The sequence below is a fragment of the Motacilla alba genome, chromosome 1, assembly GCF_015832195.1.
Source record: "Motacilla alba alba isolate MOTALB_02 chromosome 1, Motacilla_alba_V1.0_pri, whole genome shotgun sequence".
NCBI lineage: Eukaryota > Metazoa > Chordata > Aves > Passeriformes > Motacillidae > Motacilla > Motacilla alba.
In genome coordinates, this window is record NC_052016.1 from 110,613,507 (window position 1) to 110,685,595 (window position 72,089).

Genomic DNA, 72,089 nt, shown 5'->3' on the forward strand with positions numbered 1-72,089 from the left:
ACGTGGGTTTAACATTAACAAAAAGACTTCTATAAACTTCAAACAATACACAATAATTCATCATTTAAGATTGAAACATTTTCTATCTTTGCAAAGCATATATCTAGGACTTCTCACATCTTGAACTATCAATAAGTTCTTGTTCTCCTGGCAGAGGGTAATGACTAATATTTCCCTGCAGGCAACACACCCTGAATTTCAGCCCTCTGCTTGTCTTTAGCACACTGCCCAAGAGAAGCAGAAACCACTTACATTTTACTTATTCTTCCTAAACTTATTCTTGGGAATAGCTGAAAAATTATGGTTGAAATATTTCAAAAAACCCTACCCAAGGCAGAGGTAAGTGTGACAAATTTCAGCTTGAGCAGTTCTGTGTAGTGATAAAGCAAAGAAAATAGAGCTAATGGCAAATACTAAGCAGCTTTAGCCACAGGCAGTTTTACTAGCTCCAGCAGGAATGTGTGGTGTTTTTCCCATAAATACTGCATTGAAGTGCTGTATCTCTCACTCTGCTTCTGTTCAGCTAGCAGCAAAACCCTAAGCAAAGTTCTCTATATGCACAACCCTAATTGAAAACAAAGTAAATTAAATTAATTCCAAGCAGTGCCAATAATAGCTACTAGTTATTTTGCAATAAAAATACCAATATTTTACCAGTTTTAATAACTGTGTTTCCCTGCTGTTTGCAATGACAAGAAATTTCTTCCAGTAACAACACAGTTCTTCCCATGAAATTATTCAGCAGGCCTCAAATGAGCAATATATTAAAAATGTGCTACACAAAATTACTGAAATGTAATTGTGCTGCAAAGAAACAGATATAAAGGAGGGTCTGTTTCAATTTCCATTTGGTGACTTTGCCTTAATCTCATTTCCAGTGAAACACTTTTGCAAGGGGTTTCCATTCAATAACTTTCATCATCACTGATAAATGGAAAGGAAGATATAGTGCTGGGTAGCATGAAAGCATTTTTAGGGAATATATTATACACATTTATCTTCTTTTATGCTTGAAATTTATAAAAATAATTTGTGATTTGTTTTTTTTTTTAGCCTCTTCATTACCTGAAAAAAAAAAATTAAACCATTTATAAAATTGCTCTGCATCTCTGAATGCAATTATCCTGAATGTGCAATTAGTCTTTTCAGGTAAAATATAATCATATAATAAGTTTATCTAGAATAGTTCTATTCAAATATTTTTGAAAAGCTAAAGTTCCACATAAAAAATGAAAGGTTGCTTCTTCAGCTGGCCTATATTCTCATTCCAATGTCTGGATTTGTGGCACACTTCTCATGGCTTTACATTTTATGGGATTTGTCAACAAAACAAGAGTTAACAACATTTTCCTCATGCAGCTATTGAGTAACAAATTTCTTAGGTTTCATTTGCAGTGAAAGCAGGGAAAGCAGTGCTGTTGTTGAGCCTGCACTGACACGTTCCCAGCGGGGGAACAGAGGCATTTGCTCAGGGCTCTCCCTCTGCAGAGCACCAGAAGGGCTCCCAGCACAGGGCAGGCTTTCAGTACTTGGTCTGGGTGGGGAAGGGGTCTTCTTCAATGTCTGTAGAATATTAGAGTTTTTAAAATATTAGAATTACCATCCAGGGTTATTCAAATCTGTCTTTAACACTGTAGGGAAAGAGTTCCTTTGGTTGCTGTTGAACAGAAAGACTGAGAAAAAATGATCAAGAATGTTGAAAGGTTTTGCGGTGACAAAGAATTTCCAGAGATTTCAGAGAACTTTAAAGAAAGAATAAATTATTTCTGGTTTATTAATATTCCTCAGATACTTGTTAAATGTCAATTTAGCCCCAAACTCTCTTTCTCCTTCATGGTACTCTGCCTTATTCAGAGGCCAAATGATCTTATTATTGAGCCTGGTCAGCCCACATCACACAAGAGAATGGAGACTTATGCAACCCCCATGTGGTAACATGCTGATGGAGAAACAGCTTTTATGCCAAAATCATTCTTACAGAACTTGCCCATCCAATTCTAATTAGAAGTTGGAAAATTTTAATGAAAGAAAACCATGAATATTTTAAAGACAATAGTCTGCTGGTAAAGTATTTAAATTCAGCTCTTCTGCTTCTCTTTTTTTGCCTACATCCAGACTTTGCCAGTGCTTCTCTTGGGGGACTCAGAGATGCACAAATTGTAGTCTCTCCTCCAAGCACTGGCTCTGATTTCCTCCCAGCCAGCTGTGGCCAAAAGACTTGCTGGGGAGAAGAACTCCTTCTTGCAGAACAGTATTTATGAGGTCGTGCCAGAACAACCGAGCTTATCCCTCACCAACCCGTAGTCACTGGCGTGGATTTCTAGTGAGTCATTGCTGCCAAAATAATCCGAAATGGTAGCTTGCATCTAGAGCCATACAAAATATTTTCACTTCAGTGCCAATGCCCCTAATTTTGTTGGTCATTTCCATGGTGAATACTGTGCAGCATGGCTGGAGTTTGCAGTCATGATCCAACCTTGTTTTCATAGGCGAGATGAACGGTGGGGCTGAAACCCTAAGTACACAGACACGTTGGACAGCTCAAGGCACAGGTAGCAGCTAGGGAGATTTATTAACTTGGCTCAATGTGGTAGGCACCTAACTTCCATACAAATTACAAAAGTTGGGTACTTAGCCTGTTTGGCTGTTTTGATTTACACCCATCAATGCGTACCTACACTGGCAGGTCTCTAAATACCTTTAAAACCTATTCCATTAAAGCATAAATCTCCTTGCAACCACTTGAACTTGCTTTGTACTAGGACTGAAGGATATGTAGGCATCTGTCTGCCCCCTCACCCTTTGAAAGCCATGTGGAAATATAGATATCTCATCCTGTAGCCCTGAGAGCCTGGGCTCTTGCACACGAATCAGATCAGAAACTGGAGCATCTTTATGAAACTGTATCTGGATTTTTTTTTCAGGTAAAGAAAGCAGACTACAAAAATTACTCTGCCATTCTGCACACTAGCAGAAAATTAGCTTGAATGCACAGAAATATATAGCCAAGAAAGAATATATTCTATATATATTTATATAAAAGCCAAGAAAGAATGAAGATTGCATTAAACACCAAAATGATCATGAGCAGTAACAGTGAGATTTTTTTAGGCTCTTTAAACCACATTTTCCCATTCTATTTTCCATTTGTTAATTTAAAACAAGTGTGTATTTTCCTCACTTGAGGGTTTTTTAACTGCAATGGTCACCATGGTTATCACAAAGACAATTTAAATGTCAGGAATGCAGAAAATTGACTTTTAGTGGTTCATTCTGGAAAATCCTTTAAATTTCTGAAGCCTGTGGATACAAAAGCTGCTTTAAGAAACCTCTCTGCTCATTTATTTCATAGGTTTGTTCCTCTGGATGGTTAAGACTGGGCACATTGCTGAGAGATAGAAATCTGCACCTGGCCCTTAAACTGGCTGTTTTACACCAAAGAGTCATTGTGGGCTGCAAACAACAGAAGCTATAATCCTGGGAATGGGCCTAGGACTCTCTCCTCCTCAGTTAGTACTTGTACCAAGCAGTTCCTTACAAAGGGAAGAATTTATTGCTTCTGCCCCCTTCAGCCATACCTAATTTCCATTCAGTGTATCTTAAAGTTTAAAAAGGAGAGTGTTATGCATACATCTGGGGAGCCAGGCATTTGATTCAGGTTCCTAAAATATAGGCAGCCAGGATTTTTCTCCACTGACCTCCAAAAAATGCCCAGCTGTCCCTCTGTTTAAACTTGACAACCTGAATATTTCCTTCAGGAGAACTCCTTCACAAGACATCAGTAATTAAATGTGCAAGATTTACTTACAACTCTTTTAAGACTTACCCTTAGCTGGTGGTCCTAACCCTTCTGCAGACCCTGCTGGCAGTGCTTTCCTCTCCTCCTCCTCCCCTGCCTGCCTCCAGCTCTGCCCCATCACCATCCACACCTGTTCATCCACTGTTCTCAGGCAGCACAGGCAGCAGCAGGACTTCCCGAGGGGGAAACAAGCCAGCTCAAATCATTCCCACTGTGGGTATTCCCTGTTAGACTCCTTGCAGCTCTCCAAACTAATCCCTGATTGCTGTCTTTGCTTTTATGTTTTGTTAACAAAAACCATTAAGCTGGGAACACTGAAATCCCCACTGAGCCTCTTCCTTTTCCAGAACTGCCATATACAGCCTGGCACAGCTGTAATGAAAGTCTCAGAAACACAAAATCAAGCCAATGTAGTAAATTCCCACTGGAAATGATCACCAACATCTATAAAGTTCAACATTATCCTCTGTCTAATATAAAATCCCTTGGCAGAAATGACACAAACTTGCCTTCACTGAATGTAGTTGTGGAGATGGGGGATAACTCTTGCTAATAAATAGACTGTAAATACTCCATAGTCTTCCTGCATCTGAAATGAACAAAAGAAATGGAAAATTAAAGGAAAAGGAAGAGGGAAGGAAAAAGAGGAAATAATGAAGTGGTTTTGTGGTTTATTCAGGTTTCTGGTTTTTGGGTTTTTTTTTACTCTCTCAAGACAAAATAGGAACTGTTACAATTACAAAATCGTTTTCCGTGCATCTTGCTAGAGGTGACATCAGATGAACTCCAACTTTTAGACCCAGCTGAGAGTTTGTGCAGGCAAGGCCTTCAAGTTATGTGGATTCAGTTGTTGCCCTCTTGGCTTTCCTGTGATCATGGCCAAGCCACTTTATTCTGTGTTTCAGCCTTGCTTTTGCTCTGGTGCTGATAGCTAAAGCCAATTGGTTTTGGCAACCATGTTTATTCACAGCAAAATCTGAAGATTGCTCAAATATTATTGCTTTCCTGTTTGCTTGTGGAGGCAATAGAGATAAGGCAGAATCTTCTGCCAGGAAGAAGTCCAACGCACAGACTCAGAGCAGATGACATTAACCAATCTGCTGGTAAAGCTTTGCCCCAATTTATGGGAATAGCAATCCCTCGAGACTCCCATGGGTGGTGTTACCCAGGAGTGATGCCCCTGCAGACACAGCACGTGGTCCCAGCCTGAGGAGCTGTGATTGCAGCAGTGGCCTGAGCACACACAGGGGCTCCAGGGAACTGAGGCTGACAAAGGGATTTATGAGACCATCTCCATTGCGGGCACAAAGAGGAAATTTTCCAAATTCACATGATTTTAGTGTTGTCAGAATTTTTCATACTGATTTGGTATTCTTGCCCAAACAAAAAGGATCACAGAAACATATAATTTCCTAAGAGAAAATAATATTATTCTTTTTCTCCTAATTTTCTCTTTTATAATTTATTTCCTCTCTCCTTGTCTGACACCTGCCAAACTAAGCTTTCTAAGGAATGTCCTAATCCTTCATGTTATAGCATAGCAGTGATTTCCTCTTGGCTGGAGCTTAGGGAAGTGATGAAGGAAGTGTCGGAAGGAAGTGTCGGAAGGAAGTGTCGGAAGGAAGTGTCGGAAGGAAGTGTCGGAAGGAAGGAAGGAAGGAAGGAAGGAAGGAAGGAAGGAAGGAAGGAAGGAAGGAAGGAAGGAAGGAAGGAAGGAAGGAAGGAAGGAAGGAAGGAAGGAAGGAAGGAAGGAAGGAAGGAAGGAAGGAATTACCCAAATATTGAGTTTATCTCAAAACAGAGAAAAAGAGACATTAAAATTGAGAAAATCCAGGTGTATGGAACAAGCATATACTGCCTTAATTGAAATGCAGAAACATTCTAATTGCTAGAAAATGCTAATAAGCAATACTACTGGTTCCTTAAGTGAACATTTTACTAAATCACAGGCATTTAATTTCCTCTTGTGCATTTAAATAACATGGATTGCCTGAAAATAAAGCACCAAAAGAAATGTGAAGATTTTGTTTACCAAAAAAAAGAATTGTTTTGACAATTACAGTTTCTTCAAAATGATATTTTAAAATATTATGCATCAGCTAAGCACAGAGAAAGCACATAATTTGGCACTGATTTGTCTCTAGTTTGAAACAGAGGACACATTTCAGTGAAGTGTCTTGAGTAACCTTAGCAAGGGAACTTAAAGGAGCTCCTCATTTGACTAAGGGGATGGAAAGATCTGGCACTTTGGAAATACCAGCGACGCAATATCCTTATGTTTCTAATGAGAGCAACTTCATTAGTGCATTTTTAAAAGAACTTTAGGTGATTAACTGATAATTAACCAGTGGAATTGATTTTCATTTCAGACCATCAGCCCACACAATTGAAGGGCCATTTAACTTAAAGACAGAAAACTCTGCAATTCAGAGAAGTGGACTTGTGGAACAGAATTAGGAGATTTTGCTTAGAATTACTCTGGAAGGTTTATATTAGTTATCTAGGTTTGATAGACCTCCATTTAATTCCTCTGACTGGACAACTGGAATATTCCTGATCTTTCCACTGAAACAGCAGACTGGCCCTTGAGGTAAACTGAATTCCCAGCTGGCCTGCAAATTTTCTCAGTCATTCATGCTATGGGACAACCTCATTTCTTATCTTTCTTTCCTCCTGAAAAAGCTGTGGTAGTAACCCTCCCCCAGGCAGCCAGCTAGCCCTGGGAGCTGCTCAGACACTGCAGTGGGACATCCCCATTTCATTAAGGCCAGGCATTCAGTGTTCACTTAATGGGACTTTTCAAAGAGCTCAGGGCAGCTCTGAGCAGTCTTCCCTCTCCTCTGTCCACAAAACCATGATTGCGCTGGCTCTGCTTTATTAAGAGAATTGGGTTATTAATGTATGGGGAAATGTATGCCCCAAGAATATTGGTAGAGACAACAGGAACACTGGCAGCTTAAAGGGACAAGCTTCTAAGGAATCAAGTCTGGGTTTGGGCTGTGGCTGAAGGTCCACAGAAATGAAAGGACCAAATGACTTCAAAAAGAGCACATTTTTCATCTTAGTGGTCACATTCAGTGCTTCAATGAATTTTTAAAATTCATCGAAGATACAGAAACTGTTACATATTATTCCCCAATAAATGGAAGTTCAGCTCGTAATCTTTTTACAAACCTAATACAAGCAACAAATTTGGTGAAGCTATACCCACAACTGAAAAAAAACTCCAGTGAGGATAAGTCCTTTGCTTTAGCAGAGAATGGGTGGTAAGTATAGCCTTGTGAACTGTGTAAAAGTTTTATTTGCAGAAGACTGGTAAAAGTCTAGCAAAAGCAAAGGAAAAACATGTGAAACAGCACAGACATCTCAAGTGTGCCAGGCTTATAGCATAGTATATATAGCTTATAACTTATATTTCAGCAATATAAAAATATATTTAATCAAATCTACTGAGAACTGTTTTAGGAAGGAATCCTGTGTTCTGATTCTACTCTTCAGCTGAGTATTTTGCTTCTATAGGTCACTTCCACACACAGGAAGCAATTGCTTTTTGACAACCTTTACCAAGATCCTTTTCCATCCATTATAATTGGATGGAAATAAAATAAGTTCAACTTCTTTCTTTTAGATTTACAGAAGGTTTTTTGCATCTCCTGAATAGGAATTGATTGCATCTGTGATGACAGGCTGCTTCAAGGACATTGAAGCACACATGTGACATCCACAGGGACAATCCCCATTTCCTGGGAAGGCTGGCATAATTTCCTCAGTCATCCTCATTTCCATTTTACCATTTCCCCATGCTTTCTCAAAAAATGTGAGCATCTCAAACATCTTGCTGGAAGACAAATCTTATAGATCTAGATTTATCTTAGTTTTCTGTAAACAGTCTGCTCTGTTTGCTGTTCTGCTGGATGATGCCATTTCTGCAGGTGAGCTGAAGTGCTTCAGCTCCATTAGAAAAAGTTCAGCCATACACAGGATCTGAATCTGAATTCTATTTCATCAGAACGAAATACTTGCTGAAATCTCTCCTACTCCTTTACGACAAACAACAAAATAAAACAAAGCAGCAACAACAACAAAACCCAAACCAGACAAACCAACAAGAAAAAACCACAGTGTCTGAGCATCTGCTTGCACAGCCCTATCAGCAGCTGCTTCAAAGCAGCGTCATTCACCCAAGATAACTCCAGATCTATCAGGCAAATTTGGCTGCCCAAATATTTCTCTGCATGATTCTGAATATTTCATCCACATTACGAGCAAAACTCTTGCTTTTAATATTGACCTTTGTAATTTGACTTCTGTTCACTGTGAGTTCAAAACTGCTCCTTAGGCTCAAGTGGGGAATTGCTTTTTCAAAGAAATATACCCCGAGGCACACCAAAGTAACAAGGAAATTCAGCTGGCATGTTCCTCTCTGCAGTCCTTGCTTGCCAACAGGAGCCAACAAAGTGCTGCTGCCAGGAGGCCACTTGGGATGAGCCCCCTCTAGCAGCAATGCCCAAATTTATGGGAGTGCTGGTGCCTATGGACTGCAAAGCTTTTCTGTATGGCCTCGAGCACCCAGAGTTTTGTCCCATCCCTGGCAGTGCTCCAGGGCAGGCTGGATGCAGCTCTGAGCAACCTGGCCTTGAGGAAAATGTCCCTGCAGAGGGCAGGGGGGGCTTGGAACTACGTGATCATTGAGGTGCCCTCCACCCCAAATCACTCGATGGCTCTGGGGTGTTCTGAAGGCTGTAGGTCCACCTGACACTCTCAGAGCCTTGGGCTGCTCTTCTTTCCATGGGTGACCTAACTCAGCAAGGAGCTCACACTTTGAAAGCATCAAGGTAGAAGGCTCTTGTACTTGGGAAAGCAGGAATAATATTGCTTACCCAGCCTGACAGACAGTGACATGAACCTGCCTGGAGAATCCTTTTACCATACCTAGCCCACGAAGATACAACAAGTGAGAATTAATGTCACAAAAAGAATATGTTCTTGGGCCTAAAAGTGATGAAAATTAAATCACAGAAGTATTATTAATTTTCATTCTATCTACAAAAAAGTCCAAATCTAAACAAACAACAAAAAACACAGAAAATAATTTCTTATACAAATAATTTAATAAATGTAAAAGATTGTATTTGTGCTGAGCAAACACCCAAACACTGAGGAGTAGGTATATTTTACATACTGACCAGGAGCCCTGTCTTGTTTAGGGTCCAGAGAGGATCTAACTTTACACTGCTGATGAAAGGGGGAAAGAATCTGAGGATAAAATGAACACATATAAATGGGGAATGAGATTTATGTGTGAAAGTCAAATCCAGAGTCTTGCCCTTTCAAGCAAGTTGCATTTGTGGAAAAAAAAATACATCTCAATACTTAGTTCACACAGAATTCAGTAAGTTTCTACAGATACATATGGGCACCTGCTTACATAAACTCCTGTGAGGAACATGAACACAGAATAATAAGAATACCAGATTTCTATTCTTAGTATTGAATCACTAATAATGAAGGAAATCAGTGCAGTGCAATTTCTTTTTCAAATACAACTCAGTGGTGTCAACAAACACCATTCCAAACTCACCATGATTTTTTTCTGCCCAAGGCTGTGCAGGGAGAGACAACATCTATTTTCATTCCATGTACAATTCTTAAAAGCAACACTGTAATTGAATGATTCAGAAATCATTCTTGGAGCAGTTATTTTTTTCCCAGTGCTCCAGAAAAATACTTCAAAATCCCAACAGAATGTCTCCATTAAAATGTAGGGGTCGCATTTTATATGGCATCAGTAAAAATCTATGGTCTTACAGTCTCTGTGCTCTCCAACAGGAGCTTTCATGATTTACTTGCCCTGGAAGTTATTTCTGCTTCCAGTAGACTCCCCTTCTCTGGCACATGGTTCTGGGGTGGCATTAAAACAGCAAACATCAGGAAACTGCTTCTACTGCTTCCCATCCTCTGCTTAGCCACCCAACACCATGCAAGCAGCCATTCGAGTTCCTTGCTGTTCCTCTGGCTCCTCCTGTCTCTTCTGTTGGGATGTGTCACAAGGATGTGCAGGTGCAGGTCCTTGGCTTCTCCAGGGAGCTTCCAGCCCTCATCATCAGGCTCTCACAAAGATCCTCACACTACAGCTCTTGGCAAAGCCCAGCTAGTCCTAAAAAAGAGCCCAACAGACAACTTCTTTTGAAAGCTTTTGAAAGTATCTGACTTTCTTAGTGGCTATTTCCCCTTCTGTCTTTAATAACTTCACCTTCTAATTAGGTCCCATGAAGATACATCTCCTCATTTAACTTAAAAGGTTCATTGACCCTCTGGCATACTGCTATAACCCAGTAACCTGTGAGTACAGTAATTAGGACATTATAAAACACTGACTTGATCTGCACACTTCATATTCAGAGGAAGAGACGTGTGCTGTGTTGCAAAGAGAGCTGGCTGAAGCAAGGGAAGCCCAAAGTGAAGGAAAAATTAATAACTTAGGAAAGAAAGTTGGGATTATTCACAGGAAGAAGAGATTGATTGGAGCAACAAAATTCAAGGAGAGTTGCTAAGGGCAGCACTCAATTTGCTTCAAGAAAGCTCCAGGAGCAGTAAAGAATAAAAAGAGCAAAAGGCAGGAGAGAGAAGGGCAGCAATCACTCATTGACTTTTGTAACACCTTCCTACTGCAGCAGACTCACAGCAACAGAGCACATAAGAAACTAGCCAAGAGTCAGCTCTTGTCACATGCTGCTCCTGGTGTGACCTGTGACATGCAGGTGGTCCCAAATTATCTTCACTGCATTTGTACAAACAGTCATGTAGCTTCACAAGGATATTCATGCAAATTCAGGAGGCACAATTGAATCATCAAGGAAATCGCAGCACCTTTCCTAAAGTGTTTTTCTTCTGAAGGCAACTGCCTCATTCTATTCTTATTTACTATTACATTATTTTTCAGCCAATAAAAGTAGAATGTGTCAAAACGCCTGACAGCACCAAACACCAAGAGACAGATGAAACTGCAGATACAAGCCAGTGCTATACATCACTGCGGGGACGAAGCAGGATTTCAGGCACTTGTTTCAGACATCCCTGAAAGTAATGGTTTATGAACCACATCCTGGGCTTTTTAATCATCACAGATATACTGCCTTCAACAGGAGTGCACTGCTAAATATACATGTACTGATGCCCAACATGATACTCTAAAACAAGTGTATCGGGCTCAGATCTATGTCAAAATAAAAAACGCATTAAGTGTGCCCATGGAACTGTGCTTGTACCAATGAAGAATGTAGCTCATTAAATTGCTAGATTTAATGACAAGATTGTTAACATTGCAGAGATATCTGCAAAATCCTTTGGATCATCCTGGATTATCTCTTCAGCTATTCCTCTTACATAATTTTTAATTTCCTTGGCTGTTAATCCTGTTATGGAGGAGGTTTTGAATAAACACTTTAATTTTGCAAATTGATTTCCATGATAGCCCTTTTTCATTGTGCCCCTTCACTTTTCAAGCTCTGCAATAATATTATGTAATGGAGCCCACACATCACCCTTCCCTCTTTTATAAAACAGTCACATCACACCATGTACTTTTACAGGCACCTCAGAAAAATGATTTGCTGGTTCCAAAACCCACACACAATTATTTATTTTTTTTTTTTTTTTTTTTCCCCAGAGATCCTGATTTGCTTCTTCAACATCAGTTATTTATCCCAGTAGCAGCCTGAAAAAATAGGCAATGTTAGTCACTCCTGTAAATCCTGAATAAGCGATGTTAACGACTACAGTTTACAAAACTCTTACTGCAGGAGACACCTCGAAGTTCATCAATGAAATAAAGTGTGCCTTAAAGTCTAGTGCTATTCCTATTAATCAAAGCTTTCCTACTTTATAGAAGCAGGCGCACTTTGAGAGTATGTGTGTCTGGGGAGCTCAGCTTGCTGTAATTCCATGAACATTTGTCTTCCCTGCAGAGTCACAAAGGGACTCAATCAGGTATGATATAACTTGAAGTAAAAATGCTGGGGTGCAGCTCAGTGACTGAGGGACACACCTTCTACTTCACCAGAAGTGTGGCTGTGAAATTGGTCCCTTAAAGCTCTACATTTCATGTTTGGCCAGGAGAAAGAGGAAAGGCCATGGCGATGCAAAGACAAACTTCAATTCCTGTTCAAAAAACTTTTCTCTCTGTTTTTGATTCTTTTTTAATTCTCCATTGTATTAGAAGATTTAACACCACTGCTTCCACAGTGCACCTAATGGTTTAGAAGGAAGGAGTTTCTGAAAGAAACAGCTATCCCAGCTTTACTTGGTGTCTGACCATATTCTTTCTCTCAAGTATCATCTTTATCAACCATGCTTTGTTTCCATATTAGAAGAAAATTTTTCCCTGGATGGTCAGCATGAGATCCAGCTAAGTGTGGGATGGTAATTTCGGCATTTGATTGTTTAAAACAGACTTTATGCCAATGACAAACAAACTTCAAAGGACACATTCCAGTCAAATGCAATGTTTGTGTAGATCTCAGGACTTCATCTCTCTCCAAAAGGCTGCTACCCAGCCTTTCTACAATCAGCATAGGAACTCACTCATGTTCCCTTTTAGTTTCCGTATTTTCCTTGTTGTGAACCAAAGAGGTTCATGGGAAGCTTTAGAAAAATCTTCCATAAGAGATTATGGAATGAAAGACATTTTCTCTGCTCAGACAGACCTGATCACCAAACACTATGAAAAGATTTTGCAAATAATTGTAACTATATGAGCCAACTCTCATCTGAGCTGTCAGAAAAGATTGGGAAGCACTTGCCAAGGACTAAGGGCATTTGGAAGCATGTCAGAAGGATTAAATAAGGAAAAAGAATTGTGTGGGTCTTTGAAGGAGATGGCACAGAGAAGAAAAGAACGGAGAGGAGAAGACAGCATAAATAATGTTTCAAAGCTGGAAGTGTCATAATCGGGTCAAAAGGGAAAAAAAGATGGCTTTAGCAATCTGTGGGCTTATAGCTTGAATGGAGATCAGAGAGCGTGTGCTTTCACAGACAAGAAAGGATGTAAAGGGTTCTGGAGAAGGAGATGTAAAATTGTTTCAGTCCAAGTTTTCTCACTGTAGAGCTCAAAACCTCCATGTCCTAGCCTTACTTGAGAGCATCACTATCAAAATATAAGCAGCATGCATAACCATTTCTGCTCCTCCTTTTATCCAATCCCACATTTCACAGTTCAGTAAGTCATCATGGTGGATGAAAAGCCTTTCTTTGACCATATTTAAGCTGTTGGTCTATTTACAAAGCAGGTGCACAAGAAAAGCTTCCCTTGAGTTTCCATTCTCCATTAGCCTTGCCAACAAAGGAAGTCTGTGCCAGTTTCAGAAAAGCTCACACTTTATGTGACTGTGGGTAGAGAAGAAGGAGACGAGCAGGTAGCAACAATCCTGTATCTCTCTTAGTTTGGGGTTAATTCCAGCTGCATTGTTTATACTTAGGCTTTGTTTTTTAGCACTTTTCCTTTAATTGTATATCTCTATTAACTCACACAGATTATGATAAGACAATAAGGTTAGGTGTACAAAGTCAGCTATTCACATCCAAAATTCAGGCTGTCTTCAAAAATCAGCACGTAGAATTGAAGCAGTGTCCTACAGAGCCACCTTGATATAAAATCTCTCTGGCTAAAAAGTAACCATGTGTCTGTATCCTGTATAAACCAAGAAATGTGGTTGGATAGTGCCTTTGCAAGTGTTTTCTGGCAACAGAGAAATGCGTGTATGCCCTTGTCCTCTGGTCCTCTGGGTGCAGGGTGTTCAACATCCTCAGGTCTCAGGCACTTCTTCTCTCACCACTTTCCAGGTCTTTTATTTTCTCTTCTTCCTGCCCAGGTGCCTCACCCTTCTCTGCCCTGGTCCAATTCCCTTAGAAACTTGGAATCTTGGAAACTGCTCTCCTGCTGAAACAGAGAAAAAGTCTTGAAAGGAAAAGGCTTCTTTTAGAGCCAGCCCAGGAGATCCAGTCCAGTCCGTGTCGTTCAGAAAAATTTGGTATTGTTTAAGTTAGATCATCAGGGGAAAAAAATGAAAGTGAAAGTGAAGCACACTAATTAAAATTCACCCAGCAAAAATTAGCTCTTTCAGAGCCCCTCTGGTCAAGAGTAAACCCCACTCATGCACTCTGACCACAGATGAATGTGATGATAGGAGATCTTTTTTTTTAAAAAAAAAGGGGAAGCATGAACTGTGTTTGTTCAGCATGTCTACAGTCCCACTTCTGGGAGCCAACACTGTCATACCAATATATCACTGTCACTGCTTGATAAACAGCCCCAGATTTATGGCAGGCACAGGACCCTAAAATAAACATAACAAACAGTTCTGAGACCAGTAGAAGAAGCAAAGCCTGATTTATTAGAGATGAGTTATAGCTGAATTTGCTAACAAACTAAGCTCTGACCAATCCTTTTCCCTTGGCTGAAACAGCCAAAACACTAATTTCAGAGATGGTCTGCTTAGTGCAATTGAGGATGGGCTTATGTTAGTCTGTCCCTTACTGGTCCCCCCGCCCCTCTTTTTTTCCAAGTCAACTTTTCAACTTCAAACCTGTTAGAAAATTGTGTATCTATGTACTCTATCTCCATTTCAAACTCAGCAAAACAGCTTGAAAGTCATTGGAGAAATTATACATACATGTGTACTCTCTTCATACAGACATCATTAGTTGAAACAACAAATCTTAGATCTGTGCAGGAAACAGATATTTTCCTAGTTTTCCAAGCACTGATACAATTTTTCCTTTATTAAACATGTCTATATTATCCATTGATTCTGTAGATCATATGGGTCTGCAGATCATTTTTAGATCATAGAAATTAGAAATTCAAATTATGATATGAGTGACCTGCAATCACCTAGTTGAGAAATAACTGTTTAGAGAGGAATGAGTCACAGCCAGTCTTTGATGCCTCTGACTGCTGATCCACGTTTATGCAGCAAAGGCACACACACGGTGCTGTGGGGCACTTATGTCAGAAGCTTCTGGGTCAAGCCACTAAAGATCTTTCAACTTGGCCTTCACTTTCTTTCTTAAATGTCTGAGTGAGCAGATTCAATTCAAAAATATCCTGGATGATATTTGATTTGATTTTTCCATATTATAGGAGGAATGATGGTGCCTTCCCATAAGTACAGTTTACACTACAGGGAACAAACAATTCCAAAAGTCAATGAGAGTGAAGACAAAGACCTAATGTGAAGCATAGGTGACAAAAATTAGTGAGGAAATAAGTAAGGGGAAAAATAAGAACTGATAAGACAGAGGGAATAACCCCAAATGTCTGAATAACCTACAGCAATTTACACACCCTTCAGAAATGCAAAGTTTTTGAATTAGTGTGGTTATGTAGAATACATATTGCTGTTCCACCAGCCCATGTGAATACAGATTTCACCCTTAGGAAGAGTATGTTCTTTCAGGGCACTCTGAAATACCTGTTCTGTTTATTCTATCCTACCCTTTCCTATCCTACCAAATCCTATTCTTCTTATATCACACTTAGCATTGCATCTTGCCACAATCTTTCAGCTGAATGTTACATAACATTACTCAAAACTGTTACACACAGTATTCCAAATTTTCCAGTAATTCTTGTATTCTCGAGACAATTTTTTCCTAAAAATAAAAAAAAAGCAAAATAATATTTCACTGACTAATTTATATATTTTTTTAATCCAGATAGTTTCACAAAATACAAAGTGAATCCTTGTGTTCCTGGAACTAAAATGGGATTTAATTAGACAGAAGGTAGCTCTTGGTGCTGGGGCTAGTAGAGTTAGCATCCCTACAGCCATTCCCACGGCCAGAAAATGCCAGCTGGTAGCTTTTGGTGATTTTTGTAGATCAGACACCAACAAATAATTTTGAACTTTTTGATTGCCCTTTGAAAACTACCCACTGGGCCTAATTTGGGAGTCCTTTTTCTTCTTGATTTCAAGAAGATCTGGGTGTAAGCTGCACATCTGAAACTGTCTGTGATCCTAAGCTCTCGTGACTGTAGGTTAAATATTGGAATTGTTTGGGTTTTTATAAAAGGTATCAGAAAGGTGCTCCTTCCGGAATCAAAATGGCACTGGGTACTTTCACTCTAAGTGACTTCTGGGGACAAATGCCATCCACTCAAACTTCAATATTTGCTGTTGTTTTTGAGTTTTAAATCTGTGTAGCTCCTCACCCACATGAATTTGACCTGCAAGTCCTAATGATGTACAGCACAAAGTGGTGGGGCCTTGTAGAGTAGACCTTGGGGTCCCAGCGTTACAACAAGAAGACAAAAAGTTATGAAACTAAATAAAGTGCTCAAAGTTAAAATTTCTCTTTTAAGATCAATGAAAATATTTTATTTGAAGAAGTTATGGCCCATTTCTGTTAATAATGAGGCTGCTTCCAGACAATCTAAGAGATATGTCCCCCCAGGCAATGGTACAGAATTAAAACCAAGTAAAAGAGACCGCAATATATTAATTAATCATTGGACTTCCAGCTTCTCATTAACAGTCTTCACTGAAGTTTCAGTAATTCCTAAGCATTCCATAATAAAATAGAACCCACTTCAGGGATTCAAGCAACAACAGATTAATACAGCAAACTTCTGAACCTAGTGTGGGGATTGAGTTCTAATCCTAAATCTAAGGAGGATTAAGGAGGAAATTACCATGAACACAGAAAGGCCAAGACAAAACCAACCATCCAACCAAAAAAAAAAATGAGGCAAGACAAGGCAAATTTTCTGTTGTATTAAATTTAAATATATTAAATATTCTATTATTTTTTTCTCACAAAAACTAGAGGAGTTGGATTGCCTGATGCTATTAGGAGATTTTTCAAAGGAATATGAATATTACCATCTACAAATTACAGGTTTGGAGTTTTTTGTTGGAGTTTTTTTTGGTGGTGGGATTTTTTTGTTGGTGGTTGATTGGTTCGGGGTTTTTTTTTTTTACATTGTGACTTAATACATATAAAGTAAAGGGTTTACTTAGTGAAGAACCTAAAACTTTAAATTTACTGAGATATTCTGAATACTCCATGTCTCTAGTCAGATGCCAGGAAGCGTGGGTTCAATTATTTTGCATCTTGTGGTGGACAAAGATTTCTGTTGAGTTGTGTCAAGGCTGAAGTGTGAACTTATTAGACTTGCTACCACTTTTTAGAGACAAGAAGATGCACAAATGGAGCAGTGGAAAAGCAGAGGAGGATCTGGCTAAGAGCAAATCCTTTGATATGTGCTTTCTATGGCACAGTTGCTTAGTCATGAGGACGTGATGCAGGTCAAGGAGTCCTTTTTGGAGCCACATAACTACAGTTTTCTATGAAATTTTACAGAACATTCAACTCCTGTGCATTTTCCTTAAGTGTCCCGTGTTCCTTGAAAGTAAAAAAATAAACAGAAAACCAGTTTTCTTTTCCCAAGAGTTTCACTTTTCATCTTCAGCAGGGTGTTACAAGCTCATGAGGATAAAGAAAGGCAGCAAAAGCAGTAAGTCAGTCCAGTGTATTCTGATAAACAATGTTACTCTTGCTGTCACCATTCAGCTAAATGGTGCCCCACTTCAAATATTGGCATTATAAGTTCCTAAGGAAAAAAAAAAAAAGTAATTCTAAATTTTTTAACATAAAAAAAAAGTCTACTCAATACAAATAAGAATGCTATATTCTGGTAACTTTGAATTAGGTTTGCCATAATTTAGAGGGATATAGAAAAATGTATTTCAGGACAGGCTGAGTTTCTCCTCAACAAAAGTTACAGCCTTTTTTTTTTTTTCTAAATTAAGACAGGATAACTCTAGGAGGGCTCTGCATCAGTTACTCTATTGATAAAATATTGTCTATGTAAGGCAGTGAAGAGCTAAGGAAATCACAAAGCTCTCAAAGAATCATAAAGAAAAAAACCCAGTGACTGTATTAGAGTGGTCCTCTCACCAGCACAATTTAAGTTCTCACATTACTTTTCTGTATTTCAGTCTCAGTGCCAGGGACTTATTCAATGCAAGGAAGTATGAAGATGAACAATAACTTTTTTCACCTTTACAGAAGTCAGCTCCACAACTGAAGTGAGCAGGTATTCTGCATGATGCAATGACAGCAAGGAAGGATTGAGTTTTAAATTTAATTCTGCTGTGCCACAAAGAAGTTGAAAAACTTTCTACAGAAAGTGAGGAATTTCTCAGCATGGATGAAATGGGTTTATGTCAGCTTATATTTGATATCTATTCTTATTTTTGCCCATATTCAAAAAGATATTTTTAATGATTTTGCTTTGAATCTGAAAAGAAAATCAAGCTAGAAACAGTATAGTAATGTTTAAAAGATTATCTGGGCTACCTACCTGAAATGGAGCATTATTGCATTATTGTACAATATACTCTTCAAAGGATGGTGTCTTAAGCAATAATCACTGCCTGAATGTGTGGAGCAAAAGGAAGAAATTAGGCTTGATTAATGTATGGTTTTGACTGAGTAATTCAACAGAACAAGACATGAAAAGGGAAAAGATCTTAGTATTGTGTTAACAAGTTCACAAAAATGCAGGGAGGGTAACATCTGTGAGCCAGATAAAGTAGGAGGCAGAGAAATAACAAATGAGACAGATGCTGTCAGAGATGGAAAGACTCACCTGGAGGATAAATTATTCTGTCTAACCATCTCTAGTTTAGGGACCTACAGGTCTCCCATGGGCTCTGACTTTTTTTAGCTGGTTTAGAATCTTCCATTTTTTTCTGGGGTTTCAGCACTGTGAACATACTATAACTCATTTATATTGAGGATGATTTGATTAGGTTTTTTGTTAAATTTGTTTTGTATCAAATGAAAACCCCAGGGATATTAGCTGCATTCATTCACACAATTACTAGCAATTTTTTACCAGTTGAATGTCATTTTGTCAACTTGGTAAAGATCAGTAAGACTACAATAAAAAGAAAGCATGATTTTCAGACACATCTGTTAACTCTGGGGGCTTTCTCACCTTCCTCAATACAGATGATGAACTGCAAGCAAATGGAGCTCATTGGTTTCTTCCTGGTAATCCCATTGCACAAACTTATTTTACATCACCTTTGGGATGAGAGACAATCAAATCCACGAGCAAACATTCCCATAAACTTGGTATTCCCATGGTGAGAAATGTTTAGAAGTTCAAGATAACTTCCACATTGGAAAGACAAAGAAGAATATGTGGTTAAGTTTGGGCCATTGTATTCAGAATACTAATTTATAGGTATTTTGTATTAAAAGGACATAATCCACATTTTTTAGTTTTCCTTTTATCAGTGAATCTCTGTGAAAATCCAGAAGATTGGTCCCACAGTGACTTTGAACCACAAGTATGCTGACCTTTAAAAATCAGCACCACTTTGTGGTTCCGTTCTTATCTTTCCTCTCACTGACAACCATGACAAAATTGTTGGCAGACTGTCAATATCTCAGACCCCGGACTTCAGTGAGTCACCAACTGCTCAGATACCTTGTTATTCACAGTCCAGTTTCCTCCTCAAGCCTCAAGGAACCAGTGGTGTGGGAAGTGCAAGACGTTAGTTGTGATTCGGGGTTTGGCACCTTGATAGAAAAGCTGTCCTGCCTTGAGTCCTAAGGCAAGAGCAGCACTCAATCCAATTGGCATTGAGTTCCACGGGGGGTTTTGGCATAAAAAAATGCCTGTGCTGCTTTGGGGCCCCATACTCAGGAAGGCTTTGCAGAGTACATTATTAAATTTGTTTCCCCCAAAGAGCAACAGAAAACATTTTGTGTTGCAGTCCCCACGATGAGGCCGCATCATTTCCGCAGGAGCGGCAAAGCTGCTGCAGTCCCGTCAGGATGAGCAAGAGGAACGGGAAAGGCAAAGATTGCAGTGAAACAGAGCAGGACTGCAGGACCCCAGGAGCTGCTGGACTCTACAAGCTGGGGGTGGGGGAACGAGACAGGCTTGGCAGGCTGTGTCTGGGAGGAGCGAGGGGAAGAAGATGAGAATGCGGGAATTTGTTCGGTGAGATGTTAGGCATGTGGTCACACTTTGGTCAGAGAAAAGTGCTCTTCTTTGGTTAGAGAAAGGAGGTGACAGAAAGAGATATTTTCCAGTATCAGCAAGAAGCTAGGTCTCGAGGCAATATAAATCAAAATATAAATGTAGCTGCCCACCATGAGAACCTAACACAGATTCTCACCTCTCTTCTTAACCTCTTTTGCTTGTATTATGTCCAGCTTCTGCTCCAGTCATGGCATGTTGTTACAATGAACTTTGTAGCTTCTTTGGCTTCCTGTGGAGATCTAGTAATCTAGTTGTTTGGTTTTTTTGTTTGTTTTTGTTTTTGTTTTTTTTTTTTTGTCTCAATTATCAAATAAAGACCAGCAGTAGGTACTTTGTACGGCTGACTAAAAAGTCTCCCCATGTTTTTTGCTTTTGACATGTATAAATGAATGTAACCAGTTACCACCATTGAGAGGAACTACAGAGAGCATTCACTAGGAACAAATAAACAAAACTCTGGTTGAAAATCCATCCTGGTGATTTTTGTATTACATATTTGTGTCCTTATAGTATTTAAACTAATTTTTGATGATATTTTATAGAGGCATGCTTATAATCACACATAATTACCTGAGTAAGAAAAGAAACACCGACTTCCTAAAGAAATACAATAGATTTTTTTTTTTATACTTGTTTCAAAGCACAGTAAAAGGTGTCAGAAAGCCCCTACACTTCAAAGTTTCTGACCCAAGTCCAACCACTGCAGCTCAGGTCCATGTAAAATCATCTGCTGAGGTCAGAAAAAGCAGCCCACTGCCTGTGTGACACTGTCTGAAATAGCAAACCCTGTTTCTCATCACAGAGCTGCTTCCAGGTCTGCTTGGGTTCCTGGTGCTTTCTGTCCCTCAGTTAGAGCTGCTTCGTGTCTTCTCTGCTGCAGTCCTCATGCACCCCTTCAGACAGAGAGATAAATGCAATGGGGGCAACTCTTCAAAGCAGTATGATCAAGAGTGCCTTTCTAATGGCTTCAGGTGGCCTTTGGGGTAGGCCTTGGTGCTAGTACCTATTATCTGAGCACAATAAAGCTTCGTGGAATTGGAATCTTGCCATATAAAAACTGTGAGCCCTCCTAGGAGCTGGCTACTGTATTGACTCCACAGATTAGAAGGTCTATTTCTTTTTGTTTTTCAGAGGTAGGCATCAAAGCTCTGTGGCAGATTAAGCATTGTCCATTAAGTATGATATGACAGAAAACTATCACTTGCTTCTACTTAAACCTCTAAAAAACTGGTTTCTTAAGCACAGAAAAGCCCTAAATGCTGAAGCACATCACTGTCTCAGGGGCACTCAACAACACTAAGGTGGAAGAGCCTAAAAAAAGGGTCCACCTGTTTAAGTCAGAGATGGCTGAAGACAGGTAGAGAAGAGCAAAAGACTTTGCAATTAAACTCCTATGTAAAAAAAACTCACCCAGAGCCTTTAGAGGAACATATCCCTGATTTACAGTCAGCTCCTGGCCTCCTTAAGGAAGGTGCTGATAAACCGTGACTGGACTTTTGACCCCCCTGAGCTGTGTGACTCATGTGGTTACCTACACCATGACAATTCCTCTTTAACACCCCACACTGCTGTTTCTGATTCCTGTGATCTCTAGGGCATGTCCAAACTCAGTTTTGGGGGTGTTTCTTCTGTGGTGTGGACCTCCCTCACCCTTTGTGAAGTTCCAACACATCACAGCTCCTGGAAAAGCCTCTGCAGGGCTGTTTCACCAATGGCAGATGATGACTGTAGGATCCCAACCCTAGAACAATGATGGAGAAGGAAGGGATAGAAAAGCTTCAACTTGAGTTAGTTGTTTTGCATGACAAAACTGCAGTTACCTTCTTTTGAGATTCCTAGGCACAATTTTCTTTTCTTTAAGTGTCTCATCTGACTCTTTTCCTTATTCCCCTATAAAAACTATTTATGTTTCTACTCATCTTCTATTAAGACATTTTTCATCTTTTGTTTTATGATCTCACATTTGCTTTCCTTTGATAAAACATCTGTGTTAAGTAATTTCTCTGTGATATTTGGATATAACAGACTTTGAAACAAATTAGTCCTTGATTAGTCCCTGCCTGTTTCTCCTCTCTCCCTGCCTTTCCTTAAGCTTATCCCAAAATTTCAGTGAAAAAAACATTTCAACTTAAAACTTGAATTCTTGAGATTAAAACATGTGCAGTGAGACTCACTACTTTTTATCTGAAATGGGGTAGACAGCAGGTAGCATTTAGTGCATTCCCTTTTTCTCAAAATTGCTATCTCTATTTTTTCATGCTGTTGTTCTGTACTTTTGCCATATCTGTATTGAAGAAAACATTAGAAAAAGAGGAAAAGGGAGGATAAAATGGATTTTTTTTTCCTCTCTGGTGTCATTTCTTTCCCCCATTGGTTTCTGTGAAATGATCAAAGCCATCTACCAAGTTAGCAAGAAAAGGTTTAAAATGTGTTTGTCCTCTGGTTTCCTGCTGCTCTGCCTGAACCTCTTTTTCCCTTTGCCATTTACAGCATTGGTAGCTTCATTAGCAAGGGATTACAGCAACCAAACCTGCCCTGATTCTCCAGGGACTGGCCCTCCAGTCTTCAATTACTTATTTAGCTACTGCTGTACATTGAAACCAGCCCCTTTTCCAGCTACTTTGACCTGGCCAAACAAACAAGAGCAGCCCTAACCTGACAGTATGTTCTGGTTGAAGGGATCCCTCCTGAGTGAACACATCCTCGCCTGGCACAGAGCCCCCCAGCCATGTCAGGGAGAAAACTGCAGCTCCTAATGCCTAGGCCATTTACAACTGTTTCTAAGCCATTTCTTGGACCTAAGGGTCATACACCTTAGCCAAAAATGGTCTCCACACCAGTCAAATATAAGCAGAAGAAACAGACAGTCCAGGTTTGGAAGTGTATGCACCTCGTTCTTCACACCCTCCTCTTTCCTTCTCACCTCCCAAGGACTGAAAGTTTTGTCATTGCTGACAGGGTCAGATTATCACATCACACTTACCCCAAGGAATTGTAAAAAACCTGGCTTTTCTGCATAGAAACATGGATTCAGATGCAAAACACTGAAGGGAAACATGCAAAGATAAGTCAGCTCAACAGAGAAACCATGAGAATAATCATTCTCAGCCAGTGAAGGAAGCTGACAAACGATTCATCTGTGACCTCTAGAAGTTCAGATAATCGGTGGTAAAGCAAGCTCTGCCACCACAACATGTAGCTCTCCAGGAGATTTTATGAAACCAAGCTGATGCTGAAAACAGAAGGACTTCCCAACAGCTTGTTTGGCACCAAGGAGGTACCAGTTCCTTTGGGAATCTAAGAAATACAAAACTAGCTTATCGTATAAATATTACAAGTACTATAAAACGTGGTATCATGTTTTTGCAGGGACCTTCTACAGAGATTCAGTGAATCACAGGAAATCTGATCTTTCAAAAAAAAACCAAACAAAAAACAAAAAAAAAAAAAAAAACAACCCCAAAAAACCAAACCAATACTTCCCCTGTGTACAGCAAAGGAAATATCATATTCTATTAAAATCAGTTAATTAGTGGAAATTTTTTTTAGCTGAGACAAAAAAAAAAGCAAACAACAAACAACAACAACAAAAAAAAAAAAACTGGAAAGAAAGCTACTATCTATAATCTTGGTACATTTAAATGTTTCCTTGATTTTATAAACAAGGTTGCAGTTGCACTGACAGGCAAAATACCACTGTCCATCCTGTGTGCCTTTGAAAACAGCCATAAAGGAAGATTAAAACCAACATTACTTCCAGTCTAAAAATAAGCTCTGAAAGCACTGTACTCCATGTATCTCTCAGTCATGCTTTGGGTTTTTTTGCACTGCTCTGGCACAAAATGGGCTCTCAAACCAGCTGATAACACTGATCACCTTGCAGGGAGAGATAAAAGGAGTCTCTTTTTGAAAAGACTGAGAACTCTTCTCTTGTCTGTCTTACCAGTGGGAAAACACTTGCAGCTCTGGACACTGATTTCTGAACCCAGGAGCGTGAAGATGGCCCTGCTGCAATCACTACATGCTTCACCATAGGCAGAAAGTACAAATGAGTTCAGCACCCTTATTTCTGAAGAAAAATTGTAGCAATTGCTAGATCTACTTTTTTTTTTTCCTATTAGCAGGTGTAAATAGACAAGATAGACCACTTCTGCTTAACAAGCTGGTCTTGACTAAAATATCACTAAAATTAAGGAGCCTCTAGAACACTCTGCTTTACCCATACTGATGCTCTGATTTGCAGAAGACAGGTGAAATTGTGATCTTGATCATTGATATTTCAATGCATAATGTTCAACAGACATGAACAAACATTATGCTACCATCAAAAGTTTCACCCTAGCAGGGCAGCTGGCAGACAAATCTCTGAAATGACTATTCAGAAATAATGGAATTCAGGCACACATTCTGGACAGCCTTATGTGTGCAGAGCAGAGGGACAGAATCTCCTCCCTTGACCTGCTGGCCACACTTCTCTTGATGCAGCCTAGGACAAAGTTTGGTTTCCAGGTTTCAAATGCACATGGACACCTCATGTCCAACCTCTCACCCACCATCACCCCAAGTCCTGCCAGGCAGGGCTGCTCTCAATTTGTTCATTCCCCAGCCTGGATTGATACTGAGTTTGCCCTGACCCAGGTGCAGCCCCTTGCACTTCATCTTGTTAAACCTCATGAGATTCCTATGGGACCAGTTCTTGAGACTGTCCAGGTCCCAAGACATCCTGTACTTCAGGTGTGGCAACCACACCACTCAGATTGATGTCATCTGCAAACTTGCTGAGGGTGCCCTGATCCCTTTTCTATGTCATTAATGAAGATATTAAATGGCACTGGTGCCAGTACAGACCCCTGAGATGCACCACTTGTCACTGATGTCCATTGGGACACTGAGCTGTTGACTATGACCCTCTCGTTGTGACTGTCCAACCACTTTCTTCTGCACCAAACAGCTCATCCACTGAGTCCAGCTCTTGCCCATTTAGAGACCAGGATGTTATGGGGGGCAGTGTCTAAGGCTTTGCAGAACTCCAGATAAATGACCTCTGTATCCCTTCCCTTGCTCACTGATGCAGTCACTCCACTGCAGAAGGCCACTGGGCTGGCCAGGCAGGACTTGCCCTTGGTGAAGCCCAAATCTCATCCCTGTTCTCCATGTGCCCTAGCATGGCTTCAGGGAGGATCTGCTCCACGACCTTCCCCAAAGGTGACGCTGACAGGTCTGTAGCTCCCAGGGTACTCCTGTTGACCCTTTTGGAGATGGGTACAATTTTCCAGTCACCAGGGTCTTTACCTGACTTTACCTGTCATGACTTTTCAAATACCATGGAAACAGGCTTGGTAACTACCTCAGTCAATTCCCTCAGGACTCTGGGATGCAGCTCATCAGATCCCATAGAATTCCATCCATTCAGGTTCCTCAGGCAGTCACAAACTTGATCTTTACTTACAGAGGGAGGGACTTTGCCCTCCCAGTCCCCAGCCTGATTTCCATCCACTCAAGTTGTGCGAAGAGAGGTTGCCGTTGAAGACTGAAGAAAAAAACCTCAACCTTTTCCTTATCCTCTGTTACCAGTTTACCAACACTGTTCATCAGGAGCACTCACCTTCTCTGACCTTCCTTTTCTGGTTAACACACCTGTAGAAGTGTTAACTTCCTGCTAATCTTCCTTGCCAAGTTCAGTTTCAGCTTCACCTTGGCCTTCCTCATCCTATCCCTACACAACCAAACTTCAGCTCCATACTCTTCCCTGCTCACCTGTCCTTGTTTCCACTGCCTGTGCTTCTTTTCCTTTAGTTTGACCAGCAATTCCTATTCAGACATGCCAGTCTCTAGCATTCCTTGCCCTATTTCTTGCTCCGGGGGATTGCCAGCTCTATTGCTATTTTCATAACTTTTTGCAGAGGAAAAAAGGTGCTAATGAATTATACATTGTTGTGCTCCAGAGACCCCTACCAATTCAACCTACAAACCTCAGTAGTTTGTATGCTCTCCATATTTGCATCTTCTCAAAGACTTTCTGAGCACAGTGCTGGGCATTTCAAGTATTTTATGGCCTTTTAAAAGACCACTAGATACCAGAGTCTTGTTGGGCTGAAAGAGAAGCAGAACCTGCAGTCTGCTGAGGGGCAGGACTGTTATGCTGGCTTAGGTGTGCTCCTCCTTGAAATATGTGGTGGGCAGACCCCAGTGGGCTGCCTTGTAGGGGTGACCTGAGCTGGTAACAGTGTCTGTCCCCTCCAACTTGGTGATTGCATCGGAGGAAAGCTGGGGAGTGGAGGAGACTCTTGCTTCACGTTGGTCAGTTGGAACTAGAGCTTCCTTCCTGCATGGGCTTGCCAACACCAGTCCCATTCCTTTTCACATTCTCAGAAGGTCAAAGTCAATCAGACCTTCTCAAACCTATTTAAGTTTTGCTTCTGACAATTCTACTGAGGCCCCCTTTGGACAACAACTGTGAAGAGCAGTGAGTCGATAATTCTGCTGTGGTGGCTGTCCCTCAGTGCTGCTACAAATCTTTCTAAACCATGCTGCTCAGAACATGTGGAAATTATGTGCAGCCTTCCAGGAAGCTTTTCATTTGCTATTCACTTCCAGCAGCAGGAAAGACTTCCACAGCTTTCCATTTTAAACATCAAATCAAATTAAGTCTGAAGATTATTGTTTTCCTATGAAAAACAAATGAATAATTAATTGTCATGGGATTTCTCTTTGTAGTTCCAATCCATGAGGAATTAGCTGGAGTCCTTGAGATTGAAAACAATTAATGAACAGAGGATATGCAGCCTCTGCATGAACATTTTGGATTATTCCACATCATATTCTGCCAATAATCCCATTGTTGCTAAAGCACACATCCAAAGCTCAGAAGTTACAGCACATGTGATGATGACACATTTACAGTAATGGCCCAGATGTGATCACCTTTCATTTCAATGGAACAGTGGCAACAATACACACCCAGCATACATTACAGTGGCTGTAAGAGAGTCAATAGGGTGGGATGCAAATATCTGACATGAACAATGGATGAAATTTGGCAAGTGTTGATAGAACCATTAAAATATCTGAATAACAAGGAGGATGTTTACTGCTCGCCACAATGGAAGGGTTTAAAACTATTCAGACCCAGAAAATGAAGCTCTGTGTGTTGTTCAGGAAACATAGCAGTATTACCACCACTGTATTGCAGCCCAGCCTCTCTCAGCCACACTCTCACTGCCCATGCAGGTGTCCCAATATCATAACTGTTCACTGCCCTATTAATTTATAAAGGTTACCCTGGGATACACCCAGTCTAAACCCGAGAAACAAAAAGGATGGGATTAGTTTACAGCTGACTATTATGTCTCCAACCCTGGCCTCCCTTGCTGCAGACTCCTCACTATTTTCTAGCACAGACTCTTTTACAAAAACCCAGTCTAGAAACAGTTTGTTCTAATGCGAAAAATCTTTTGTGGCTTGTAAGTAACCTTGCTCTAAGGACATCCCCTTTTTATCTGGAAAGTGCCTGGCCACATTGGGTTTGTTCCAATTCCTGGAGAACATATGCATTGATAACACTTACGTAGAAGTATACATTTGTTTCAGGGGCTTTTGCAAGCTGTATGAACTCAAATTGCCAGAACATCTTATGTGTTTCTTCCAGCTGTAGACGCTATAAAGCAAATCCCAGCAATTATGAGTGAACTTCAAAAAAGCTTGAAGTTGCTTTCAATGGAAAATCAAATGTTTGAAAAATTATTTTCAGTAATCAGCTCCCTGATGACATAAAGCTGATCTGGAAATCTCACAAGCACTCTCACTGCAAGGTCAGCAATTCAAGCCTGTGATGCCACAAAGCCAGCTCATGATACCATGAGGGCTGCTCCTGACAGTAGAAAATGAAGATGGATATAAAAGAAAAAAAAAGCATCCTCAGAGTTCAATAGAAACAAAATTTCTCCATCTATTATGAAAAGAGCAGCCCCAAAAAAAGAGAGATCCAAGTGTCCCACCTGAGAAGAAAACCCTTCTATTTGCATTCATAGTTTTTTAGATACCAGAGTAATCAGAGAAGAAACTTAGAAGTATCAGAGATATTAAAAACTTCTGACAATTTTGTTCACAATTCTGATATTTGTGATTAATATGCTGAACATGCTGGAATTTACCCAGCTCTGACTTTCAGAACTGCTGCCTTTTGACTTTGAGATGAAACTGTAAGGAATCAAAATACCAGATTACTACTGCATAAATGTGTGCAAGTGTCTCAGTGAATCTTTTGGAAGAAGGGAATGGATACTGGTTGAATTCATTAGGAATAAGAATTTCAAAATATATTAGAATCCTCTAGAAATTGCTCTCTGTGCTCAAGAGCCTGGTGTTCCAACTGCTGTTTTGTGGAACCTAGGTGAAAGAAATGCTTTATCCTGGGCCTAAGTCAGCACCTTAAGTGGTTCCCTCCCTAAGACAAGGGTCCTAATTGCTGCTTTTATTCTTTTGTGACAATTATGTTTTATACTAAAAGGAACTTGTTTTATACAGTTCACTTATGCCCAGAAGTAGAAACCTCACTCGTTTTGTGATCATTTTCAGAAGCAGTGTCCCTGAAGATGGCACATTTGGAAATGGCATTATTTCATACTGCTGCATAGCAGCAATTGGCACTCCAGTCTATAAAAGGTACTACTCAAACAATATAAAATAGCCAACACCCATGAGTAGAAACAGTTCTATTCTATCCCAAAATATACCTCTGCAGAGTACCTGTTGTATTGCATTTAATCTAATTTACTAAAGGAGAGATGAATCCCCTTGCTGCAATCAAGCTATTTTTAAAAGAGATTGTTGGTGATTCAGCTGAATGGTGACTAAACCACTGACAAATTTCCCCTGTCAGCTTGTGTGTATAAAAAGATGCTTTGCTGGAATGTATCATCTGCAGATACCACTATCTTTTTGGACTGATGGGGAGTTTTCTAGTCAAACTATATAATTTTAATTATTATTTAAAATTATATGCATATCAAGCTTTTAGCACATTTCAGAGAGACATCAGGTCATACAATTGAGCTGTACTGGGTTTGCATGTCTGAGAGTAGCTTCTGTGGCAGTTTCCAGAAGCTTTCCCCAAGTCCAACAGAGCCAATTCCAGCTGGCTACAAGACAGACCCACCGCAGGAGAGAGACTGTGTGGGAGAAACAGCTCTGCAGACTCGCTTTGGAGCCATTTGTGGAGGACTGTCTCCCATAGAAGGGACTCCCCACTGGAGCAGGGGAAGAGTGAAGAGTCATCCCACTGAGGAGGGAGGAGTGGCTGAGACAAGGTCTGACCACAGAATTCATTCCCCATCCCCTGGACCACTGGATGAGAGGAAGGTAGAGAAAAAATAGGAGTGAAGTTATGCCTGGAAAGAAGGGAGAAGTAGGGGAAGACGTTTCTAAGATATGGATTTCTCATTATCCTATTTTGATCTAATTGGTAATTTATTAAACAAACTTTCCCAAGCTGAGTCTGTTTTGCCCATGACAATGAGTGGTGAGTGATCTCTCCCCATCCTTATCTCAACCCACAAGACTTTCACTGTATTTCGTCTCCCCTGTCCAGCTGAGGAGGGGAGTGACAGTGGCTTCAGTGGCTCCCTGGTGTCCAGCCAGTGTCAACCCGCCACACAAGCCACAACAGGGAGAATTTGGAACAGATATTGCCCAAGATCATTAGCGGAAACTGCTTGTTAAATTTACTTTATCTGAGCTGAATGTACCTTCTGAGAGGATCAGCAGAGATGCATTCCCAGGAACAGAAAAGCAGAGTCATCCTCCATTCTGAATGTTACTCTGCAACTCAAAAGATGCAGGTTGAGTTGCTTGCCCTCCACAAGCTGCTGCCTTTGGCAGGTACAGGATTACGTCTACGGACTAGGGATGACTCTGATGCCTCCTACAGCTGGTTCCTACCTGCAAACTGCCAGTTAATATAGCAGAACAAGGAGGGGAGAAGGCGAGTTCTTCATTTATATCAGCAGAGAGAAAGAAATTAAATCCGTAAAGTAAACTAAACCAGAAATGGAGTTGAGAAACAACTATTACAGTCCCTTGAGTAGGGCACCTAATTACTCTATAACTCCTTTGGAAACTGCCTTCTAGGGACTATAGCAGAAGCTCATGCTCATGACATTTATCACTATGTAAGTTTGGAATATAATAATCCTGGCAGTTCACTAGTGGGTTTGCTTGGTCCTGAAAAACTGATTTCCTAGGAAATTACTTTTTAAGATCTACCTGTAGTTCTGTCTGGTTTCTCTGATGATTTGCAAGACTAGATAACCTGTCTTCTTGCCATGGCGAGAACAAGTCTTGGAGAGCACAGATGAATGTTTGTCCTTCTCTTCACCTTGACTTTAAAATCTCACAGTTTATGTCAGTGAAAATTGTTACACATTTAATTAGCTATTTTGTTGATGCAGAGTTAAAGACAGTTAAGTAAATAGTCTGTCTATTATTTCTATCCTCATAAGTCAATAATGAAAATTATGTCACTCACAGGACAGCATATGCAAATAAATGTGCATATGATAGACTGAAAGCAGAATTCACTGGCATCTAATAGGTGTTTAATTGCTTTGGAGTGCTACTAAAAAGCAATATTATTGGGATGTTTTTCTTGCAGATGGGTTTTAGAAGCACATGGTCAGTGCTGTATAATCGCAGGCTTATAATTAAAACAAAATAGGTTATAAATTACAAGGTAGAAGAAAATAAAATCTCAGCAGCAAGTATAAGTATGGCTAACCATGGATTAGTGTGTGCTGCGTGGTGCTTGTGGGTGCACCTAAATGCTGTGCTCTGACACAATACCTGCCAGGAATTACCATTATGGCTTAGGAGGAGCTGTGGCTGTCTAAGGAGACCTCAGGGAAACAAATTCTTAGCTGGGGCTGACATGAGTACAGGTTAACCAATTACGGCACCTGTATCAATATAAGCATCCTGACTCATTCTTTAATGGGCTAATTGCAATTCTGCAGAGGAAAGAAAGTTGATTACAGGGATCAAACAGAGTGAAAGCTTTCTAAGCATTTGTCTCTTGCTTGTGACAAGTTGTAGCTTATGAAGCTGCTGACATTAATGCCTTAAGTTTTAGCTCCCATATTTTTCAGATTTTGTACTGCCTTAGTGTATAACTCTGAGCTTCATATAAAGTGTTAGCAGGTTCTCTTCACAGTTTAGTTACACAAAACAATCCTTTTCCAGCCAAGAACCAAGGACACTGTTGCAGCTTCAGGCCCAAAAAGTACCAACAACAGCAAATTGAGGAGAGCAGTCTGGGAGGATGGGACTTCATAACCTGAAGATGTAATGGACAATTTAACCCCAACGTGCAAATGGACCAAAACTTATAAAAGTGTGAAAACTCATGACCTGGTGTCCATCTTGGGTGGAGCCACAGCCAGGCTCTGGTACTGCCCAAGGTGTATCCTTGAAGGCCTTCTAATAAATACCTACTTTATTCTTTTAACACTGTCTAGCCTCTGTTCCAGGTGGCCTCTTTAGGCATTAACATGGAGCAGTATGGGGAGTGAAAGGTCAGGTCATTACTTTTCAGCACTTACAATAAAATTGTGTACATGCTATGAAGAAATAGAGAAAGGTCTGCATGTTTAGCAATAAACATGAAGTCTATATTCCAACTTTTTGTATGTATCTGAATTCCCAGGATGTTCAGGTGTTAACTGATAAATTGTTCTTGGTAGAATGCAATTCAGCAGATTTTCCCATCATCTTACATGCATCTATAAATCAATTTACAATCCAATCCTAGGTGTCTACTCCTTGGTTTTGATGGGTGGATTTGCCCATGAAAGCATATGATAAAGAGATGGTGGAAGAGAAGTCAAAGAGACGAGGGGCTAGTTGGGCTCTTCAATCCAAAGAAATAAGATTCAGATGATTTACTCTCTATAAAGAGAAGACAAACTGATCTCCAGAGAGAAGGGAGAATGGAAATAAATTCACTGTATTCTCAGGAAGCAATCTATCACAAAAGGTCAGCATGCCTTTATGTTTGAAGAAGAAAATGAAAAGGCATCTGTGGCTTATTGTGTCCAAATGTATTATTTCCTTTGAAGGATTCAAAATATTTTTGTCCAACGGAAACTGAGGCCTACGTAACTTCTCTTACGTGTTTCTGAAGAGTAGCCTGATTATTTGAGAGAAAAAAAAGAAAATCAAGTACAATAAAAGACCTAGCTTATTTTTTCTTCTTGTGTCAGATGAAAGTTTTGGGTGTACAAGACTTGTCACACTTTACCTGGAATATCAACAAAGAAACAATAAAGAACACCTAATACTTTATTTATTTATTCATATTTTCCCTTTATTTTTTTTCCCATTCCTGCCATTACTCTTTGCAGGGCACAGATTTTCAAAGGGCTCCAGCTGTAATGATCTGTATCTCTCAGGATGCAGATATTCCATTGGCATAGAGTGAGAATCTTACTGTTCAGTTTTGAAACTGCAGGAGCAGCTGGGGACCATGAAATCAAATAAGGGCCAGTACTAGAACTCTCTTTAGGCTACAGAAATCTGAAAAGCAAAAATCTTCCATTTGAGGAATTTAAAATCATTTCCTTTCGGCTAAAAATGTCCAACCATCCTGTTCCAATTTAATGGATTTCTGGCATTCTAAAATTTTGCCTAATTCTACATCAAAACCCAATTTGAAAAAGGATAGAAATTCTCCATTCCATAATGACTGACATTGCCTAGAACACAGAGCACACCATAATGTTATTGAAATGGATAAAATAAATGAGTACTCTGTAAGCTCCAGAACACATAATGAAATGAAAAATAATAAAACACATAATGAAACACAGAAGTCCATTAAATTTATTATTTTCTGTAATGGGAGTCTACCCATCTTATCAAACTTCTGTGATAAAATTTGCCCCTTCTGGGCCTGATGAGTTTTGAAAATGGTGCAAATGAAACAATTCTTATCCAGCATTACCCACACAGAAGAAAAGTGCACACTGACCAAAAATAAGGACATGCAGAAATTCTTTAAATAAAACCACACTGAATGAGCCATTAGAATCCTTCTGTAGAGGAAAATTAGAACAGTCACATTAGGACAAAAAGATGATCCTAAAATATGCACTTTCTATAAGCCCAGGATGAAGTTAGTGTCTCAGTAGGTACCAGATTCTGCTTTGAAATCTGTTTATTGACCTGTAACTTATGCAAGCAGGAAGACTCAAAGGTAATTGACAAGAGAGAGAAAGAAGTAATATACTGTTGAGTGTGCCCTGAGCTGTTTTCTCACCACAAAACTCTCCAATACATGTATGCCTTGTTATTAAATATTATATAAATTCTTGCTGAATACGATTACCATGGCTTTCAGATATATCTGTGCTGGAAGACTTCACAAGAAAAAAAGACCAAACCAAAATAAAACAAAACAAACAAAAACTAAAAACACCTAAACCAAAACAACAACAACAAAAAATACAAAACAAAAAACCAAACAACCAACCAAACAGGCATAATAAGAAAAACGATATATTCTGCTCTTAGTATTAATATAGTACAAGGTAAAGTATACTTTTTGTTGCCACTTGCAGCAACAAAACTAACAACAGCAGCATGTGATTAGGACTCTGAAGTCTCTCCTTCATCTGAGATTGCTTTCTGAAATCAAATTCAGGCAGAGAGAAAAGGAGAAACAAACAAGTTTACTGCAGCTCTGCAGTAGCAAATAATCAAGATAACTACTTGAGGAACATAAAGTAAAGCACCAGATTCTTCAAATGATATGATAATTGAAACACAGGTGTTGAATATCCAGTTATGTGCAGATCTCTCTCCTCTCAGAGAATGGAAAGGGCACAGAAGGGTTTAGCCTGAGATGAACAATGCAAGGGGAAAAAAAGAGCCAGTCTGTAAAGTGGAGGACAAATCTATCTCAACCTAAAATTTGTCATCGGCTGTGTTGTACAGGCAGTCTGTTCAAACACATGACAAATGACACTGCTATTCATAGAGCAGGCATAACACAGGTTGCCACAAACTAAATTGTTACCAATAGTGTCCCATGCACCAAGAAATGTCATGCATTCACTCTAGAGCACCACGGGCTGAAGGTGTGCCTAAGAGGAAATTACAGTCAATACAGTAAAAATTATCTAATAGCTAGCTATATGCAACTAATCTTTATGATTAAAAAAACAAACAAACCAAACCAAACAAACCCAAAACAAAAACAACAACAAAAAACCCCAAACAAAACCAAAAAACCCCCACCAAAAAACCCCCAAAAAACCACAACAAAACCCCCCCTCCAACCATTGAGGCTTTTAGCACCTCTTTTTGCAGTTGCACTGCATTTCAGGAAATGAGAAATATTGAATCTCTGGTTATAAGGAAGCAATATTTTGTTTTGACATCCAAATGCTCCACATCAGTGCTTTATTTGCACAGCTATGAAAAAAAAGGGTGCATCTTCAACTTATTTGTAGCCCCCTCCTGTCTTTTTAAATATATTTCAAGAAGGGCACAGATTGTCTAGCCAATGAGTTATACTGTATGCATAAAAATATGTGGATAATAATGTTCTGGCTTCTTCATACAGCTTCATGGAGAATCCTGGCTTCAGGCCAAACAACTGCAAAAGCAAAGCTTTTTCCCCTCAGCATTTTAGCAAAGTGCACATAATACATCTTTAAGTAAATTAGTGTTATACCAGGTTTCCACTGATCCATCTTGAGGAGTCAAATGAGAACCAAAAATAGATCCTGTTTTCAATTTCCCCTGAGCACCAAAATTATTTGAAATCCTCCCTTGCCACAGGAAACAAACAGATAAAACCTCCAAATCTGGCAATGATTCAGCAAATATATATGGTTCAGTATTTAAATCCAGCAGCCAAGGACCTCTTTATTAGAGAGGGATTTGCAACATATCCAATAAAGGTAGGAAGCAAGTGTGACTCTCCAAGAAAACCCCTTCCTCTGTAGTCAGATGCTTTGTGGCATTTGCAAAGGAGAACTCAGCCCAGAGTATGCAGCAGATGCCAAAGCCACCTCTGCAGAGAGGTGCAGAACATGTAAACAGCCACACACCATAACTACACCTATACTTAAAGGGACTGGCAAAGCAGAGGTGGAGATACGATCAGATACCATTCATTGGAATAAACAGTACAGGCTAAAAAATACATTGGCATTTCAACGTGAATTATGAAAAGGGGAAACCCCCCTGTTTGGAAAATTCCTGCAGAATGGCAAAGTCATCGAATCAGTAACAAACACAACGAGCATTTTGAAGCAGAAGAGCCCTTGGCTTTAGGGCTGATGGGATTATATGCAGTTTTTCAAGTAACTACTCGTGGATTTGTCGGAGATAAGTGATTGTATTTTCAAAAATGGAAACAAGATGCTCTCATTTAAAGGTTTAGTACTTCCTTAAAATATTTATGCAAAAAAGTGGTCCCTGGCAAGGAGACCTGGATGTGTTGAAAGAGAGGACAAAAAGTAGAAACAGTAGCTCAGCATTCAAGTCAATTTTAGTACATACTTTTTTAAAAAGGATAAAGTCATAGTGTATAATTTCATAGATACAGTTTAGATCAAATCTCTGAAAGAAGATTTCACTGAATGTACTTGACTGGCATAAACCAGACTATGTCTAATTTTGCTAAAAACAGATGCACGTTAAGTTATTTTTCTTAATGCCTGTTAATAGAATTGGCATCAAGTAACAAAATTAATGATTTTTTTTGTATCATTGTTGCTAATGTGATGCTTTGTTTGTTTTCCAGCAAGGTGTATGTATAACACTCAGCACTAGTGGCAGTGTAAGGAGGTACCATGATTATCATGACATTAAACTAATTAAGATTAGCCTGAAGAAAGCCAAGGGTGCCCTTCTCTCAGCTCTGTAGAGCAAAAGGAAAGGGGAGAACAAGGGAAATATTAATAACAGTTTATATAAGAAGTGCTTGATTTTGCTCTGCTTATGTGGAATTGCAGCTGAATAAAGTGAAAGGAGAGAAAGGGAAAGTATTTCTTGGAACTCAGAAAAAATAACAAATGGGTTGTTAATTGGCAAGTGTTTAAAGGGCTGGTTCTAATCAGGGTAAATGGGATGTTTTTCCAACACTGGGTCTCACATCAAAACAACAAGAAACAATTGAAAAATCTTTGCTGAAGAAAGCAAGAGGAAGTGGGTTGTCACCAGCTGCTCAAAGACAAAATCCTCCAACAAATGTGTAGCAGCAGATGCCGTGTGAAGCACAGGGAATGTAAATGCACATGAGTCATCCCATAAGCTTAGGGGGACAAGCTGCAGGCCAGAAACTGTAAGCAAAGATTTTTGTGACTTTAACCATCTCTCCACTTGCTTTGTACTTTGTTCAAGTAGACAGTATATTTTTTGGAAGGAGGTGTTTTTCATCCCTTTTAAAGGGCCCTGAGTAGAAGGAGAGTATCTTACAGAAATATTATTCTTTGGGCCTGTAACATCAAAAAAAGGAGATGGTCCAGCATCATTGTCTGTCCAGCAGGGAGAAGAGTCTAAAGCATTTCCCCCTTTGCCCTCTTTTTTTTAGGTTCATGATAATGATAAAAGTTTTTAAAATGATTATTTTTATAATTCCCAGCATTTCATTATATGTTTTATGCTTCAGTTTCATAACCTGGCACACTGGGAAAGGATAGAAAATTGGCATAGCAGCAAAAATAGAAGAACTACCTGCTGTTTTTCAGAGACCTAATCCTGAGGATCCCATCTCAGGCTGGTTGCCCCTGGGCAGAGGGATAAGGCCTTCCAAAAGTTAAAGTATGATGGAACTTGAAATGAAAGTGACAGAAGGATGCTCTCCAGGAGTTTTCAATAAAATCCCATTTCTCTGAAAGAAATAGCAAGAAAGAGACAGAGGGAGGAGTTCCATATTCAGCTCTTGCCTTGGCTGTCCCAGCTGTATATATTTAGGCATTCTCATACTCTAGTCATTATAAAACACACACTGAAATGCACAATTCCATAATCTTATAAGAAAATAGGTCATTGGGGTTTATCAAATTCTCATCCATTTAATTTCTAAATTCTTTTCTTGTTTTCCCCCAGCAACACCATGATCTCACATGGAGAAGAAAACAGGATTTAGCAGAAGACTTTGCATGGAGGTGGATCTACATTTTTCTACACTTTTCATCCATTTTTATGTTTCATGCTACCATGTTCCACTGTGATAGATCCTGAGGATTCCCTCCTGCCAGTGGCCCTCAAGGAAGCCATCCCCAGTTTCTCCACTGAATTCATGCTACTTAACATGTCACAAACAAGGAGAGGCCTTTTGTGCTTTAAAGGAGAACGCCAGAGCTGACTAGAAACAGTGATTTAATTTTGTGAGAATATGAGGATATTTTGATATTAAAACATACTGATATGTGATCTTTCGTGGTTTAAAAAAAAACCCAAAAAAACAACAAAAAGGAGAGAGAGGGAGTGAGGAGGATGGGACCTCAATAGCCAGTGATGCAGACATTTGGAAATTCGCCTGTGCCAGAAGGGACACTGCAGGAGTATCAAGCCAGTGGGGAAACAATGACACTCTGAGCTGCATTGGGTGATGATGCTGTAACATACACCTGCAGACTCTATCCGTGGTCAGGGGAGGCATCTAAGATCATAGTTTTCTTTGGGATATTTTATCTGCAAAGCTACTTTTTAAGAAACGGAAAACCCCAAAGACATTTGTACCTGATCTCAGGAAGAAGGCCTGAGGACTGGGCTTTGCCTTGTCTCACTGCAGAGCAGAGCACAGGTGGGAGCCAAGCAATAGCAAGTCCTTTTTCTGTACCTGGGCAAATTCAGCAGGAAAGGAATAAAATTAGATCCTGCTGCCCTTTATCCTTTGTTTGCCAAGCATGTGGTCAAAAGAAACTGCATTATATGTGATCCAAGCCTGATCCTTCTCCAGGCTCATCCACTTCTCTAATTGTGTTTCCCACGGCTGGTGATTGAGGTCCCACCATGGGAGAGGATGGGACAGCACAGGGCAGCCCGACAGCACACAGGCATGTTCCTCAGACCTGGGAGCCAAACCAGGCCATGAATCTATAGCTCATGGTGCCTGGTTCTTCAGGGATGAGAGTGCACCACAGAGCAGCTGCTGTATTTCCAAGGGAGGGAAATCCAGCCTGACTTGGTTTTGTCATAATTGATTAGATTTTATAGTGTGCTTATGTACTTCTCCTAATCAAATTAGCATGTTGGCTCAAAATCAGCCTAGCAGAAAACCTCTCATTTTCTCACCCATTCTGCTTCATTTATCACCTGGAATTACCAAAGTTTTGAGATTTTCTTTTCTCTCTGACTGGGCCCAGTTCTTCTTAGCTTATAAAAGTTGAAACATTCATCGCCCAAGGTTGCAAGAGCAATGAATATTTATAATCCCATCTTCCCAGCACACTCAGAGGTGTCTCACAGCGTGACTTCATATTAAAAAATGTCCCACCTGTGGGGATCACTCAGAAAAACACAGATTACAAATCTTTACAACATAGAACAAGGTCAATGCCCAAATTATGGGAATTATCACCTTAAAAAAGCTTGCATATTTGATGATGCACTGCCCCAACACTGATTTATAGGTGCTGTACGAATGACTCTACCCTGTAAAGACAGAATTTCAGCTATTAAGTTACAACATTATTCCCTGGTTCTTTTCTCAAGGCTTCTTATGAATCAGCTGCAAATTGTATAATGCACTCCTCTCACCATTTACAAAGGTAGCCCCTATCTCCAACAGCAAGAAATGAAAAAAGGGTTTCTCACCTGGCTTCAGAGTCCAGGGAATTATTATAGTTTAAAGACAGGCAGGTGACAAAACACAGGCAGGACTATGACGATGAGAACTGCTTAGAAAATACTGCAAATGAAACTTCCTGACCCTGCAGCACCTTCTGTTAATTCACTGCAAATATGGGTCTTTTTCTAGGCTGAGGCCACCCTCTAAAAAACCCAACCCCCATCCCATTCATCTCCAAAAATGCAATTAAAGCTTAATGTTAATTCAGATTATTTTCCTATTCAAGACAGAGCTATGAGGATTACAGTCAGTTTTAACAGTTGTCAGGAAAATATGGCTCCTTCCACTTTGCAGACAGGCAATTAACGTTCAGCAGCAGCACTGAAATTAGAAACTATCCAGAGGCCATTTTAGGCCAAGAAAGTTTTGCCATTGATTTTAATGCATCAAGATATAACGTATTCTCCAGTATCATGCCCTTTCCTATTTTTTCCCAAACTTTGGTTGAACCATTAAATTGAAGCCTGCCCTGTAAATCCCATAAGCTATTAATGTAGTTCCCTTAGCTGGAAGATAGATTAATGACCTGAGACTTCTGTAGAATATTTGCTACTTCAGTGCAAATTAATATCATATTTTATCCTCATTTTATACCCATATCCAGCACTTCCTTCTGCAAAGGATACCAGAAGGAGCTGATTATTTAAATGCCAAGATTCTAAATCTTATCTTCAAATTTTTAATCAAGCTGTTAAACATGAGAGTTAAATTGCTGCATTTCCATTTTTCATACTTCTCTCACCTCATTTTTCATGATAAGAACAAATAAAAAATTAAGCACACAGATGTGTTTAGGAGGGGTTTTTAAATACTAATGAAGTTTTTTAAATGCCTTATGTTTTTCAGGACTCTGTTCTCCACACGTTGGGCTGGGACTAAATAAAAATGTCTTTCACTTCACCCAGGTCTAAGTTCCCCATTTTAAAATGGGTAGTTTTACATTTTCTAGGTATCATATGCGATCTGGCCAATAGTGATTTTGTCCACAGTCTCCTATTTTTTATGTATTTTTCATTAAATTACCACTTCTTCTTCCACTGCCTAAAATAACATTGTTTGCTAAACACATTTCTCTGATGATGAATGCAATTTCTGGAGAAAGCAAAATCCTGAAAACCTGAAAATAGCTTGAGACACATGTTTAGTTCTAGAACACTCAGGTCAGGCCTCCTTTCTGTAGAAATTAAAATTTATGGCAAAGTCTCCAGTTCCTCAGGCAAGCACATCAGGCTATTAGAAAAAATAAAAGTGGCAGTGGGGAAAAAGACAATGTTGTTTTCTCTTACTATTCCTTCTTGCCAGCACATTAAAAAAGTTTGATCTTTATTTGTAAACAGTAAAACTAGGTTGAAACTTCAAACTTACAGCAAAATTTTTATTTCTATACTTCAAACCCTCAATAATAATATTACTAATAATAAAAGGAAAAAAAAGTGTTATGAAAATCACAGAAAACAAACAGCAGTTTAGAGTGAAACTATACATTCTATTTTCTGTCTATATTTGTTATTATAAAAAAATCTATGAAGAAAACATAGTCACTTCACAAAGTTTTTATTGTTGAATCCTTATGCTGTTTTGGCACCAGCATTAGGTATCCAATCATAGGCACATCACAAATTTAAAACAGACCTGCAAACACATTCACTTACACTTGATTAATCTGCCTTGTAAACTTCATTAGTTAGTATTGGGGATTGCTGTGGTCAAAACATTTTGGGGAGCACACTTCAGTCACTCACCTCTCTCTTGATTAGAATTATTCTTTATACCCAGTCTTAACATATTTAGAACTCAATATGACATTTGTAGGGAACCTACAAGGAATATCTCATTCAACTGACCACTTTAGGTCTGACCAACAGGTAAAATATGTTGTTAAAGGTATTCTCAAAACTCCTCTTATGTGCTGACAGACTGGTGACATCCACCACCTCTCCAGGAAGCCTGTTCCAGTGCTTGACCACCCTCTCGGCAAAGAAGTGCTCTCTAATGTCCAGAATAAACCTCCCCTGGTGCAGGTCAGCAGTCTCTCCTGGCTGCAGGAGTTGTATCTGCCAGGTAGATGTCCTTCCCTGCTGCCCCGTTTCCCAGTGGTGCTATCACTGCACTTCAAAGCAGCTGATGCCCTCCACAGTTCCTCCTCCAGCAGCTGAACTCTTCCTTGTCCCTGTCTGCATTCCTATGGATTGACTTTTCTGTGGCTCAACCTGCCATGTCTTCCTGTTCAACCAGGGTCTCTGACTCCTCCTGTCTTCTCCTCTCTCTTACATGGTTTCCTCAGTGGCCATCTGAATGTCCCCATTTGTGTGACCATGCTGTGAGCCTTCCCTTCCAGCCGTGAAGGTACACTTGGCAAAAGGTTTGCCTGTGCCCTGAGGTTCAGCTCAGTGAATTACCCATGAGAAATTAGTGGACAAGGCAGAAAACAGAGCAGGAAGTTAACAAGTGTTACAAATAATACCACGAAGGATGACCAAATTTCACAGGTGGTTAAGATATGAAGACAACCAAAGTGGGAGGTTTAGACTGGCTATTAAGAAAACTTTTTTCACTAGAAGAATTACTAAGCATTGGAACAAGTGGCCCAGGGAAGGTATTACCCTGAAAGTATTTAAAATATTTAAAAGTGTGGATGTGACACTTAGGAACATGGTTTAGCAGTGGACTAGGCAGTGTTAGGATAAAGGTTGGACTCAACGATCATTTCCAACCTAAATGATTCTATGGAATCTCACACATAATGGAAGGGAGAACAAAGACATTTTGAAGAGTAAACCCTTGTTAGATTCCCTAGGTACTGCTAAATGATTGGATAGGAAACCCTATCAGAAACACCACGTTCAGATAGAGAGGTAGCAAAAGAGACTTGTGAGAAAAAAGCAACCAGCGTACAAAATTATTAGAGAGTACACACAGGGAGAGAAAGGGAGGTGATCAAGATAAATGAGAGAACAGGCATGGGGAATGAAGGGGAAGAGAAAAAAAGGGGACAGCTGAGTGAGCTGCTGTTGCTTGAGCTCTGCACCTGATCACCACAATCAATCCTATCTTCTCATTCAACTCAACTCCTATTTTCTGTGTAAGGTGTCTACCATGAGAATTCTTGCACAGACCCTTTGAGAAACAGCTTTGAAGTTAGAAAAGAGAGATACCAGGCTACAGAAGGAAGAGAGGTAGCAATGTAGGGAACATAAAAAATTCAGAAGGACAAACTCTGCCTGTTCTGGTTCCAGCTGGGACAGAGTTAATTTTCTTCCTAGTAGCTGGTACGGTGCTGTGTTTGAAATTCAGCATGACAATAATGTTGATAGCACACTGTTGCGTGCTATCATAGTTTTGGTTGTTGCTAAGAAGTGTTCACCTTAAGTCAGGGACTTTTATGTCTATGCTCTGACAGTGAGGAGCTGAACAAAAGCTGGAAAGCAGCAGAGATGGGACAGCTGACCCAAACTGACCAAAGGGATGTTCCACACCACAGAACATCATGCACCCTGTATGAACTGGGGGAGTCACCCAGAAAGGGGCTGATTGCAGCTCAGGAATGGGCTGGGTACCAGTCAGTAGGTGGTAACATGGTAACTATTTATCTTTTAGGTTTTCTCTCTCTCTCTCTCTGTCTATCTCTGTCTCTCTCTCTCTCTGTCTGTCTCTTCCAGCTCCCCCCATTCTTTTTATTACTATTATTGTTATATTTATATAATATAAATAACATATCTTTCAATTATGAAATTATCCTTAACACGTAAGTTTTACTTTTCCCCTCCTGATTCTCCTTCCCATCCCACTTGAGGCAGGGTGGGGAGTCAGTGAGCCGCTGTGTGGGACTCAGTTGCCAATTGGGGTTAAACCACAACACCCCCATAAAATTCTATGAAGACACTGCTGCCTATTGTTACTGGTTCACTGGTGCCCAGGCTGCTAAGCCTTTTGGCAGGGAAAATCAGAATGCACTTGACTCCACTCTGCTGTAGGCAGCATGCTTCCAGTGCCCAACATAATTATTTTAATGCCAGCTTGAGTACCACTGCACTGCAGCACTGCCATACTTTGTCTCAGCAAGGAAGAGAGCAAGCTAAACAACTACACCTCCACTCAGAACTTCCCCTCCTTTTGTCCTAGAGGTAATACTACAAGCGGCACCAACAAAAAGAAATATAAATAAATAAATTGGCAGTAGTATTGCCTCTGAGATCTCAGCAACTCTGTTATAATCCAAATAAATTCAATAATTGGAAGACTCAACAGAAGCTTTCATAAAATCACTGCGACCCAAGACTGAGACCCTATCTAAAATACTGAAAAGGGGAAGAAAAGGAAAATTCACTAAACCAAAATCCAGAGAAAAAAATACAGTGTCTAAGCTTCAACCTTGTTTTAATAATTGAAACATCATGTTCCCTAACATTACACATGACATGCCGTGGCATGACTTCTCTGATGTGCCAAACTCAAGACAACTGCCTGGTTTAGATGTTATTAGTCTGCTGACACCCTGTCTGTCTTAATTCTGCTGCTTCCAAGTAGAGATAAAGTCACAGCTCTAAACCGTGGTGTGGATACCCACGCATTGCACTTGTCTTTCCAATGGAGCCTTCCCAACAGATCAGTTTACAAAGGCCAATCCCATTTGGCTGGTATCATTCTCTTGAAATCTAAACTGTTTGAGAAGATAAATTATTGTTACTACATGCATAGCACCTGTCATAGTTTACCCACTGAAATGTGTATAAAATACATTTCCAGTGACTGTCAGGGAAGGAAGGATTGGTTTTGGCTGCCACTAGTGACAAGTCCCTTCCTCCAGCCTTTTGCCTGAGTTGCACAAAGCCATCACGAAGACTTATCCACATCCTTTACCAGACTTGAGGAAAACCTCAACCTGGGCTCTGTCAGGGTACTTGCCACCAATTATTTCAACTTTAGCCTGTGAAATAGATGCTGTCTTTCGACTGTTGGCAATTAGCTCAGTGTGAAAGGATGACACAGAGGAGACTCTGGGCTCTTGTTCAGCAATGATACTGCTGCTCTCAGTTTGTCAACCAGCCAGGGACAAACATTTTGTTGTGCAAGTGTTATCATTTTACTAAGCAGATCCCCAGTGCCACACTACAGCTGGCAAACAGGAGAAACAGGAGTAGTTCCATTAAAAGCATGTGCTGCACTCCAGCCTTCTATGGGACACACTTCCCACATCTGTCATCTTTGCTCTGGCTTCCCCACATTCACTCTGCTTTTCCACATCCCCATATTTGCCACCACAACCTTCAAAATACCAAGTTTGAAGGTTTTCAGCCTACTGAAGAAAAAACACGTTTAGCATTCACACAGTGAGAAAGCTGTCTTTTCCAAAATGTTACATTTAAGATTGATTCAGAATCATAATGGAATGAGACCTCAGCTGAGAAAAGGGAGAAGATGAAGTTAATTAAAGTGCTGTCCAGCTGGAACTTGAAAATTCTTCAATCAAGGAAATATATCATACTCTGCCTCTTCCCATGTACATTGAAAAATAGCAACTGCTGTGGATTTAATTAAAACTTAGACTTAGTTTTTAGTTAATACTCTTTACTTGATTCATTATTATTCAGTCAACATGCAAAGTTACAACCCTCATCATGAAAAAGAATGTTTTCCTACATTATGATAACCTGTGTGAGTTTTTTTGTTGGTTTTTAATTTCTTGTAATACCTGGGGAAAGCTGGAGCAGCTGGTTTAAGTTGGCCTTTCCATTTAGTCTAAAGGTGGAGGATTTTGCTTGCTCTGTTTTGCTCAATAAATTTTTGTTGTTTCTCAACCACAGATCTGAAGTTAAAATGTTATATTAAGAGACAGATACTCAAAGATTGCACAAAACTCTTTCTACATCAAAGCCCATAATCCACATTTCTTCACTAGTAGGGAACCTTGCTGCAGCTAAATAAGCCCACCTGGAAGCAACAAGGTACTTAGTTTTAATCTTGCTGTGATTTCCTCATCACCTAGAGAATCCAAATCCCAGCTCACCAAATACACCTGTATATAATTTTTAAAAGGTTCAAACACATTTCTTCTCCCAGCTACAAGCACAGCAACAGCTCAGAGGTCTTTTGGCATCAAGAACAGTAACATTTATACCAGCTTCCCTCAGCTGCAATGCCACATTACGAATAAAGGATGAATTCAAAATCACTGCAGGGGTGGGTATCTCCACCTGCAGGTGCTCTGTCAGCAGGGCAGACTGCTCTAAGCTGGTTCAGTGCTCCAACGTACAGATCCAAGCCTGGTTTGCACATTTGCATACAGTCTCACACTAACAAGGTTCTGCTGATTTCAGAGGCCTTTTGGACAGCTTGGAAAAGATGGGATGGTACGTGGCCCAGGCTAATAAGGTGTGCCAGACATTAGCTGAGCTCATCCTGGTATCTGCACTGCCCTCTCAAGTACAGGCATGCTGAGGAGCCAAATCCACACCATATCAATCAGCTGCCACCATCTGAACATGCTCCCTCCCACCCTCTGTGCTGATAGAGTAGATTCACTTTGCAAACTGAAAATAAATCCTCCTGGCCTAATTGATAAATCAAATCTATGAGCTAAAGCCACTGCTTCACTATCTGCTTGGAAAATGGCACAACAACCACGTTACAGACTTACAGCCTGCCTTCAGTGACCAGCATTCAGCAGCAGAGGAATCTTTACCCTTCTAACACAACTGCCCCCCAAACTCATACAGAGATGCTGTGTTTCTTACTACAGTCTCTGTTAGGGCAGTGCAGAGCAGGAGCAGCCACTGAGCCTCCTGAATCAATACAAAAAACAAGGAAGATCTTTAAAAATATGCAAGCTAAGAAGACTGAAGTTAAGATTAAAATGTCCACTTTAACCTGAAGATGTAAATGACACAACCAAATAGGTTTAAGGCTTGTAAGAATGGGATAGATGAAAGAAAGCTTGTATCCAGGAGTCATCTAAGTTCCCACTGGGTGGTTGTGTAAGTATCATCTTTTCAATGTAATCTGTAACTGTGGCAACCCAGTACTTTTTTTAAAGGAGGCAGGGTTGGAAAATAAGGTCTTCACTCCCTACAGCCTGAGATAACCATCACAAAATAGCATAGGCTTAGGTAGGGAGACACGTCTGGTGGGAAGGAGTCAAGGAGAGGCTGAGGAGGCTGCAGAAGAGTTAGGGTCAGACAGGTGAGAAAAGGAAAATACTCTCTGATGCCTACACACCTGCAAATGCACCACTGCTCACAGGGTCTGTTTTGTTTTAAGTCTTTGTTGTAGGTTAACCAACCTAAGGGTTTAATAAATTAAAATGTAGTTAGAAAAAATAGGAATAAGAATAAATTAGTAGTAAAAGAGGTTTCCCTCCATAAGCATTAGGACAGAAACAGGGAAAGACAATAGACAGCTGCTGCTCTCTGTGACTTCCTGTCCCAGTCTCCACCCTGGCATTCACAATTTTATGTCACATCATAGATTCATAGAATATGGATTTAGATGCAAGAAAACTCTACCTAGATTTTAGAGACATTATATTCTTCATATTAACAGGTTTTAGTATTTGTGCTTCTTTGTTGTTTCATATCCTTTGCAAAAGGAAAGGAGAAAACTTTGCAATACTTCCTTCAATAACAACCTTTTTTTGATGTTTTCTTACATAATTAAAGAATTTGCAACACTAATTAATCCCCCAGTTTAACTTAAAATATGGTGGATAAATCCACAAAAAGCCTTATACAGTGTTGATACACTTTTATTCAACTTTTAAAAATGTGTTTCCATGTGTCTAGGATAAAACAGAAAAATAAGATAATAGACTCAGTACACCTATTAATGTTACCAGAAAAAAAAAGAAAAAAGAACAACAACTACAAAATCCATTAAGTGTAGGATCTGAAATTAACAATTTAGTATTCCTGAAATTAGTTTTACACATTCCCAGTAGTACAGAAAAAATAAATTTAAGGCAATGTGATTGAGACATGTCATTTACTTTCGCCCTTCTAGAGCAGGGAGTAGTGCTGATGAGTACAAGTGACATAAGAGAAAAGAAAATGTTGTAGCACTCATTCAGCAAGACCCCAGGAAGATCCACACAGACTAATGCTTTCCTCTCTGAATTGTCTACTGCAGCCTTTGAATTTTCAGTACACTTATTTCATGTTAGTCTGTTTTAATCAACAAAAACCAACTCATTGCCTGTTTTAGAGACCCCAGAGGCACACTGATCTGTGATGGTGCAGCCTCCCCACCAGGCTGTAGGAAGCAAGGATCAGGCAGCAATGCAGCCTCTGCATCCAGGGCATGCACAGAGCAGAGTCAGTGCATTCACAATTCACTGTGGTGTGGATCTGAATTAAGAACCACCATGGAAAGGGTAGCCTGAAAAATTTGTTTTGCAACACACACACTCACCGCTCACACTCGGGTAAGTCTGAATATACACCACAAGCATTTGCCAAGTGTCTAGACAAGCATTTTCTGGTGGTGTTAGCTGGGTAAATTTGCAGTGAGTTTGCACAAGCTACAACAGAGCTGTGAACAACAGCCTAGAGAAGGCCAAATAAGGTGACAGATTCATCACACGGAGTCAATTCCCATCTTTAGTGCAACACAGTGGGTCAGGCATATCCATACAAGAAAATGCTTCAAAAAAAGAACAAGACACAAAAAGATGATGAGATGTCTGTACAACACCATGCAAGCCAATATGTTAGGATAATGGCAAGCTCAAGTCCTATTCGCTGCAGTTTCCTATTCCTCGTTGAATTAAGTAGCTTGAAGGGATGGATGACACCATGTGGAAGAAAAAGGCAAATTAAAAGGATAAAATGGGGAAAGTAAGAAGGAGAAGAGAGACGACCAAGGGAACAACTTTTGCCAATTCACTGACCTTGGTATATTCTGTTGTATTTTTTAAAGATAATTTTTCCCCTTAGAAATACTCATCATTGGCCACATGCCTGGATGAGTCAAAAAGAAGACACATGGGCATTCAACAGACAGGGAGATTTAACATATTGTCATTGTTCTCTGGAATTTATTTCAGATAATGAATATTCCAGAACAGAATTCTTTTCCTTTGGTTCACATATTACAGAAAATATTTAGCTTAAACCAGTCTGCTAATGTATTCCCATAACTGTGTGTCTTTGACAGTAACATTAGCAGCTAAAAATCCACAAAATAAACAATATAGGGAAAACTAGGTCATCAGTCATACTATGGAATGAAAAATGCAATCAGAGCTACTTTTAATAAATGCTCACACAGCATTTCAGCACTTCAGTTTTTCTTTTACAGCAGGTTTGACGTTGCTGAGTATTCAATGTTGAATTTTTATTTCCGAAAGAAGTTATAAATTAAGCAGCCTATTGTGCTTAGAGTAAGGTTATGATCACTGTACTATATGTCAAGTCATTCTTTCAGACTTTGTGCTAAAAATACAACTTTGTGAAAATCCCTGCTACTGCTAACAACCCCATGAAGTTCTTTCAAGTGCAGTGTGGCTGTCAAATGTGTCAGTTGCTGAGGGAGCCTCTCATGGTGCTGAAGAATGAAATATTTGATTTGTGAGTCATGAAAAGTGGAATAGAGACGTGCTGACACAGAATTGAGCAGGTTCAATAGCCTGATCACCAGCTCTTTAGCGGGGTACCCAAATGTCAGATGCCAGAAGTGGATCAAAGTGCCCCAGGGTGCCGTGAGCTCTGTGTGGCACATTTGGAGCCATTAGAGAGTCTGTCCCTGCGCTGCACTGCAACCACATGGAAATCTGTGCAGAACAGAGGCCAAAATGCTGGAGGAGGCATTAAGGGAGAAGCACAATGAGACAAGTGTTTGGGAAGACACTCTGAGCAAACCAAATCAATCAGAGGGGCTTGTGACTTGAGCCATTCTGCAAGACCTTATGTGGAATGCAGCATCTCTGGCACACCCAGCCACACTTTGTAGTTCTGCTGTTTGGGGATGACGTCTCACAGCCTTTCCCCAGAGATATGGTCTTTATAGGATGAAAGAACATGGCCTCAAATGCTGGTTGTCAGTTCCCACTGCTATGCATTACATGCAACATTTAATTACAATTACAACCCTGTTATGTTAACCGCTGCCCAAAATACTGTGAAACCCCCACTCCAAATCCAAAAATACTGTTATCATTCACATATCTTTGATTGTGCTAAGTTTTTTTTCAATATATTAAAAAAAATAAAAACATGAAGAACGTTTAGTCTTTTTCATTTTTAAATTATAACTACGCCTCCTAATCGGGGACTGCAAAATAAAGTCATGTCATTGGACTTTGAGTTCACTTCTTTTTGGCAACATAATACAACACATTTTTAGTTTCTTCATCTTAAAGTCATAAAAGAAGCTGCTGTCACTCTGCTTACAAAAAAGAGATTTCTCTTCTTATTCCCACCATCAAGATAGTTCCAGGTTTTTTCAAGCTGGTTCTGAGCTAATGTAGAAATTGTTATTGTTTTAATATAATGGTTTAGCTCTTAAAAATCCAACATACTTATTTGAAGGAAATAGAACAGTTCTACTTCTCTTTCTAATATCTGAATATTAAAAGTATTGCTGCATGCTTTAGTTCTCCAAGGTTCAAATCTCACTGAAATAGTTTCTTATATTGTTCATTTATTTTTTATATTTATATATAAATTTGAATCTCTCTAGCCAGATTACTCCCAGCTTCTAATAGAAAGTAGCTGTAAGTGAAGACTGGCACGTGCTAGTCTCCTCAAAATCACTTTGCCATGTTATTCCACCTGATGTACACATTTGCTACACTATTTTTGGTATTGACACAAGACTGCTAACTTTGTGAGCAGCTCTGTGATTGAAGATTTAATGAGAATTGCTAAAGATGAAAGATGGAGCACTGAATTTCATGAAATTGTAGATACTACCACAATTAATTTGAAGATGCACATTCCAAGCATGTGCAAAGACACAAACCCATGTGATTAAAGGAGAAAGCATTAGTCTTCTACCTAGATTTTACATCACAGTCCTAATTTTGTTTAAACAAAAATTTAATATTTGACTACAGAAAGGATGAGTTTGCTTTGTTTAAAATTAGACATATATCCAAGGAAAGTTGAGGGAAATTATTGGCCTGTAGAGTTAGGCAGGAAGAGAATTGGTCACACCCTCAGTAATGCCTGGATGTCTGTGAACATCACAAGAAATGCTCAGAGTTTTCAGAAAGAAGAATCCCTGTACAGGTGTGCAGATTAAATTTATAATCTTGCAATGAGTTCTGCTGATCTGTCAATCCATGTGGACAGTAACTTCCAAAGAACCTTTGAAATAATGAAGTCATGATGAAGTACAAATAGGGAAAGTATGCCAAACCTCAGCCTGAGGTGTCTGGCAAGTTATAGAAACATTTTTACATGCTCAAACTAGCAGGAGAGTTGCATAATTGATTGGAAAATTAGAGAGAAAATAAACTTTCATTTTCATGGAAAAAGTAATTTTGTACCCAGGGGGTTTCACTCAGAAAGTTCCTTTGGCGTTCAAGCACTCCACTCCAGACAGTTCATGTCCAGGAGCAGGAGTACCACATGTGTGCCCTGCCCAAGCTAGAAGTCTTGTCAGCTCATTAACTGGAGCTCTGTATCCCACGAAAGCAGTCACCTGGCCTTCTGATCTGAGCAAGCCTTCCCAGACCAGTGGCACAGCCTCGTGTTCCCAATCCGGGCATGCTTCCCTCACACCAAGCTGCCTCCTCTTCAGCTGGATCTGACTTGAGAAAACAGATGAGCCTTTTAAAGGATTTTCACGTTCCCATGGATTATAGAAAGACATAGCTTATTAAAGCACATTTGGAGCATTTCCTCAAAGAGGAATCTTACTGTACTTCAGTCCTGTTGCAATTCATCAATGTTGATTTTTTTAAACTGGTGTCCACTGTATTTATTTGTTGACTTTTTCAATATTTACACAGGATGTAATGATCCACCGATAGTTCATTAAATAGTTCATTTATCTTGCTACAAACCAAACTAGGAAATCTCTAGGAAGCATGGCCAGCAAGCCAAGGCAGGTAATTCTCCCCCTCTTACTCTACTTCCATGAGACCCCTCCTGGAGTACTGAATCCAGCTCTGGAATCCCCAACATGCAGACGTAGACTGTTAGAGAGAGTCCAGAGGAGGCCATGAAGATGATCATAGGGTTGAAGAAACTCTCCTATGAACACAGGCTGAGGGGTGGGGTTGTTCCTCCTAAAGAAGGCTCCAGGAGACCTTGCAGCAGTCTTCCTAGTACCTAGGAAAGGTGGAGAGGAACTTTTCATGAGGGCATGCAGTGATATTGACACAGGGGAATGGCTTTAAGATGAAAGAGGTTTAAGTCAGATATTAGGAATAAATTCTTTACTGTGAAGGTGGTGAGGCACTGGAACAAGTTACCTACAGCAGTGGTTGAACCAGGCAACCTGGACTAGTGAAAGGTGTCCCTGCTCACAGTAGAGGAGTTAGAAGTAGATAATCTTTAAGGCTCCCTCTAACCCAGACCATTCAATGATTCTATGATCTCCAAACTGTTTTTCAAGAGCTCATAGCCAGAGATTTATGAACTGCAGATCAGTATGCAGGATCAGTGTTTTCAAAACTCCTCCATTCCACATATTTCTGAGAGAAAATCACATTTTTTTAAAACCACAAGCACAATCGAGGCACTGTACCTAGAGCCTGCAGGGCTATTTGCAGCACAGATCCTGAACTGCCCCTGTGCTAGGTTGTCCCTGTGGTTCCCTTTCCCCTGGCACTTCTTGCCACCCTCAGTTCATGGACAAAACAGCCAGGTCCCAGCCCTCTTGAGGGAGACTGAATGATACTGCAACACAAATATTAGCAGCAAGACTCTCGAAACCCTCTGAAAGGGAAACAAAGGAAGACTGCTCACACTATTACCCCTCTCTGTACTATCCCACAGTGAACCTAAGTCACTGTTCCTTGCTTCTTCATCAGCCTCCAGGTGTTCTGGTATCAGTCTTTGGATGGGTTGGGCCAGCAGCCACTCCGTGACACATTCTAACTAACCCAAATAGAATCAGCCACATTTTTCCAGCTTCACACAGATATTACAGACAAGGACTATGCAGAGTCTTGGTGCAAAGCAAGGTAGACATTTTAAGATTATAGTATTAGATATATTCAGAAATTCAGAGTAATCATGCTCACATACTGATGAAGGTAATATATATATTTTTTAGTTTGATTAAAGAGATTATGAGATTTTTCAAGGAAGAGATGAAGATAATTAAAATGATTTGAGATTAATTATTTCTTTCATTTTATGGATTTTTACTGGTTCATAAGTTGAATGTGATAAAATAGCTTCAGAACACTGTATTGAAATGGAAGAAGAAAATACATTACTTTTCCAAGGCTTTCCCTTTTCCAGTAATTATTTGTTGAATTCAGCAGAAGTTAATTAGAAATTTCAGGACTTTTTTCCAGCAGGGAAAAAAAAATGTATTTGTTTTAGGAAATAAAAAAAATTTGCTCTAATACCAAATTTGTTTAGAAAAATACTCACCCTGGCTTAATGAGGGAAAGAGGAGTAAAGAGCTCAGTTTTGTGATCCTCTGTCACACTGGTGTGTACTTTATTCTGCAAGTGCTCCAGCTGGGGCCAACAAATCTGCATGTACAGAGTAGAGCACTTACCAGGTTATATAAGATTAAATAAGGGTGGCAGATTGAGGTCATACCAAAGGTAAAAATATCCATTATTTTTCAGAAATTAAAAAAAGTAGATACCATAAAATAGGAAAAGACAATAAATATTTGACAAAATTTGGGAGGAAGAGACAAGCCTTGTATACAACTAAGAGGTAGCAAAGACAATTGATGCCACGAGCTCCATAGCTGGAAGCTCTCCATCTCTGTGGGAGCACTGAGACAACCAGAACAACCTGCCACAAATTCACTACCTGAGGAAGTACCACCCTCATTGATTTCTTTGATTTAGAATTTATTCCAGTGCTCTAGCCAGCCAGATAATCGTTTTACAAAAAAAGAATTATTAGTATCAGAACTTTTGCAGCTCTGAAATGTCCCTCAGCAAGCAAACAACTAACTCTTCCACCCACTCAGTACGCCCCCACTTGTGAATTGCAATTAGCATTGCAAATGTCTTTCCCTTTTCAGAACTATTGATTGTGCTATTAAATGGCAGCAGAGAGTTTAAATGCTTGGAAATCTGCTTTAGCTTCCATTCTCTGTTATCTATCTACCTACCAAACTATCTGTCAATTATCTGTCTATCTATCTATGAATCTATCTATCAGGAAAAAAAATCAAACTCTATACAGGTACTACCATGACACAATCATTGCACAACCTTCTATTTCTGGGCAATATATATAATACTTTAGTATTCCCACTCACCTTTTAAAAGCTTTAGTTCACATGGTCTGAATTTTTTCCCACTATTTAGGGGAAATTCTCCCATTGTACATGCCCCCTGAGCATACCCTAGGCAAAACTTTTATGACTAGTTAAAAGAAATAGTATTAGGCTGGTTCATCTTCTCTGTGTCTCTTTTTTTTTTTTTTTTCTGCTTGATACCTCACTTTATTTAAACTTGAATATATAGATATGTGTGGATGTGTTGGTTATAAGGAGGCAGAAAGAAAGTGAGATATTCAATATATACTTGCTCTTACATGCAGACATTGTTTTTAAGGGTGAACAGAAGGCTGTATTATGACTGACAGGAGTTCAGAAAATTGCAATTGTGGGCAGTGAGCAAAACGCCACATTGGTCCGGGTGTTCTTAATAAGCTTTGTGCAACACTGGTATAAACCCAGCAATTTACCACGCACTGCAAGATGATTGCAAACATCCTCTATAATCCTGTGTAGGCCTAGTGGTGGAGCTGAGAGGTGAAGCAGAAAGACTAAGAAGTATTAGGACTCTGAGGAAGAGATTGAGCTGTAGCCTCACTCTGCCATGTCTATGCCCCACATCACAACCCCCTCAGTTACAAAAAAAAGCAGGTAAAGTAGTAAATCCCTGAAAAAAAGAAAACCTGAAAAATATAGAAAGGAAAACTCTCTCCCTTTTGAGAGGAATGGAGGGCCCAGTATGCTGACTAGACCCAATCTGCTGGTCATTGTCATCTTTGAAATGTCATGGGAATCAGGAGAGGTGTCTGAGAACTGGAAGTACCAAAAGTCACCCCAACCTTCAAAAAGGGAAAGAAGGAGAACTCAGGGAGCTACGAACCAGTCAGGTCAGCTTCAGCTCAGTCCCTGGAATGGTGATGGAGCAGAGAGGAAAGTAGTGGATATTGGTTATCTCAACTTAAACAGGGTTTTCAGCACTCTCTCTCACAATATCCTGATAGACAAACTCAGGAAGTGCGGACTGGATGAGTGGACAGTGGTGGAGGCCTGTCACTGGTGGTGCCCCCCCAAGGTTCAACACTGGGCCCAGCATTATTTAACTTATTCATCAGCGACTTGGGGCAGAGGGCTCCTCAGCGAGCTCACTGAAGACACAGAGCTGGGAGGAGTGGCCGATGCCCCCCAGAGCTGGGCAGCCCTTCAGAAGAGCCTTGACAGGCTGGAGAGATGGGCAGAGCATGGTCTGAAATTCAGAGCAGGCAAATGCAGGGCCCTGCTCTGGGGAAGGACAAGCCCAGGCGCCGGCACAGGCTGGGGGTGACCTGCTGGAAAGCAGCTCTGCAGAGAAGGGCCTGGGGGTCCCGGTGGACAATGAGCTGCCCATGAGCCAGCAGTGCCCTGGGGGCAGGAGGGCCAATGGGATCCTGGGTGCATTAGGAACAGCATTGCCAGCGGGTCAGGGAGGTGATCCTGCCCCTCCACCTGCCCCAGTGAGGCGTGTCTGGAGGGCTGTGTCTTGCCTCAGCACAAGAGAGATACGAGAGGTTGCTATAGGATACGAAATGAACGGCACATACACTGTTGTTTTTAAGGTGAAGAAAAAAGGGGCGTCTATTTTTGATTCTAACATTTATAGTTTTCTAAAACTGACAGTGGACTGGAGGGTGACAGCGTCACCTCTCTAATGACACTGGACAAACCAACAGTTTATTAAATTTCTTTTATTCTAAAAAAGAATTTAAAACAGTTCTTTACAAAAAAAGTATGAAAAAATTCATTACAAAAATGTAAAATTCAAAAAACTTTAAAAAATCTTAAAAAATCTAAACAACACTGGAGCACCTCTCTTATGGGACTGAGGGAGCTGGCCTGTTCAGCCCTGAGAAGAAGCAACTGCGAGGGGACCTCATCAGAGTCTGTAATTATTTGAATTTGAAGGGAGGGTGTCAAGAGGAGCCAGGCTCTTCCCAGCATTGCCAAGCTTAGGACAAGAGGCAACAGGCAGAGACTGATGCACAGTAGGTTCCACCTGAATAAGTGGAAGAATTTCTTCCCTGTGCGGTGACCAAGCACTGGCACAGCTTACCCAGAGAGGTCATGGAGTCTCCCTCACCGGAGATGTCCAAGAACCATCTGGACAGAATCCTGTGCCATGTGCTCTGGGATGGCCCTGCTTGAGCAGGGAGGTGGGACCAGATGACCTTCCAGCCTTTCCCATTCTGTGATTCTGTGAGATTGCTGTACCACCACAAAAAGATTCACAAGCTCTGTCCAGGAAGGGAGGAGACAGAAAACTGCAATATTAACAACTTCTGACACTAGAGGATGAGCAGGGTATGGAAAATTAACACATCAGAAGGGCTTTGTTCATTTCAGTCACAGACAAACTCCAACAAGACTTCATTTGCATTTGCACAAACGGCAAAGTGTGCTACAGTAAGCTTTTCTAAATTGATTAGCTGGAGGAGGGGAAAGCAGACCTTCCTAGCGAGCTGCCTTGAAGATCCATTTGTAAGCAGGGGAGGGATGCGATGAGCGATCGTGTGAGGCGATCCAGAGGGGTGTCTGTGCTGCTCCAGAGGACTCTGCCTTGGGAAAGCCCACTGAGCTAATCCTCAGTTGCTTTCAGCTACCAAGGCAGTTTTTCCTGAAGTGCCTGGGGAAGAGATGAGTTTTTGACACAAGTTTACCATGCTTAATTTGATGCTTTCATAGAAGCAGCTCCATCTCCATAATCAAGAGCTTTTCTCTCAGCTTTCCTGTTTTGATTTTAAGCTTGTCTAGCCACAGTATTTTGACAAATTTAGAGTGCATCAGCATTAGGGATGTAATACATTCAAGTGATGTTGCAGACAAGCTGTATGCAAACTGAGACAAGTCTGGGAATCCATGGGGTCATGGTGAAGTGCTAGGATCAAAGGAAAAAACTTCATGGGGAGGGATTATTCAGTGATTTCTGACACAGAGCTTCAAGCTGAGAGAATCAGCTGCTTTGAAAAGTTCTCACATTACCACATGTATCTCTTCTGATAAAACATCAGGTAACCCTGTGTTCCAGGTGTAAAGTACTCAGCTTGCTTATTGGCTGCACAGTGGTAAATTCTTCATTAAAGCTGGTTTCTAGCTGTATCTCAGAAAATGAATGTTCATTTGAGTGAAAAGTGACCTGAAACCATTGCTACTGAGCAATCAGACTTTATATGGGAAAGTCTGTGCAAGTCATCAGACAGATTGCAATAAGGTATCTCAGAGGTGAAAGATAAAAACCCAACTGCAGTTGGCTTGGCAAAAAGTGTTCTCACAGGAACATCTTGCTCCACGAACACTGCCATTCTTAGAAACAGACCAGCTTTAGGCATGGTTTCTCAGATTCAGGGGAGTCTGGGGACTAGACAAACATCCCTTCTTGAAAACAAGAATTTAAATTGTTTGTTGAACTGTGTTGGACCAATCAACCCAGGCCAGAAGAGTGGAATCCGCCAAGAAAACTGCCATGCATGCAGCTGGTCTTCATGACAAGAAAGGGAGCTTGAACTTGTGGCTCCTGCATGCCAACAAACTTAGGTAAGTAATTAGTTCAAGACCATTAGTTTCTTAATTGGTTAGCTATTCCCTCCTTTCCATATCTGCAAATGAGAGGGTAAATTTTCCTGTGATAGGAAACTCAGCTATAATGTTGTATCCTAAGGAGAGTAGTTTCAAAGTGTTTGTTTTTCTCTTGAGACCTGATGAGACAGAATCTAATTGTTTTTTTCTCTATGAGTTCAGGAACTCAATGACCTTTTTATCTATGTATACCAAAGTAAGGCCATTCACCAGGCAGGTGGTCCCACACCATTGCATCTCTAATCTGTAACTTTTCATTAGAACTACATTTCACTGCTCTAGTTCCAGCACCTCTAGGTGAGCCTCACATTTCAATCAAGGTAATCTCCAGCTAGTGATAATTTTTATCCCCTTACTTTTACATTGATTTATAGAAATTGTGATGAAAGATTAGGGAAAAAACTCTGTTAGTGTTCAATTACTTCCTTTTTTTTATAGCAAGCTGCTTACATTAAGCAAAAAAGATATTAAACTGCCACACTGACATCGAATAGCAAGCTGACTTAGATTTGCTTTTTGAAAAAAGAGTCAGCAGAAATGAATTTATATTTCCTTAAATGTTGCAAATGTGCAAATATTCTTAGTGTTCAGTAAGCAGGAAGTTTAGTAAACCTACAGCATGCTATAAAACCTCAGCAGAATCTGAATGGGAATATCACAGAAAAAGGAGTTATGGGTGCAAAATATGCTTGGACAGAAATCACCATTTCCCTGTACAATTACATAGTTTATTACAGCTGATTTTTCATGCAATTAGTAAATTAGATCAGGATGTTCTAAGTTTATTTTTTCAGCAATCTGCAAAATATTAAAAGCAATAAAATAGCAAATCCAGGCATTTATATTGAAGTGCCTATGGGGCAAGGTGCCATATTTCAGGCTTACTAAGGACTTTATTGCCAAATCCCAAATTATAGGACTCTGACATAAAATGAATCCTTTTAGTGCAGCTGTGTTTATTTTAGTACAGAGTATGCCTGCGTTTGTGCTTTAGTTCAGATCATGAACGTGCTTTTGAAGGCAGATTGTGCAGTTGCTGCCACTTAGAATGCTTTGATTCATATGATGGAAAGGCCTCAGAGGATACTTTTACAATTAACCAGATTCTTTTCATATTAAATCAAACTGGAAGATGGGATTGAGGAACACATTTACTGTCCTCCAGCTGCTATGACCATTTTGTCCTTTGGACCAGAGCAGAGCTAGTGAAGTAAAACTCACCTGAAATGGGAAAAAAATTGTTCTCAATGAGTCCTTAACACCACCTGGATATCTTCCTATGGCACTGAACTTCTTGCACATGTAGGTGCAGCCTCCAGAGACTTACAGCAAGCACTGAAAATTCCTTTCCATTATTCATAAGGAAAAAAGTCCCAGGCTCAGTGTACAGTGGGTTTCCCAGGCAAGTGCTTTTGAGCCTCTGATGTACAAGTGAGATCATAAATTATCAAACTACTGAACCATAGAGAAACTTAATGTCATCTTTCCCAAATACCAATTAACCTAATATTATCCTACAAAAACACCAAAGACATTTCAAACCAGGCTGGAGTATGTCATTAGAATAACATGGCTTACGCCGCATCACATTCACTGGCTTGCATGAAAACCCCCAGAAACAAATATCTCCATTTGGTCTTTAGACTGTAAGGCAACTGGCTCAGGGACCACGACATTGTGATATGAGAGTGGAAATCCCCTTTCTGTTCATGATTGGGCTTGCTGCTGTTTATCAATTCAGCAGCATCACCCCCCTGTGTACGCTCCTCACAAAAGCTAAGCGTATTTGTCCACACATTTGGCAATTAGGGATTTCCATCTGTAGTTAAGTTATGCACTCTTCTCAAGGACAGTCAGTCTCAGTAATACAAAACCTGCTACAACAAATAATGGTGCTAACTTCAATGTCAAGTACCTAGATTTGTTGAAATATTTTGAATTTAAAATTGAAATCCAACCACAAGAGTTGTACAGGACATTTTAAGTCAAGTATAAGCTCTGCTTCTATGACCTTAGACTTATCTATATCATTTGGTGATTTTCTTTATTTTGCTTGAGGATAATGAACAACAGGAGTTACAGCTAGTTTCCATGCAGCCAGATAATGATTAGTGCTCCCAAGGACAGAGTTCAAGGGAATGCCACCCCTTAACTGTGTATCCCCTCAGGGAAGTTAAGTTGTTAACACAGTCTCAAACAAGTGCAAACTAGTATGTAGCACATACAAATTCCATAGTTATGTAATTATGCAAATGACACTTGCATGAACTATGTCATCCATAAAAGAAAAAATACTGTGTAAAAGTATTTTTTTAAAAATACTTTTACAAAAAAAAGAAAAAGAAAAAAAGAAAAAAAAAGAAAAAAAGAAAAAAAAGAAAAAAAAAAAAAAGAAAAAAGCCTTGTGTAAAAGAATTTCCTGCTTTTAGAGGCACTAAATTTAGATGTCTAATTTAAGCACCAAGGCAGGCATTATCTGATTCTGTTTATGATCAAAGCAGGGAATAATTGCACCTGTCTCTGCTGAGGAACAACATAATTTTCGTAGTGGGTGGAAGCCAGTGATACGCTGGGAGAGATTAGGATATGAGGATATGAGCTGGATGGCAAAGCCTTTGATTCTGAATGGAAACAGATGGAGACCCTGGCACACCAGGGCCAGGGGTTTTCTACCAGCCAGGACTTTGACGACATGCCGTGTAGACCATATTCAAGTCCTTGCCCACACATAGTAGATCCACTTTTATACCTTGCCAACTGATGTGTTTCACATCAGGCTTTTCTGGATTTGATACAAGGATAGAACCAGTCTTGAGATTACTGAGTTCCCATTGGCTACATTTTTATAAGGCTGCTGCTCAATTTTGGCATTGCAAATGTACAGTTCACTTTGGTTTTATATGCGTGTGGCATTGCAAGCTTTAAGAGGATGACACTGGCATGCTCTAGCAAAGCCCACTACACCAATACAATCCTCTGTGGTACCTGTGAAGCAGCAGGGTGCATTCCACTTTAATGTCAGGGCCAGCCTGGGAGCTAGTAATCCAAGAACCTCTCTGTAAGAGAAATCTTTCACCAGGCAGCAGCACAGGAGTGACCCTAGGAAGTTGCAGGAAAGTGAGAAGAAAATGGTAAAATGGAATGTCTGAACACGGAAGGTCCTCCCAAGAGTTCTTAAGAATAACAAAGCTGAGGCAGGACTTCTGCCTGCCTGTCATTTAACTTAAATCATAGCTATTCCCTGACAACACAAGATCAATTTGCAATGCTTTGGAGATTCAGTGTGTATTTGCTTTGCTTGCTTTCTCTTTATTTGGAGAATATAAATGAGGATAGGAAAAAAGACAAAATTCTCAGAGAAAATCTTGTTCCCAAGGCAGAGAGAAAGCAACTGGAATAAAAAAGCATTTTCTTGATAAGGGATAAGGTGGTATTCCAGAGCCATGAACAAAGCAGCACTATGTAAACTGAACTTAACAGAGTCTGATGGGCCAGTCAGGTGTATAAACATGTAGACATCAGAAATCTGCTTACACAGAAACAGAAGTGATAGCATTGAAAAAATTCTCAGAGAATGCATTATTGCTGAAATGCAGGTACAGAGTTTAATCCAGTCTGGGAAAACTACCTGCACTTTTGGTTTTCCAATGAAGGAACCTGCTGGTAGCAAAGCAGGAGTTATTTCAAGCCTAGATATGTAGATGCAGGGAGCAGAAGAAGTTACTTATGAGAGGTAGGTGAAAATGCCAAAGAACATGAGGACTGGTTCGGAGTTAAGGCTGAAATAAGTAGCTGTGGGGCAACTGAATAAGCTCATCTTACAGAAAAGACTCATATACTGAGGAATGACTTACCTTTGTTCAAAAGTGCAAAATGTTTATGTAGCAACAGAGGATCCCCAGACGTACATTGTCTACAGCAAGAGGGGAAAGTTTAGACCACTTTATCACTACACTGCAAGAGAGCTTGGTACACTCTGTGCAGAGAGACTTCATGATGAATACTTAACATCTTTTGAAAGATGCAGTGTCAAAACCACTAGAACTTCTGGGAAAAAAAAAAAAAAAAGAGAGGTTCATGAAAATGTCTGGTAAACGTTCTAGTTCTGCTAAGTGAATAAAGTATACAGACAGCCTTATTTATACAGAGAAACCGGAACAGGTGCAAAGCCAGCTCTCAGCCGTAAGGGGAAAAAAATACATCTCAGTGAGGGACCAGGAAAAAAGGCAAGAGAAAATTATTCTAGACTTACCCACAGAGCACAAAAAGAAACTAAATTACAAAGATCTGTGCATCTTAACTCCAAAACTCAACACCTTTTGCTATTCTGAAGATGGAACTAGAACAACAGGTGCTGCAAATCCTTCAATCTCTGTAGTGGTTTTTTTGAGGTGGGCAGATGGGCCCATTATAGAATCATCAGCTTGTACACAGCATTTCAGTACAGCTCAGTTATGACCAGTGTGTCTATTCCCGTGTTTCAATTCCCACTTATTTCCTTTGTAGTGAATGGAGCACAAATGCAGAGACACAGCAATTAAATTGTCATTCACAAAGGCTGAAATTGAAGCACATCTTTCCAACAGGGGCATCTATGCCTGCATTCACATTATTACTAGATCCTTCACTGTTTCCTTTTCAGTGGTTTTACAGTTGCCTAATAATTAGATATTCAGTTCACTGCTCAAAAAACTCCTGGAAACATGATGTGAAAAAGAAAAAAATAAATGGGAAAGTGGTAAACCTGTCTGAGGAAATGCAGAGAAAGCCACACTCCCTCTGTCTGCAGTCATCTGTCTGGACATTGGATGTAGATTGTCTGAAAGCCACACACTTGCAGAGTAGGTAGAGATACACACTAATTTGCACACATTAGTTTGCCACCAAGAAAATGCACTGTTCCAGCCTTTTGGCTAGCCCTGCCTCATGTTCCATTAGCCCTGGCCATAGGAGACTTGCCCAGTCTTGCTGTTCCCAGATGAAATTTATTCCTGAAATCTATCCCAGCAAACCACCATAAATTATCTTAGTTTCTTAAGCTATAATTAGATGTTTCATTCCCGTTGCACTGATCTTCTGCTTCTGAACAAATTTTGCCTTTGTTGCTAGATAGAAATAGTCTTTCCCAAATGTAGCAGGCATTCATTAACCATTTTTACTGGTGTCCTTTCAAAATTACAGGCCCCAGCATATGTGCAATTAACACCTGGTGACAGTTGTTTTAAGATCTCTTTCTGCATGCAAGAATTGACTGGCCAAAGAGGACAAAGATACTGGCTTTGCCATACAAATAGAAGTGGCAGGTCAGGTCCAGAGTGAATAACATCTGCATCCTTCAGTCTGGGTAGGGAAGGGAAGGACAGGGAACACAGGCACAATGAAACTGAGGGGCAGATAGGGAATAACTGCTAAGAGTACATGGAGAAAGGACAGATGATCCTGAGGTTCATAAGCCCTCCTGTGTGTCTCCAGGCTTAGCAGCATTCAGGCAGAAGCAGGAGCTCCTTTTATTTTAAAAGGTGCTATCTGGGCATTACAGAAATAGACTGGTCTCTGACTGGCATTACATTAATCAGCCTTGCCATCACTGCTATAACAAAATTCATCTCTGCAGCTACACAGGGAATGGCTACAGCTATGCAGAATATGGCTCCAGCAGAGCATGGTCAGGGAGTACTGCAGCAGCTGATTTTCTAACAGCAGTAGAGCCATGCCTGTATTTATCCATCCTGCTGAGCTCTGTGCCCTGCTCCTCAGAAAAGCGGCCTTTGCCATATCCCCACATGACAGATCTATCAAAAGATCTGCTTCTTGGTGACACTGCTGCACATAATACCAGGCGCAGAACTAGAGATGATATCAAGGAGCTGCTCAGTTATATTTGCTTGCTCAAAGTCTGTAAAGTAACAATGACGAAGCTAATTAATTGGAAGCAATTAGTGAAGGTATCTGAACAAGGAAGAAAATTTAAAAAAATGAAACAGATCGACTTTGGATGTGGTTGTATCTTTTTCTACCTTGTCATGATAATTTCTGTTGAGTTACACATTAGACATCATAGGAAGAATTCAGTTTAATGTAAGACATTTACATGTAGGCATTCACAGGCAAATGCCTAAACTCTATTTTTAGTTAGCAAATTCTAAGGATCTCCTTAGGAAGAGCTCATTTGGACACCCGCCTGCGATTCAGATGCCTAAACATAGACAACCCACGCTGTTTGGGTGCTGTGGAGATCCCTGACCAGCCCCTAGCACATGCTCCAGGGAGTTCTCCTGGACCCCTCTGGTAATGTCCAGTCTTGAGCAGACATTTAAGAGCCAACCTAAGAGATCTCCAGTATTTATATTCTCACATTCAAGGCTGCAGAACCCACTGGAGGTCAACAAGGACTGGAAAGAATTGTTAGTTAATTTGAGTTCCAAGTGAGAAGCAGAGCAGGGAAACACGTTGAAAATCCACATAGCCTGTCTTCTTGACTAAGGCCCTGGAGAGAGACTTGGGAAATTCAAAAAGAGCAGCACACTGAGCCAAAATCTGCTGTTTGTAATGTGGGCATCATTATGTGACTTGATGTCATAAAATCCAGACAATAACCAATTTCTTAGTTCATGGGAGAAGCCCACAGAGGAGAAACACAAATACTTAAGGCAATGCACTAAGGAGCCTCATGACATCATCTAGAAACACTGAAGGAGATCCAAACTGTAAAAAAGCAGAAAAGCAAATCTGATGAATCATACACTGCAGGACAGATGCTCCATGGGAGAAAGGGAACAGACAGGTAGCAAGACTGAAAAAGATCTGAGCAGCATACACAGGAAGAAGGGTCAGAGCTGGGATTGTGGTATTCAGTAACAACAACAAAAAAATAAGCCCAAACTAACAGCCAGTGCAAATTGCAGTTTTATTAGGTGCTCCACTGTGTGCAGTCTGTAATACAGAGTTTAGGAGCAAGAAAGCACCAGGGCCCCAGTGGGGATCCCATGGGTTTACCAAATCCTCCTGGGAGATGGCAGGGGCTGGGCAGCCCTTCCTGATGGCATATTCTTGAAAGTGCACCCCAAACACTGCCATGTGTCTACCTTCATGCCAGGATGAATTGGAAGGGATCCAGACAAAAGCAAGGCAAATGACAAAGAGCTGGAGGGAATGACTTCAAAGGAAAGATTAAATGAGCTAAAATATGCATAGCATGGCTAAGGAACCACTGTAGGTCAGGGGACAGGGAATACAGTAACTATGAGCCACTCTTAGGCAGAGCTATGAATGAAAATTCTATCATTGACAGTAAATAGGCAGGAGGAAGAATTTGTCATCTTATTAATATTCTTCTCCTTAAGTTTTGCTCCATACATGGTAGCTTTACCATACCATGATGGAATGCCGGAAGCAGGAAGGACACAAGCACTGAAAAACCCCCATCTTTCTTATAGTGTACTTTGAATTCCATTTTATAATTCATTTAATTGCCTCCTTTCTTACTGCTGTAGGCCAGGCCCATCATTACACAGGAATAAGGAATCAGTTCTCTCTGAACCAAGACTATTTCAACAAGGCACATTCAAAATATGAACAATATGAACATTTCCAGTATTGCTACAAGATTATCCCTTCTTCTATGCCTTTTTATTGCAGGACCAAATAGTCTTGGAATTCCTTGGGCTCATATAATTTCAATTAAATAATAAATGATATCATGATTTTTCATGAGAATTTCTCCTCCCATCTGTTTTCTGTTGTATTTTTTTATTTTGTTTGAGTTTTGTTTTTTTTTCCTGTTCTGTCTTTAGGGGACAGGCAGAGACATCTGAAAACAGATTCACCCAAGTCTCACCTCTCAGAAGGAGAATCCTTGTCCTGGCATCAGTTTCCTGTTTAGATAGATTGTAGCCACTCAGGGAGGGCAGAGACTGTAATGGTGCTTTCTAGCTATGGAATTTGTGCCTAGGACAATTCATTCCATGTTATTCTCCCCTATGGCCAAATTCTAATTTTTCAACAGCCACCTTTGTACTGTTTTCCTTACATTAGTTTCTTCTTTGATTGCTAATGATTGCAAGCTTTTCCCAGGAAGGATTTTTCCCTAGTGAATCTTTTGAGGGTGTCACTCTGGCTATACCTTTTCTTCCTTCTCATCCTTTACTCACTGGGGTAGATAACATATACAGCTCCTTTTGTGTTATTTTTAATATCAGAAGGTCAGAACCTTGTCTGCTTACAATCATACAAGTGAATATTTAACTCTGGGGAAGATTTTCTTGGATCATGGAAGACCAGGCAGTAAAATCACCCCCAGTGATATGAAAGAGAAAGACGCTTTGCTAACAAGTCTTTTAAAAGTATGAGTTAAGAGCATCTCTCTTTTATGTTCAGCAGCCATTTACCAAGAACTGAAAGAAACACCACTGAATCACAGAAGTTACAGCTGTGCAAAGCTCACACACTGGGAGTTGCTTTGTCTGCTCTATTCTCTACTCTATACACGATGGAAGAACTCCCTACACTACCATTTGTTTCCTTTTTCAGGTCATAAACTCATTTCCATTTATAATGCAAAAAAGGAGTAATACAAACCAAGGCATGCAAAACTACATTTTAAACCAAAATAAGCCCGTGGAACTTATGACAAGTTGGAAATGTTTGAACATCTTTCACTAGAGTTAGCAGCTTGAGCAGTATGAGCAAATTCATGGGAATCTATGGATTTTTTATGATTTTCCCCATATAAAATTTATTTTGAATGAGCTCATTTAAGGAAATGAAATGGTGCATTTTGGCAAAGAGCCTCTGTATGATACATATTTATACTTCTGTGCAATATTATGCATACATTACAACCAAAATTATATTTTACATTGCAATATTTTATATTGTCAAAAATGATAATTTCTGGGGATTTGATTTTATTTTATTTAGAAGTGAAAATAGTTGGAATTCTATTTTTTTACAGGATCTGGAAATATATTTTTTTGCCCTTCTTGTTGTTTTCCTGGTGAGCAAGCAATCAAATTATAAAAGGATACTCTTTTCCCAACCTTTGGCTATCGTTAACAATGCTACTTAGAGACAGCAGTTTGAAAAGTTACAGTATAATTGATGCAGCATGAAGTGAATCAAGAGGGCAAAGTTGATATGCAGATATTAACATAATCCTCTCCTCACATTCCAGAGGAGTTCACATTCTTTCCCAGCATGTAATTTCCTTATTAAAAATACTTCTACCTTTACAGTACAGTCCTTTCTTGGATGCACAAATGACAGTCTTTACATCCTGACAGACACTCTGTAGTCTTCCCCGCTGTCATAGCCTGGATATTTGGAAGAGCAAATGACCAAGTTTGGGGGGTTCTTTTTGCACAAGGAGCAGTCAGCCAACCGCAGCCTCTTTCATGCAGCTGTTTCTACATACATACAGAGCCAAAGGCATGAATAAACCTTTTAGCTTCCTAATAACATGCAAACATGCTCAAATCAGTTCTGCGTTAGATTACTGATCCTCATTTATGTTACTGCCTGGAAACATATGAGAGTGGCTCAGAAGAAATGCTTTTTATTTTTAAGTTTACTTAATCGTTTGAATAAGCAGACATAAAAAGGAAAGGGCAAATGAGTTTGTTCTCTGAAGGGATGAATGCACTGCTAGCTTTCCAGTGGGGCACATTGTTTTCTCTCTACTGCAGACACACTTGTGAAATTACAAAATTCCAGAATAAACTCAAATGTTTAGAAACCACCTAATTTGGGCTCATGATGAAGCTTTCAGGTGCCTCTTATTAGTACAGCTATTTTCCAAATCTGACTTGTTGAGATGAACCAGTCTTGAAATACCTCACTTTTCCATGCTCCACACAGAACCAAGCAGTCACATCTGTGATACCTCACTCTCAAAAACCACACAGCAAGTTCCTTCTGCTGCTTCAAAGAGTCTCTGCATCCAGCATGGGCACCAGTGCGCGAAGAGGAAGGGACAGAGGGATGTGAAAAAGGAGTCAAGTGTGGTGGGGTTCCTCCCTCAGCATCTCTGCTGGATTCCTACCTGGAGATTACACAGTCAGAAAGCTCAGCAGCACTTCCCCATATCTCCAGCTGTACTCATGTGGTACATAGGTCCTGCAGTTGGATGTGGTTATTTGCCAGCTAGACATGTTAGAGGAGATCCTGCAGGATCTCCTTCCTGCCAGCTGTTTTTCAGAAATGGAGGCAGTGTTAATAACAGAAACGGGAGATCAGCGGCTGCTCGGCACATTGGAAATGAGGCCACTTGCATTTAAGAGCTTATAAATGGATTCAGTTTTCTAATTTCAGGACCTACATTTGCAGGAAAAAAATCCTAGTTCATCGTATGGTTTTCATTTTTAACCTCTCTGTAGATGTGCAAATCTTTAATTTTCAGTTCTGTGCATACACATTATAATCTCTCTACGTATAATCCAGTCAAATGGTCTTCCTGTATATAAATTTAGTATTCTCTGATCAATGTATCTTTCATATGCATGAAAGAACGACCCCACATGCTACTGCAGACTCCTACATTTGCCTGTTCTTTTATTCAGCTGTATTGGATTTTCTTTTTTTTTTTTTTTTGAGCAGTCATATTCCTTTGACAGTACATAGCTGTCATGGTTCTGTCTCACAGGTTTCTATACATCAGAGACCAGCTTTAAAACTATTTTGACAGGTTAAAAGCTGGGATTTTTCCAGGGACAGGATGGAGAGACGCAGGAATGAGAGAAGTGAAAAAGAGTATTCCTTGACACCCCCTAATCTCCTCAGTGCAGATGGCACTGTCATTTTCAAGTAGCTTCTGTGCAAACAGCCATTGCGGAAGAGTGAAAGTTGGAACACTGAAAATAGTCTTTTTTGGGAGAGGAATATACATATCTGTATGCTCATCTATCCAATATGCCCAGCTGTGAATGCATGAGCAGACAAATGAGCAAAGCTTACCTTCCCACTTCCTCCCCTTGTCCATTCACCAAAATTAATTGCTCCCCAAGATGCTGTAGGCCACATTGTTAATTATTGTCTCTCTCCCCTGCACCTGAGGCATCACACTGCTTTAGAAAACAGCCTGAAAACAGATGGAGAGCTGCTGGAGATGAATCTGAAGGTACATGGAAAAAAAAAAAAGGATACAGACTTTATGATACTGCAGGCTCAGATGGTCTATTAATTTTCAATAATATTCTGGAAAGGAAGGAGGTCTCTACATGTTTTTAGGCTCAATTTGTTTTCAAAAAAGGAGTTACAAGAGCCAATTACTTTTATGATTTCATCACAATCACATTTAAAGAATATTTATGGGGAAATATTCCAATCACCCCTGCACTAGCCTTGCTGTTTCTTAGACAGCCCTTCCCCCCACAGGCAGTGTGTCAGCACCCTGCCTGACACCACCAAGGCTGGCTGTCTTGCAGACCAGACAGAAATGTCAGCTTGAACTGGATGCTGCATGCAGCCGCTTGCCTTCTGCCTTAATGCCACTGGCTCATCCCCAACACCAACCCTAACAACCTGATTCTGCCACCACGTTGCCACAGAAAGCCACAGCAGCCTGTGGCAAAGCTGTCCCTTGCGTGCCCATCCTGCCTCCACCCCACTTGCATGAGGCAATCTCCTGATGCAATTCCAACAAAAGTGCTTCTCTCTTTGATCCAGTCTGACAATTAACAAAAAGCCACTGCAGTTGTTGACATTGTCTGGTTTTTCATCTTCCCAGGCTGAGGATCAAAGTTGGTACAACCATAACAAGGAGGCAGGGACACCTCTAATGGTGCCCAAAGCTGCCCTGTCTTACTGAGGAGGGCATTGCAAAGGCACACAAAGCAAAGGCATCCAGACCTACCTGATGTGTACCATGCCAGCTTCAAAACAGCTAAAAGGGTTTCCCTTTCATAAGTACTTCAATGTGACCATTTTCTGTGTAAAAGTACCCAAGAGATATATCCAAAAACCATAAGCTCTTCTAATAGAGCCATCTTACTCTCTTCAAAGGGAAAACTATTGCTGCACATAAGGAACAGTTGCAATTTCTAAATGGGGAAAAAAGCCTTTCAGACTTGGCTGTAAGTTCAGCTCTGCACATTAGCCAAATTACTTCAGAAAGGCAGTGGAAAAGTTAATAATAGATTTATCAAATGACTATACAAATGAATGCAGATATTTTAGCGAAGAAGCAAGAAAAAGCAAGTTAATTATACCACGACCAGACCTCTGATCCATATAGGAGTAAGGAAGAAAAGGTTATACCTAAAATGCAGTGGCCACCCTTCCTTTTCCAGCGTTGGCATTGTGCATATTTTGTGGAGCAGAGTCTACTTGGCAGAGATTGGTACACAATTTGTCGTGTGTTGCACACAGTGTGTCAGGCTGTTATATGAATGTGAAAAGGAACTCTGGAACTTAAGTATGGTGTAATTTCCTCCAGTACCCAAATTCTGCATAGAAGTATTTTGCAATTGAGCAGAGATTCTCAACTGCCATCACTTCATGAAATTCTTGGTATAGAAACAATAAATGCATAATGCATTGTTTATGCTTCCATACATTTAGCTTAGATAACTAAATCTACTGTCTCTCACTCTTTTAAAAAGCTCATACAATATAATAAATATGTCACAAGAATCAGTCTGTATCATTATCACCTGCACAGGTTAATAAACAGTATATTGTTGCACGACCTTGGGATTCCTAGTCAAGGATCCTTAATCTGCCTTTTCTCCTGTTCTGCAGATGGTGCAAAATGTGAACATTTAAAGTCAGTAGGGCTGAATATGTCTCTAGCTCCTTCTCTTTTTGCAGAAGCAGTATCAAGGCCTCAGGCACTCCATCTGCCCCATGGGTAAGAGGTGGAGGTAAAGGTGGTTTCTGCTGAACCATCTTCCCCCTCGGTGCTGCAGTGGATGAGATGGATAACTGGCCAGTGGTGGTGCTTAGCCAGAGCACTGCAGACTTCCCAAAAGCAGTGATGCAAAAAATACCAACATTTGATCTGGAAAGGACAATCTATTCCAACACTATTTTAGATTCCTTTATTTCTTCCGTGAACCCTTTGTTTTATTTTGGACAACAGTTCTTTGGTAAAATGCAATTGTCTTTAACAAATTGCTTTTCTCAGCTGTCACTGTCATTGTACTGAAAATTCAGGGTAATTTATTTGACCTGTAGCAGAGGTGTAAGACAAAATCTTTAGCTCTTCTCCATTCTAACAGGAGTGTGTGCTCTGGTAGGATCAGTTCACTGATGGGGGCTTTTGCTATGGATAGGCACAAAAGAAAGATGCCAGTATCTGGATACCTATGAGACACTAAGGTTTGTAGGCTGGGCTGAGAACAAACTTGTCCAATGGTATATCACAGATTCTTCTCTGGCTCTCATAGGCCCAAGGACGCTTCTCTCTTTTCTGCCTTTTATGAGGCAAAATTAGAAAAGGTCTGTGAAATCAATTCACACTCTCAAAATGGTGCTTTAGTCATGGGTCACACAATTAGCCACATCTGCAAAGTTGAAGGAACACGTGGGTTTCGGGTTGTTAAATCCCCCCGGCTAGCTTGGGATTTATGCCCGCACGGATCCTACATGAACGAAGTAAAGGACGAGAAGCGCTCTTTCTCCACGTGGTTCTGATGTCCTGTTTATTAGCTGGAAAGGGACATCTGCATCGTAGGGTTTCCAGGTGAAGGAGAGAGAGGGAACGCCCAACTCAAGGGACATTTATACCCGCGGAATGGGAGGCGGGGACAGAAGGCCACACCAGTGGGGAGGGGCGAAGGGAGGGGCTTCAGGGGACAAGACCACAGGTACAGACCTAAGGTGTATCTGAGGGATACACCATTAGAGAAAAAGGGGGGGAAACATTTGTATAACATAACACCCAGTGCAGAACCGAATAACAATCTAGTGCATCACAACACAAAGTGGTACATTTGCTGATTGCTAAATTCTCACCTCCAAGGACCTGGGCTAAATTTTAAGTTTAAACACCTTGGTACATAGGAAAATGTTGCAATTGAACACCTAAATGCCAAGTATTGCAATGAACATATGAGTAAAGGAAGGTTTTTCCCTCTGGGGAAAAAAAAGGTTGTGGCTGAAGGTTCTGTTCTGTTCTGTATCATTTGTATCCCCTCTTGCTGTTCCAAGATATTTCAATCTTTCAGAGCCATAAGATATTTCTGGGAAGAACTGTATCTCAGCCAGACTTTATCTGTTAACTTTTAACTCACACTTGGTACAAAAACCTTTTACATTCCAACAAAATAAGATTCTGCCTCTAGCATCAATTATCATTCATCTGGCTTTTGAAGAAGCTGACAATTCTGTATTGTCCTTGCTCTCCCTTTTCATGCATCTTGAAAGATATTTGCCTTTCTTTCACCTCATGGGACCTCAACATCCTCCTCACTTCTCAAAGATATCTGCTAACAAGGCTTTCAGACATCATCAACCCACTTTTAGAAATTCAGCAATGCACCCATACATGCAACCTGATTTTAAATTGTCTTAGCCAGTTCCTGACCCCTTATGCTGCTAAGTAAGGTCACAGTTTACCCACAGACTACTTCTGTATGCATGTAAGGCCTGGTGCAGTTACATAAGTAAAGTATGGTAAGCAGTCTTCTTGTTCTGATCATTAACAATAATAAGGCTTCCACTAAAGTGCTGGCATTTACAAAATCTTGGGAGCTGTCAATAGACATCTCAGATTTTGTTGTATGCCTCAAATGGATCATTCAGGACACCCTTCTATACAATACTGCCAGTGACTCCAGTGACCTTGCTCACCAAGAATGATCAGCCCAATGTAGAAAGGACAAAATAGAAAGCAAAACCAGAATAAAAAACAAACAAACAAACAAACAAACAACTTCTCTGTCATAGCAATTAGCAAAGCAATCTTTTAGGGGATGATGTCAGCACAGGTTGGCATCTGCTCCTAGGAGGGGAAAAAACAAAGTGAATAGCAGACAGGAGTGAAATGTTTCAGCAGAGAGGGAAGACTTGCTCTAAACTTCAAACAGGAGACATTGCTAAAAAGAAAGGAGAAAAGAAGAGCATGAGAAAAGCCTATGAGGAATGAAAAAAAAGCTAACATAAAGGTAAGCAAGCAGGGAGGACAAAGAGAGCTGCATGAAGTAGTTCTATCAGGGGACCATGTCCAAAGCCAAAATCAGTGCAGCATTACAATGGCACTAGAAGAGGGGAGAAATCCAACCCAATGGTAGCCAGGAGAGGACCCAGAGGTATTTAAAGCCTTCATTGAATGGAGGCACCATGAGCAAAGCTGTAAGGAAAATAACAAAATTTGCACTGTCTCATACATTCTCTCACAAAATCTGAATTTTCCCCAAATCAAAACAGCCAAAATAGCTAAACTATTTGCAGTACTTACATGTAGTGCC

The 72,089-nt window shown here is 40.2% G+C and overlaps 1 long non-coding RNA gene across 1 annotated transcript; it reads right to left on the reverse strand.

The window, feature by feature from the left end:
- Positions 1-15,369: 15,369 nt before the first annotated feature.
- Positions 15,370-38,631, reverse strand: LOC119698091. Its single transcript, XR_005256063.1, has 5 exons — positions 38,452-38,631; positions 36,600-36,756; positions 18,804-18,982; positions 18,165-18,237; positions 15,370-17,411 (listed from the first exon to the last, which is right to left on the reverse strand). It is a non-coding gene; the product is annotated as an uncharacterized LOC119698091 (long non-coding RNA).
- Positions 38,632-72,089: the final 33,458 nt, after the last annotated feature.